At 31.7% G+C, this 72089-nt stretch overlaps 5 protein-coding genes, 2 long non-coding RNA genes and 1 pseudogene across 9 annotated transcripts; 5 read left to right on the forward strand and 3 right to left on the reverse strand.

Moving 5' to 3' along the window:
- Positions 1-2471: 2471 nt before the first annotated feature.
- Positions 2472-13131, forward strand: LOC103837924 (receptor-like cytosolic serine/threonine-protein kinase RBK2). Of its 3 annotated transcripts, XM_033281040.1 has the most exons (8): positions 2488-3543; positions 3626-3886; positions 4049-4206; positions 4332-4411; positions 4511-4646; positions 4975-5124; positions 9067-9148; positions 9283-13131. In XM_033281040.1, exons 1-8 carry the CDS (start codon positions 3348-3350, stop codon positions 9303-9305), a joined length of 1086 nt encoding a protein of 361 aa, XP_033136931.1. In that variant the 5' UTR covers positions 2488-3347; the 3' UTR covers positions 9306-13131. The 3 variants fall into 3 exon arrangements, with proteins under 3 accessions (XP_033136930.1, XP_033136931.1, XP_009112565.1); XM_033281039.1 differs by having other exon boundaries at positions 2472-3543; positions 9067-13131; XM_009114317.3 differs by lacking the exons at positions 9067-9148; positions 9283-13131 and adding an exon at positions 5949-6345 and having other exon boundaries at positions 2526-3543.
- A 356-nt stretch (positions 13132-13487) lies between these two features.
- LOC103837927 lies at positions 13488-19060 on the reverse strand (annotated as a pseudogene).
- A 106-nt stretch (positions 19061-19166) lies between these two features.
- Positions 19167-37028, forward strand: LOC117128506. The gene is made up of 3 exons (XR_004451815.1): positions 19167-19178; positions 21313-21324; positions 36401-37028. It is a non-coding gene; the product is annotated as an uncharacterized LOC117128506 (long non-coding RNA).
- LOC108869861 lies at positions 24530-43483 on the reverse strand. Its single transcript, XR_004451814.1, has 2 exons — positions 42137-43483; positions 24530-37215 (listed from the first exon to the last, which is right to left on the reverse strand). It is a non-coding gene; the product is annotated as an uncharacterized LOC108869861 (long non-coding RNA).
- On the forward strand, positions 42076-47880 carry LOC103837929 (ATPase 1, plasma membrane-type). Its single transcript, XM_009114320.3, has 16 exons — positions 42076-42271; positions 43518-43637; positions 43738-43974; positions 44070-44831; positions 44912-45034; positions 45111-45215; positions 45302-45446; positions 45537-45701; positions 45794-46032; positions 46124-46156; positions 46233-46314; positions 46396-46556; positions 46666-46839; positions 46944-47126; positions 47221-47402; positions 47485-47880. Exons 1-16 carry the CDS (start codon positions 42230-42232, stop codon positions 47579-47581), a joined length of 2850 nt encoding a protein of 949 aa, XP_009112568.1. The 5' UTR covers positions 42076-42229; the 3' UTR covers positions 47582-47880.
- On the reverse strand, positions 47640-57519 carry LOC103837931 (transcription factor bHLH146). Its single transcript, XM_033281042.1, has one exon. It carries the CDS (start codon positions 50168-50170, stop codon positions 49661-49663), a length of 510 nt encoding a protein of 169 aa, XP_033136933.1. The 5' UTR covers positions 50171-57519; the 3' UTR covers positions 47640-49660.
- Positions 57520-58946: 1427 nt separating this feature from the next.
- On the forward strand, positions 58947-59506 carry LOC103837932. The gene has a single exon (XM_009114324.3). It carries the CDS (start codon positions 58985-58987, stop codon positions 59303-59305), a length of 321 nt encoding a protein of 106 aa, XP_009112572.2. The 5' UTR covers positions 58947-58984; the 3' UTR covers positions 59306-59506.
- Positions 59507-59831: 325 nt separating this feature from the next.
- Positions 59832-71571, forward strand: LOC103837934 (GDSL esterase/lipase At2g19010). Its single transcript, XM_009114325.3, has 5 exons — positions 59832-63644; positions 64994-65118; positions 67166-67390; positions 67739-67985; positions 68433-71571. The coding sequence occupies exons 1-5, from the start codon at positions 63401-63403 to the stop codon at positions 68639-68641; spliced, it is 1050 nt and encodes a 349-aa protein (XP_009112573.1). The 5' UTR covers positions 59832-63400; the 3' UTR covers positions 68642-71571.
- Positions 71572-72089: the final 518 nt, after the last annotated feature.

A 72089-nucleotide genomic window follows, 5' to 3' on the forward strand; every position in this document is an offset into this window, starting at 1 on the left:
AACAGCCACAATGGGTAGGTTCGTAGAACCCATCGGTAGGGGAATCCCCCTTTCATATGGCTGTGTTTTGTGATGTGAATTAGCAGAGGCCTCCTGTGGAGTTGGGCTCCTCCTAGCCGATGGGACTCTTCTCCCCTCCTCACAGCTCTGATAAGAATGTCGGCTTTTGTTTTTGCTCGAACGGTACAAGTGGGAATCCCCACGAAATTGGTAACTTGCTCTTCGAGCCATCTCCCTGTCTCGGTGGTAGTCTATCTCCCGACTCTGTGTCGGGTTATGAGGAGTAAGGGATCGAACTGGATGCCACTCCTGTCCATGAGCTCCTCTCTCTCTCAGTGTTTTCCCCCGATGGTTCTCTCTTCTCTGAGAGCCTTCATACGCCAGCGAATGAGAAGAGTACCCACTAGTAATTCTTCTTTGTGGAGGTCTGCTCACATCATCACAGGAACGGTGCTCCGCCACTCTGGCCTCCGACTCTTTTTTAGGATTTTCCGGAAACCCGATATCTAGCGTCCTATGTTTAGTCTCCTGGTTTGCCATCGATGCTTTCTTTAAAGCCTTGGCTTCCAGGCAATCCCGCAGCTCATGGTCCAGTTTGCTGCATTGTGAGCAATGTTTTTCAAGCTTTTCGTAATGGAGGGTTGCTATCACTTCTCCTCCATTATCATATTCTATAACAGTTCTCTTAATGATGGGAAGCCTCCCATTAACATGCACTCTTACTCGGGCTGGGTTAGAGGTGATATCAGTTGCCTCCCAAGTGCCAAGATCTTCGCCAATACTGCGGATTGTCTCTTCTGATCCTAGGTGGATAGGTAATCCTTGGACTTTTATCCAGAAAGGAATCATTGATGGAAAGTCCGGAGAGATCGTGGGTTCCCATCGTTGGAGGATAATCATCCACTTAGCATAGTGGTAAGGTTGCTTCTCCAGCACTGTGAGTAAATCGGACTCCAACTCAAACTGGAACTGAAACATTCCCAGCCCCAGGTCAGCACCAACAGGGGGAATATCAGTCTTCCAATGGTCAGTGAAAAAGGGGATAAGAGACCACACTTTCTGGACCGAGGGATTGGTTACCCTACCGATAAGCGTGAGAGAATGCTTTTCCTTAAGGGAGTTGAGGTCCGATGCAACTGCTCTGATTCTCGCCTTTCTCGGAGCCGGTACATGCTCAAGAGCGGTGGTCTTGCCTTTCTCGGAGGAGGAGAGGCGGCGCTGCATCTCTTCCTGTTGGAGGTTATGTGTAACGAGGTGAAATCTGTAGCAGTAGACTTTAGCCGCAAAGTTTCAGACGTTTCTTCCGTAACAAAAAGGTTCTTGAGAAGAATTGAGGTTAACTGGGCAAGGGATTATCTTATCTTCTGAAACAAAGTTTTAGTTCGAAGTCCAGTAACCACTGGGTAAAACTCTCAACCTGATGAGTTTAGCAGCAGTCTCCGCCGATAGCTCTACCAGAGGAGTAAAACCTGCAAAACTCACCGTACAGAGCATCCATGGGAAGATCCATCTTTAATTCCGGTGAAAAACCTCGTCGGAAATGGCCAACCGACCCAAGTCGGGGGAGAACCCGGTGGGTTGTTCTTCAAGACTTCCTTTTACCTGGTGGATATTACTGGAAGCAGAAGGAATTTGAAATAAAGCTTCCTAAAGCAGAGTACTCAGAGCCAAAACAGGAAAGGAACCCATAGGTAAAAAGGAGGAAAGGACGTATAGCGAGAAGTCAAAGACCTTCCTCTAAAAACGTGCCTGGGAGCTTTTATATATACTCTTATACATTAATTTAAATAAGATTTTATTATAAAACAAAATAAAATAAAAGTGTATGCTATTTTTCAAAATTTATAATTATATTTTATATCTTCTTTATTAAAAAAAATACCATAAACAATTCATACTAGGTCTATTTCATCAATTACATATATTTGATTGTTTAAGTTAATCTATTTAATATTTAACATTTCTAAAAAATCTTATAAATTATATAGATATTAATAAATAAATTTTAACTGTAAATTCAAATTTTATTTTTACTTATAACAAAATATGTTGGAAAAAATCTAACAAAATCTTAATAAAAATTTCAAAATATTTTTAAATTATAATGTTGTATTATTATAACCTATTTACTTATAAAATCCTGCAATATACTAAAATAAATAACATAGAAATATAAATTATGCTAAGAAAATATTAGTTCTATAGTATAACTAAATAAAATTTTAAATTGTATTGTATTCAGTCTGTAAAAATTAGAAAAAATGAAGGAGATTCTAAATTTGTTTATTTCATACTATGAATTTATTTTACCAAACTCGAAAATATATTAATATAAAATAACAGTTAATAATAAACTAAAATGTATAAAACAAATCATTATACATTAATAATATCGAATAAGAAACATAATCAATAATATTATAGAGTATTAAATATACATGTTTATATGTTAAAATATTATTTATGATAAAACACACAGTATGTTGTTTTTCATAGACAACCATCATTTTCCACTTACAGTAAATGGAAATAATTATTTTCTTGCATATTTGAGTTTTGATTTTGCATTTAGTTTAGAAGAAATAAAATGCTGGTAAAACAATATCAAATGTATAATTTATTGCATATAAGCACACAAAGTATCAAACTAAGCACAGGTCTAAACACGATTTAGTAATCAAATCATAGTCCTTAGAAGTCGTAGAAATAAACAATCTATAAGTAGTTTAAAAATGTATGTATATATATAATACACATATAAACAAAAGGAAGTTAAATAATGACTAATTGTAGTAGTGATTCTTTAGGATTGGGGCTAACATATAACTGACGAGTGTTAGGCCATAAGAGCTTAAGATATGGACTACCTAACAATAGTTTCACTTAATTAAGCAAAATATGTTAGGCTTGACTTATTACAATTTAATTTGAAAAGTGTAAAGAAGTAAAAAAAAATGAGAAAATGAAAAACAAAGTAAAATTGAGAACATGGACATCCTCCAGCAGAGCTACCTGCCTTGTGAGATAAATAAAAAAAAGCATTAAAGTCTCACCCATATAAAGTTTGCTTCATCTTTTTCTACACTTCATTACCACCAAAACGCAAATCACCAAACGCTAAACGCAGAAACTCAGTTTTCGGTTACCTAATTATCTGTGGACGCCCTCACCGTAAACCTTCACCAACCCAAATTTAATTCTTCTGTGTTTTTATTCACAAAGTACATAAAGACAGAGAGATAATAATAACTTTCTCTTCTCTGTCCCTTCCTCTTCCTCCTCCTTTTTCTTCCCTCTGTGATTCATTAGTTGCGTAAACCTCGAGTTTCTTCTGTTCCATTAACACAATGAAGTACATTCGAAGCAACAGCCTGAAACGTCTCTTCTCTTTCAAACGACGCAGTTTCGACTCCGACTCTGAAAACTCAACTCCACACTCCAAATGCGTGGAGGGTTTTCAAGAAGCAGAGCAGTTTCAAAGACCCAAGTGGAAATGTTTCTCCTTTGAAGAAATCCACGACGCAACCAACGGTTTCAGCTCAGGTTCTGTCTCCAAATTCAAGAAACTTTGATTCTCCCTCTATAATGTCTTTTCTTTCACTAAAAGGGTTTTGTTCTTCTGCAGAGAACTTGGTAGGAAGAGGTGGATTTGCAGAGGTGTACAAAGGGATTTTGAGTAAAAGTGGTGAAGAAATCGCTGTGAAGAGGATAACAAGAGGAGGGAGAGAAGATGAGAGGAGAGAGAAAGAGTTTCTAATGGAGATTGGAACAATAGGACATGTCTCACATCCTAATGTCTTGTCTCTTCTTGGTTGTTGTATTGACAATGGTCTCTATCTTGTTTTCATCTTCTCTTCAAGAGGCTCTGTTGCTTCTCTCCTTCATGGTACATAACCCACAAACCTTAGAACTTGAACTTTTATGAACATTTGATGCTTTTCTTGAACATGGTTTCAGCAAACTTTGCTTAAAAATTGATGCTTTCATTATGTTATTTGGTGTTTTTGTTTTGTTTTGAAGTCTGTTTTTTATAATAATGTTTATGTAGATTTGAATCAAGCACCATTGGAGTGGGAGACAAGGTATAAAATTGCAATTGGGACAGCAAAAGGGCTTCATTATTTACACAAAGGTTGTCAAAGAAGGATCATCCACAGAGACATTAAATCCTCCAATGTTCTCTTAACCCAAGATTTTGAACCACAGGTATTCTGTTTATTTTCTTTCTCTTCCATCTTAACTTCCTAACTATTTCATTGTTAAATATATTTTTTATATTTTTATTTAATAATTGTATTCAAAGAAGAAAATAATTGTCTTTGTATTTTTAGATATCTGATTTTGGGTTGGCAAAATGGCTGCCTTCTCAATGGTCTCACCATTCCATTGCTCCAATTGAAGGCACATTTGGGTATTTTTGTACTCAAATTTTATTTCCATATTTAAACTATATAACAAACTGCATGTGTTTCCTTTAAACATATTGATTGATCATTTTGAATAAAAACAGGCACTTAGCTCCAGAGTACTATACGCATGGGATTGTGGATGAGAAGACTGATGTATTTGCCTTTGGAGTGTTCTTGCTTGAACTCATTTCTGGTAAAAAACCTGTTGATGCATCCCACCAAAGCCTACACAGCTGGGTAAATCCAATTTAACCCGAATTTATTTACTATTTACTGGTATTTTTTACTATTGACAACTTTTATTTCATATTTTTAAGGTGTGATTGGTAAAGGTTTTAGAAACTCTTTATAGCTTTTCCACTCACTTCTTTATAATACTTTTACCAATCAGAACTGTATGAAATAAAATAAAAAAAACTCAAAAAACTTAGATGAAGTAAGTTATTTTTACATAAAAAGATTTTTTTTTAGATCAAGAGCCAAACGGACCCTTGGCCATATATATTTTCCATCTAGTTACAGAGAAATGAATTCATGGTGTAATTACATATTAATATTGTAACAGGCGAAAACGATAATAAAAGATGGAGAGATTGAGAAGTTGATGGATCCAAGGATCGGTGAAAACTTTGATATCCAACAGCTTCATCGCATAGCTTTCGCTGCGTCTCTCTGCATCCGATCATCGTCTCCATGTCGGCCTTCCATGATCGAGGTATTTTAGTTTATTTGACATTTTTTTACATATTTGGCTGTTCCTTTTCTAGTTTTCTTCTAGCTAGGATGCTTATTTGTTTTTTATTCCGTTCATTTTAATAATTGAAAACCTACTTTGGGCAACAGAAGAGTAATATGTATCATTATTATGAATTTTTGAAAAGCTAAAGTATTTTTATGATTGGTTCATAATGAGACGTAGTATCGTGTCAATATGTTACTCAACGATTCGCTTTTCAGTTAAGATAATTGGCTGCGTGACTAAAAAGTATCTTTGTTGTTCATTATGTGAACTAAAAAAACTATAAATCTTGAAAAATATAAAGGAAATAATCATAATTTTTGTACCACATATAACATTCACATTTATTTTGTGTTCATATAAAGCTGTTTTTTGATTTATTGTATAAGATATAGGAACCTCTTTTTAAGTTTAATATAAAGAAGAGTAGTATTATATATGAAAAAGCTCCTTTACCGACACCTAATCTCAATCACAGTCGCATACAAAACAAAACAAAACAAGCACTATATTTTCTCTTTTTGGGTCCAAACAATATGTTTTCTAAAACCAGATTTTGATAGGGTTATTGAATAAAGAAAAGTCATGTCATATAAAGAGGCTCCTTTACCGACACTTAATTTTGATCAATAGTACAAAGAAACTATTAAACCAGATTTTCTAGATCAAACACACATAATTACAGCATCATTACAAGATTGGTACTAAGATATGTTATTTTCTTCGGTTAAACATCTAAGATATGTTATGAATCTTTCCTTTAGAATGAACTTTGTGTTTTTGAATTTGTGGCACATTAGGTATTAGAAGTACTACAAGGAGAAGATATAGAGAAGGAAAAATGGAAAATGGAAGAGGAAGAAGAAGTGAAGGAAGAGTTTTGGGGATACGAAGATCTTGAGGATTGTGAATGTGATTCTTCAATCTCACTTTCCCCCCCCTGGCTCTTTCTCTAATCGAAGCTCTTCCAATCGGAGTCGCTAGGTATGAAATTAGTTGTACAATTTGAAATATCAATTTTGTTTTACTGTATATATTTGTTTAGACTTGTCTATTTCATGAACACTTGTAGTATTCAATGAGGTGTTTTATTTATTTTTCGATGTGGACAGTTAATAATATGTAAACCAAACTCTATCCAGAGTTTGCAAACCCCATATAATCTGATACCATCCCAGTAGATGGCATTAAGAATTAGGGTCCCATTGCATGCATTGAGTAATTTTATTTTTTTGATCAAACATGCATTGAGTAATTAAAAATTTTCTTATTAAAGTAAACATAATCATTTTGTTTTTTATGAAATATCTTCAGAACATTTTAAACGCAAATATTTTTTTATTATTTTACATTTCCAAAATATTTGATAATAATGACATAATGTTATATTTCTTAAATTAACCTCATGTAAACAGTAAACATATGCAAATTCATATGTAAAACAAATATTAAACCTAAAAAAATGTAGCAGGCTAATAAATTCCTTCCATTTTTCTAAGATATATGCTTTGAACTATTTTTAGTTTGATAAAAATATATTTTTCTGGATTTTTCAATACATACATGATGTTTCAAAAATATATGCCTATATAATTATCAACGTTTAACCATAACTATTCATTTTAAAAACAATAATCAGTATGTGTAAAACATCCTACAATATTAGTCTTTGACAAACTGATGTTGTCCCTCCATGTGACAATAATCTCGTTCATATAATTTTTTATAAGGAATATCTTTTTTTTTTCAATCTTTTTTTTTTTGTTTTATAGGAGTATCATACTAAAATTTTCAAAACAATTTTGACCTTAAACCAATTTATTCATAGTTAAAATGTAAAATAGTATATAAGTCATCCATTTATATATCAGTGACATCATAAAAATTAACTTGATTTCTTTGTATGTGCAGTATTAGAATTACTCTTATATTGAAACGAAAAAGTAGTGACAAGATAGATATATTATTCGAACAAACAAACAAATAAACAAGTAATTATTACATGAGAACAATCCTCAAACTATTGTAGTAAGGGAAATTCTCCTTATTGTAAAACAAGTTAACATATACATTTTAGTACTTCAATAACCACATAAAGTTTTATAAATATATATGTTCATACATCTGTGTGGTTTCTAAAATTTACTTGTACATTATGAGATGTCATATTCTTAAACAAAATGTCTTAAACAATATGTAATATAATTACGATTGTCAACTGTGGAAACACTGTAGTCTAGTAGTTAAGGTTTAAATACTTCTATATCTAGATCTGGGATTCAAATCCTACATTATGTAATTTCTTTGCAGATTGCATAATATAGGAGTTTCATGTTTTAAAACCAATCTTCGTATGAAGGAATCTTCAAGATCATTGAATTCACATGAGTATGCCAAGTCCTAGGATGCCATTTGATGATCACTGATTTGATCTTAGACTAAAAACATTAATAATTGTTTTTAATCATAATAATGCATGCTTGGATCAATACAATGACAATAAGTTTTTTTTTACTGAATACAATGACAATAAGTTAAGTGTGGATACTTGTTTAGTGGCTGCCTATGCCAGGTGTAAGGAACAGACAATTATCGTAGTATCACTCTACAATTATTTAAAATTTTACGTTACTTTTTTGGTATACTGATAATGCAATAAAAAATTTCACTATATTACAATAAACACTATATTACAATAAACTTTTGATGTTTCAGTCCTCAGTCATCATGAACTTGAGTACTACAAGAGATTTACACATGGATTAAGATCTTTAAGTTTAATATAAATTTTTTGTTTGTTAGTCTGAGTGTCCAGTTAGCATAACAGGTGATTAATAAGTTTCCATATTAAAATAGGAGTATGATTGGTTGGATATATAGTAACACAGAGGAAAAAGAATTAGGAAAGAGAAAAAATAGTTGAGTAAATTTTGTTACTCTAACAAAACATGGAGTAAATATTAGTGTATGTTTCTCATTCTTTCAACAGTAAAGAGAGTAAATGTCAAAAGTGAATGTATAACTTGATTGGTGAAATATAAGTTTTTCTTTTTGGGTGAAATATAAGTTAAATAGAGAATAAATGTTATTCTCTCTCGAAGTTTCTCGCTATTGAAACAATATACTTAAAACCTAAATTTGACAAATAATTATCATATTCGAATTTGAGTCATTGGACCAAAGCAACAAAACTGAGTAATATAAGTCCGCCTACATCCTTAAACATTAGGAAGGGGGTTCCAAAAATAATTAAAACAAAATAAGAGTTCTTAAAAACTTGAATATAACTATGTAGAACATTCATACCAAAGAAAAAAACTATGTAGAACATGCATTCATAAACTCCAAGTCGCTGCTATGCATATCAATTTTTCAAACTTTCAGTTAGTACTAATAAACAATCCAGAAATTCCTAATTTATGTGATAGAACATCTTTTAAGTCCTTTAAAGCTTAAACGTAACATGCAACGAATTATTATATTCTTTTATCTTTTTTGGTTGATAAAGTGTGTCTACAATAGTTGGATAAGCCAATTCACCCACATAATAGAAAATTTTCAAACTTTCATTAATCTTGGATAAGTATTGTGCGTTTTTCCTTTCTTTTCAAGGAATAAACAACGATATTTTTCATCTCTTTCTCAAAAGCAGAAAGCTTTTCTCATACGTAACACAAACTAGTAATAACTATTGTCCTACTTGCATGTGGAAAATAAAAATAAAAAGTTGATTTTCCAAAGCAAATGTACTAGAAGATAATTAGCTCAACATGTTGGACCACCTAAAGACCTATATATAATAGATAAACCTCGAATCATAGAACATTTATATATTTATTTGTATTGCCAACTTATTAATAATGCAAGATGTTTGTTTGAATATCTGGATAATGGAATAATTTCCTTTTGGTGGAGCAGGAGTACCTGACTCATTTTCTTACAATGATTGAGAATCTAAAACGGCCCCAAATGGTTTTCCTTTACCTCTCGATTCCTTTTGGTACGGTCAATATTGATTCCGGTTCGAACCAAAGTTCCAGTGGAACTCTTTTCAATTCAATCTGGTTTCAATCGCAAATTTCGTTTGGTTTAAGAGAATTTATCCGGTTCTTAGCTGTTAATTTTTTCTTCCAGGTTACTACAGCATGGTGAGCTAAAACAGCTGCAAAATAAGAACCAGATTAAAAACCATATATAAAGTGATACATTTACATTTTTTTAAAAAAAATCAGCAAGATATATTCCTCATCAAATTATTCAAGTTCTTACTTGATTCACGTCGGTTTTTTAAATATTAATTTCACCTTGTAGAAAAATAATAATTTTTTTTAATTAAAACTATGGTATGTATTTTGAATACTCGTTTGAACTCAAATCAAATATTTAGGTTTTTTATTAAGACTATGGTATGTACTAAACTTACAAATTCCTCTCAGATATTAACTTTTTATATCGAGATCCGGTTTGAATTGGGTTTTGGGTTTTATCTTAGCTACATATCTAAAATTATCCAAAACCAAGAAAATAACTATCCAAAGACATTTGAAAATACTGAAAATTATCTAAAATCCAATAAACTATCCAAATTAACTTAAGGGGAGTGTATTCAACTAGGAGTTTGAAGTGAATTATATTAAAATGATAAATTTACTGTTATTTAACCGTGGATTTAAAAAAATACTTTAAAGTCTATTGTTATTGAACTTATCATTTCATAAAACACTCTGAAATCAACTGTTATTGAACAAAATTTAAGTCGGAGATTTTAGAGTACTTTAAGTGTTTCTAGAGTGTTTGAGGAGATTTCCTTAGTTATAAAAATAAAAATCCAAATCTCATTGTTTTAGATGAGATTCTAGAGTGTTTTAACAAAAAATCACACCAAATTTTTCAATTCTCCTGCAATCATTTACAAACTTATTAAAAGTCAAATCACTTCAAATTACATATTCAATACACCAGCCTGTATAAATAAAAACCATTTAACCTGGCCATTAAATCCAATTTTGAGTATCATTGTAAACCCATCCGTGATCAGTTTTTCAATTGGGTTCAGGATTAGATTTCGGATTCAGTTTTTTTTTTGTCAGGCCTACTTAACCTCAATGAGTCAATAATCACATAACGATAAAGTTCAGCTTTAAGATTTATATATTCTGTTTTCACTCAACCTCGCAACAAAAAGAAGCTAAAAAATTTCATGAACGCACAAACTCAAAAAACTTTTGCTCACCAAAATAAAGATGGCTGTAAAATGAATTCTTTTGTATAAACCTTTTTTTGTGGTAAAGTCTGCGTAAAGCCTATCTCATTCCACAACGACCGTTCTTTTCTCCATAAGTGACTCAAAGAACTCACCGCATAGTTTCTGAAGAGGCGGAAAATTTAGTGTAGAACCGCTGAATATCGTTTCCTATGGTCTCTCTCACGATTCAAAAGGTGTTGCCAACTACTCAACATTCTCCATTCTTTTCTTGTCATAATCCGGCAACTGTCCGTACAGCGACGTGTACCCAAAATCTCCTAAAAAGATTGAAACTTTCTCTATTAATATAGCATCAATAAAAAGAGGTTAGAAAGACTTTGTTACCTGTCTCCTCGTCACCGGCAAGACCCTCAGCGCTACGCTCATGTGTCTCATCGCGACTGGGATCGAAAACAACATACTCATAGCTTCCATTTACATATGCAAGAGGAAGCAGAGACTTGTCGTCTCTTTCAGGAAATGAGATTGATCCTCCCTCAGCCAGCGAGTTAGATTATATTTCATTTTAGTCTCTCATTTAAACGGATGAAACATTACTTTTTCTTTTTTTTTTTTGTGTCAGTCAGACCTTCATTAAAGTCCATATAGATACAGGGTTAGGATCTGATCCGTTGAACAAGAGAATGGCACCATCTCTACCGCGGAACATATTCTTCTTTTTAAAAGTTTATGGGATCAGATCAGAGCCAAGACAGCAAAAGCTGATGAATTCACTAAGCTAACACACAACAAGAACTTTCTAGGAGAAGTTTTGAAGACTTACCTTCTATGCGTAATCCATATGAGCATGATAAGGATTGCTTTGATGTATTCCAAACAGAGAGTTCAGGTTTCGTAAAATGGGATGCAGCAACAAGGAACTCAGACTTTCCAGCGAAACAGAGCTTTGTGATTGGCTGTATAGTATATTGAAAGATTAAAACATCTGGGCCTTTTTAATAGGCCTTGAATATAGCTAGATCCAGTACAAAAAACAGCATACGTATATGGTCCTCCTTGTATACAATCGAATTAATAAACGGATGCCGAAATTAGTATGGCATTAGGCCTTGCAAAAAACCGGAACCGAAAAAAACCGAACCGGAACCAAACTGAAATATCTAAAATCAAAATTGGATTGAAACCCTCAAATATCCGAATGGTTCATATATTTATGTATTTAAACTAGCTGAACCGAACCGGTACCCGAATATATAAAAATATTAATTAATATTTATATATACAACATAATTAAATCTATATTCCTAATTTTTTTTAAATATGTTAAAGTATCTGAAAGTAATAGAAGAAGACTAAATTATTACAATTTATCAAAACTACCCAAAAGTATCCAAATATTTTTATCTGAATTATCTAAAGTAATCTAAAATATCCAAGAAATTTATCCAAATCATCTTAGTTATTTGATATTTTAACCAAAAAACAAGATATTTAGTCTGAATTACCCGGACTATCCAAAATATTTGAACCAAAACCAAACGAGAACTAAATTGTTTTGGGTATTTCTCGTTCCTAGTTTTACTATCCGAACCAAATCCGAAACTATCCAAAACCGAATCGAAAATGAATCAGATAGTAAATGGATCATGTAGCCCCTTATCCAAATTACCCTATACATGAAATACCCTAACCAATATCCGTCTTAGCAGTAAGACCATCTCCAATAGTTTACTCTATTTTAGAGTAGTTTTCACTTTAAAATAGTGTTACTCTAAAATAGAGTAGAGTTTCTCTCCAAAGGTTTACTCTATATTTAATTCTAAAAATGAATATTCTTAAATATATTATTTTCTATTTTATAATTAATATCTTTTACTTACAAAATTTACAAATTGACTCTTTATATTTTATTTTTCACAAAGTTTTCATAGATTATATATTTATATCAAACATTTATTATATTAAAACTTACATTACATTTTACTAATAACATGATACATTTTAACTTAAACATCTCCATTAGTATATCTTTCCCACAAGTGATCAATTAACAAATTTCGGAATGTGAAATGAATTTTTTTTATTTTTGATTTTTTTTCTAAATCGACCAAAATTTTCTTCAAATCGAATATTATCGTTCTTTCGTGTCTGAATCTTTGGAGGTGGAACTTCTCTTCCCACTTTAGTTGGTGCGCTAAAATCACATTCATCCTCATATCATGTTATATAGAATTATACATGTAGTCCATATGCATTGGTCACCAATACATTTTTTATATATTTTAGTTACATACATGCATAAAAAATATTTTGTTTGTGATTTGAATTCAGTGCAAGATCCAGATGTTCGTGAATATTTTCAAGAGGAACGAACACAAATTTTACAAACAAAAAAGACGTGGTCAACAACATGAACAAGAAGCTACTCCTTCATTTCTCTCATTTAGACAATATTTTAACAATCTTGCTCGACTTGGAACCAATTTACCAAAAACAATTAAGTCATTATTATCTATGGTTTTAATTTTATTTTGAGTTACTTATTTTTAATTTTAGTATTTGTTTTTTTTTTGCTAATCTTAAAAAAATATGTTTAATTTTAGTGCTTTTATTTGGCTAATAATAATAAATTTTAAATGTTTATATATATATATATATATTGTGTTAAACATAATTATGTGTTGTTTGCATAATTAAATTAAATAAATAGTTACAAAATAAAAAGATTGAAGAATAAAAGGATTAAAGTATAAATAAAAAAGTTGTACTCTATAATAGAGTAAAAAATATAGTTATTTAGAGTTGCACTATTTTAGAGTGAAATATAGAGTGAAGTTGGAGATGATTTTACTCTATAATAGAGTTTAGTGTAGAAAATAGAGTGGTGTAGGAAATGTTTTCATGTTTCCTCGACGAGTAGCTTCGTTTTAGGCTACACATGAGTTGGATGTCTTCTTGTAATACCATAGATAAAAAATAATAATTTCATCCCCTCCACAAATAAAATCTTTTGTTTATCTATGAAAGTTCTAATTTGGTTTTAGGCTACATGCGAGTGTTTATTTTCTTTATTCATCTATGTTTATTTGTATTTCCCATCCTTTATAACAGTTTCTAAATTAGACAAGACATATATAAATTATAATATAACGGATTAGGGTAAACAATAACCAATGTGACTAAACTTACAACAAACCAAATGATCAGTGCAACTCCAAATTTCCTTTGGAGATTACACCACTAATACATGAAGAAAAAAACTACCAAGAGCTCTCAAATATACCAAAACAAATCTATCATCTGAATAAAACTTTCGTCAAGACTCGAACGTTTTTTTGTTTCTCTCCCAGATAAACAGGTTTGGGAAACTAGCCAAGGGGACAAGAAGTGGGGATATACATTGTTGCTTATACGCTTTGTACTTTCCCGGGCATCTCCTTGGCTTCCACACTCTTCATTTCCTGCGTTTTATTTACAAAAGAAGACAAAAGATGAGAAACACATGAAATAAATCAATCGACACTTTTATGTTTCACTATTGGGTGAAGACTACGCTTCAAATCACGGGAACATATGTTTTGTCCCTTCCATAGTTGTGTTCATTTAGCTTAGAAGCAAAACAAGAAGTAAAGAGTAAAAAACAAAAACACTTTCAAACTAGCTTTGCAACAAAGTTTTCCCAAAGTGAACAATGGGAGTTAATATAGGAACTAGTAGTACGCAAGAATGAAAAAACTTAACATACCAAGAATCAAAATTAAACAACAAAACGCCCTTAATAAGGAACACTTACAGAAGATCCTTTGCCTTCATAGTATTCGTCCAAAGCCCACTGGTACTTAGATTGGTTTAACCCAAACCATCTCACCAAATGATCATCAACGCTTGAGTGTGCTGTCGTAAAATAATTCAGCACAAACACAGAACAATCTCAAAGTTAAAATCTTTTCATTGCTTGTTAGGACCAAACAACAGAAACCGTATGAAAATCCACAATTCATTGTACATTAGAAATAGTCTCCACTTAAATCTACTTTCCCAAAATAGAATCTTTAGATCAATTTCTTCATCAATCAATCAGAGGGTATCAGAAGAAAAACGCTATCTCAAAAATCAAGATCCTAAATGAGAAACCTTCATCCTCAGACTTCTCTCGTTCCGTACCATTTTGCACCTTTGTGACGGCGTTTTTTGAAGAACCCTAAAACTGAGCCGTCCTGCTCAGAGGAAGCCGCCGATTTAAACTGCTGCGGAGGAGGAAGAACCGGCGGTTGAACGATGGGCTTCTGAGACACGGCGGAAGGAGATTCAGGTGGTTTTGGAGTCGCCGGAGGAGTCATGAAGACAGTGTAAGGCCCGATTTTGCCGATGACAGGCGGAGGTGTTGATGGGTCTCTGTTGATCGGCATCTTGAGACGAGAATGAAGGAAGTTTCTCGGACAAGAATCTGGAAAAGAAGAAGGGAGATGTGGAAGTTGCAGAGAGTGAAAGTGAAGGACGGTGGGATATGTAAGAGAATCCGTGAGGTTTTGGTTCGTCCAATCTATGTGCTTCAAGTGTAAATGTCCTTTACTTTATCACACTCACCAAAGGGTCAAAGTCACAGTTCATGTCTTTTTTTCCTCCGAATCTTTTTATTTTGTTTTTAATAAAACTGAGTTTTTTTAAGAATGTGTTTTCTTTTAGATTTTTCTGTCATTGTTGTTATAAACTAAAAACAAATAATGTACTCTCTCTTTCTTCCTTAAAATTACATATTCTAAATTTTTCATACGTTTTAATAAAACACATTAAATTTACATATTTTTTTGTATTTATCTTTTTTTCCATAATTTTAAGCCAATAAAAATTCAACTAGTAGAATTAAATTAGTTTGCAATATTAGTTAATAAGATATACATTAAAAATGTAAAAAATGGATTTTTTTTAAACAAATTTTTTTTCTAGAATATGTAATTTTAAGGAACGGAATGAGTATATTCTTTTGATAAAAAAAACAAACAAATAATGTATATTCCTAAAAAAAAAATGATCTATATCAACATGGAAAGGAGATAGTAAAAGGATTTAGAAAAAAATATTTGAATAAAAACTTTTAAAAATTTATGGTCTTCGAACGTGGTATACTTTCAAAATATCTGGTCATTTGATATGCTTCTCACCTATCCAGACTAACCAAATGATAAAATGATAATCATGATTAAAACTTAAATATCCAGAAAATAGTTTATGTATATGTATTGTGAATGTATATAAAAACTGAATAGTACCTAGATAATATGGAGTATGACGGTAATAACTAGAACATGATTTATGTATCTCTAATGTGAATGAATATTAGAACCGGATAATCAATTATAGGTTAGAGTTAAATAAATATAAAGGATGAAGTACTATGTACTTTGTGGATATTAACGGGATATTACATAGTTAATTTGATATAATTTCTAGTTAATTTGGATAAATTTGCTAGTTAATAGATTAGTCAAGCTAAGCAAGTTGCAAAATGAATTTGTGACCACGATTGAGTCTTATGGATCCGACCTTGTCAGCATGTTTCCAAGCTTCTCTGTGTTTCGGTTCCCATAATAATCAGCATCAACCTCATAGCATTCTTAAACCTCAAGACAAAACAGTGTATGTTTCAAAGGAAAGTAAAAGTCTTGAATATGAAATATTATAATGCATGGTGTGCTATGTTATGCGGAGTTTCACTGTAAGGTCTACATTAAGAAGCTACTTCTAAAAGCAAAAATATGAAAGGATAATGAGAAGAACGAACATATGAAAGCAATTGTGTAATGATGTTAAACAAGCTCGTTCACAAGATTTGACGCTTTTGTGACAAATACCAACTTTGAAATGTAACTCCAACCTTAGCAGCAACAAAACTTTCAAAGAATGTCCTAATAGAATAAAGTTGAAGAGATTCTTGGATTTACACCATTCATCAAATGAGTCATAAACCATGCTTATGTTTCTGCATAAAAGAAATAAAATATGCTTTAAGAAGGAAAAAAATTCAAACTTTAAAATGTAAAACTAAACTTGAGGATGAAGAAAAATGTGAACCGTTATTTTGCAGCTGACCTGTGGTTTAAAACAAGATCTAACTTGATAGGGCAAAGACTTTATGCAATGAAATGTTGTAGAAAGCAAATCCATAAAGGGTTTCTCAAATCCTAGACAAGGGCAAATGAATCTAATCAAAATAGAGACATATTCTTCTGTCATTTGTAAGGGCATCTCCAACCACTAACACCATTTTAGTGTCAAAACTACACTATTTTAGTGTAATTTTAACACTAAAACCAAAGTCTTCTCCAACCATAACACTAAACTTCACACTAAAACTATTTTATAATATTATATGTATTAAGTTTTCTCCAATCCATAACACTATTTTAGTGTCAAAATTACACTATTTTAATGTAATTTTAGCATTAATTATTTTTGCATCTCCAACCACAACATCAAATATCACACTAAAAAAATATTCTTCACTATTATATTATTAATCAAGATTCTTTTTTTAATAAATACTAATTATTTTATGAGTAAAAACTGTTAACTAATATTAAAACTATAATAATATAATATTTCTGTTTTAAGTATGAATATATTATATAACAGTTATATTAAAGTATTAGTTTTATTTTGTAATTAAATTTGCTTAAATTAAACTTTGTTATATATTTTATTTATAAAATCTGATCTAATTATAAAATAGTAATATAAATTAAATGTAATCAATTTTAGTTAGACAATATTTAACTGAACAGTTTTGATTTGATCAAAAAAACAATTTTGAAAAAAAAAAATTTGCCGTTAGCTACAGTGCATCACCAAATATGGTGTGACACTGTAGCATAACACTATAATGCAGTTGTGTTTAACGTTCGGTTGGAGAGAAGAAACGTCAAATTATGCATTATTATACCGTTTAAGCGTCCGGTTGGAGTTGACCTAATAGCAGTGAGTAAACAAAACAAATAGAACTTGAGAAAACTACCGAAAATGGAGAACTTGCACCGCTGAAGAGATGGAGGCATAATCAGAGGAAGGTGAGTTAAAGATAATGTCAGATTCACTCATGACAAAGTAAGAGCAGAAGACTCAATGATCAGAACCAAGTTTTGGAAGCATCTTTGAAGAATGTTAAATGCAGCGAGAGGGATAGAGAGAGAATTGGAGAGAGAAGGAGTGAATTTTTTTGGGATAATAGTGGTCAAGGAAAAACTTTTGCAGTCATGTTTTTGGGTGGCGTGAAGAAGCTCTCTTTATGTCATTATTACAGATTTTCTTAGCTATAGGTGCAGCATATCAAAGTGTCAGAAATAGGTGCAGAGGTAGAGGTAAAATCTGGGATTATGAATTAATAACAGTGATCACGCGCTACTTCTCCATACAATGCAATTATCTTTCTTTTCATAGCTATACACTGTAATTACTCAAAAAAAACAAAATTTTATGTTTCACTTAGCCATGGAAGATAACCATACCGTGTCATCTTCTCTAGTAATTTAACCTCGGGTCTAATAATTTTGACATTTTGGTTAGTCACTGTTTCAAATAATTTTATAAGCATAAACATATATATCTCACCGGAACAATCTTCTTTCATTGAACAGATTTAAAATCTTGAAAAAAAAACAGAGAAGGAGAAATATAATAGAAAAAATGAGGTAACATAAAAGATGATTTTCACATGCCATTTGATATGGTGAAATCCATAATAGTTAGTGAGAAATTAAAATTGTGCCTCGGTAGCCTAGACAAATCAAACACAAACGTATGAAGAGCTTGAAACCACAAATCTTTAACCCGAGCCATAAGCTTTCTTTGTCACCATTTCAGAGACTATAAGCCTGCAAAAGATCACAAACATTGAATTTTAATTAGAAAAACGAACAACCAAAATCATAATATAAAATATGAATTCATGAGAAAGAGATCAAATAGTTTTTCTGCATACAAAAACAATATCGGAAAAAACAAAAAAATGATCAAAGTGTGTATAGCTTCAGAGATTATTAAAAGTAACAAAAAATCTAAAGGCATAAAAAATGGCAAGTGGAAGGGTCACACTTTAGGGGTTTATCCGACAAGTGCATGGTTTGAAGCTCGACTGCAGGTGGATTTGTGGTGATTTGTGGTGATTATCTTGAGCGACCTTTAGGCCTAATATGGAAAAGCCTATGTCCAAGCTGCATGTGACCACTGGTAGATTAACATGGTGTGATCACCAGTTCCTATGGATACCTTCGGCGAACTTTCCGGCGGATTATGCCCAGATTTCCGGTGGACAGTCATTAGGCGCTAATTGGATAACTCTGAGGCATCCGATACAAGGGTCATAAAAAAAAAGAGTTCAATCGCTTGTTCTTCTGCTGTGAAAGTATTATTTATATAGAAAGTTAATGGATGTTTCTAAATGATCTATCTTTCATGAAAGCTATAAAATATAATATTTTTAATAAATACTCACTAAAATCTTCTGCTTATAAAGTAATATTATATTTTAGAATATCTTGTTACTAGTAAAGTTAAACTTGAATAATAATTAAAGATATCTCAGGCTATTTTACATCAGAATTGACAAATTCAATTAATATATTTAAATAGTATATGAACTAAAGATTATTATATACTGTTATATTTTTGTATATAAACATTTTAAACAATATATATATTGCCGAGAGCTTAAAATAAATAAAAAGATAATATATAGTTGTAGATATAAAAGTTTAACCTATGTTAATAAATTTATTTTTTGAATAAAAATATTATATAGTTTGCGAATTTTAACTTATTTTAATGATGAGTGATCATTTATTTAAATGAAATTTTTCTTTTTTGTTAATTTACCTATTTAATATAATTTTTTCATATTTAATTCATATAGCACTTATACAGAATATAATTATAAAATTTATAAAAATAGTATATAATTTTTATTTTCTTGTTTTATAATAACCTTTTATTTAACACTGATTTATAGTAATATTACATTACTAATTACGAACACATTTATTATTATAGCTTTTAGAAGTCTTCTCTAAATAATGAAGTCTTCTTCCAAAAGCGTTCTTGGGAAGTCTACTCATGTATTTGATCATAAAATTAATTTATTAAATTATGAAAATTATTTGATTGGAAATATATAAATTGAAATCATGTAAACAAAAACAATTTAAAATCATGTAAATTTAATTTTAATAAAATTGAATTATTTTTACAAATATGAATAAATATAGATTGTAAATCATGTTTGTCCATTAATGTTTGGTAGCATATGTTTAAGTAATGTTGGTAATTTTAGTTTTTGAAAAAGTTCAAATTAGATTCAAATTTGGACCTAAACCATAACCGACTCAAACCGAAAATCAAAAATACAATAATGGAACCAAAAATTCGATGCACATACTTAAACATATTTAAGAACAAACATACATGTAAATAAATTTGTCTACAACAAAATAATTCCATGCTTTAAAAGCGCGGATTATATCCTAATATTCTATTAAAACATGCATTGCAATAGTATCAGGATATCATACTTTTTTCCCACTTTATAGCTTTAGATATAATAATAATAATAATAATAATAATAATAATAATAATAATAATAATAATAATAATAATAATATTAATAATAATAATAATAATAATAATAATAATAATAATATGATTTGTTGAACTTAATAGAGTTTCTGGCTTGGGTGGATTGTTGGTTCATGGCCATTATTCTGGGCTCTTTTTGTGAGTTTCATGCTCGGTACTGCATACTCTTATCAATGAAAGTAAGTTTCTCACCTTGAGGATTTGCCTCTTATTGAAGTCTCGGTTTCTATTTTCTTCCTACTGCAAACAGTTGCCACTTCTGCGGTGGAAAATATTTGCATTGGCTGCAGCAATATGTATCCTCGCTGTCCTATCATTTTCAAATCGCCTTTTATCTACATATTCAGGTACTAAACCCATTTGCCTTATGTGTTGAAGTTTTCCATCAAGGCATCAACATCACTTTTTTGTTACCAAAAGCTGTGAACCTTTGTTGTAGACCCATGTGTTTGGAAGACCGGTCATGTTCACGAGGCCTCTTGTTTTCGCCACTGCGTTTATGAGCTTCTTCTCTGTCGTTATTGCATTGTTTAAGGTAAGCAAAGATGGTTAACTCTGTGTACACTCAAAGCAAAGCATTCTACTCCTATACATAGACGGAGTTCTATTGTTTGGGTGCAGGATATACCTGATATTGAAGGGGAGGAATCCGATCATTCTCTGTAACTCTAGGTCAAAAAGGGGTAAAAATCAAAACTAAAGACACTTTTTTTAAACTCTCATGTTGAACTAAGATTGGAGCAAAATGAAACACTTTTTTTAAAGTACAGGCGTTTTCGACATGTGTTTCACTACTTACAAATGGCTTACGCTGTTGCCGTTCTGGTTGGAGCCACGTCTCCTTTCATATGGAGCAAAGTCATCTCGGTAACAATCTTTCTCTACCCATCAAACTGCAACCAGTTCATTTGATTGAGTGATAACGGTTTGGTTCTCATGATTTATAGGTTGTGTGTCATGTTCTTCTGGCAACAACCTTGTGGACTCGAGCTAAGTCTGTTGATCTGAGTAGCAAAACTGAAATAACTTCAAGTCATATGTTCATTTGGAAGGTTAGAAGATTGGCTATAAAAAGAGTCTTTCAATTTTATCATATCACCATTTGCTAATAGTTTCTCCATTTCTGGCATCAGCTGTTTATTATGCAGAGTATTTGCTGTTATCTTTTTTTGAAGTGAACATTAGAAGAGAAGAAGGAAGAAGTCATTACTATCCTTATGTTTATTTATTCAGACAAGATCATGAAATTAGGTAGATACTAGGGTTTTGTCCTCAGTCATCAGTAAACTACAAAGCCTGTCTCATAAACATTTCCGTTGACAATAAAAAAGAAGGTTTCCTTTCTTGTGAAACGAGAAAAGAACCCTTGTATGCTTAAGAGTCCAGACTATATGGCCTAATAGCCCAATAATATGTACACAGTTTTCTTGCTCCATGGATGATCGACACATTATGCATGTGGGTACCTTATACGAGCTTATCAAGACAATCATTTGTAATCTGCAAAGTATTTCTCATAAAGACGATCATTTATGTTCGCAATAATTTTTTAAAAAAAAGAAGGTTTCCTTTCTTGTTTAACAAGAAAGAACCCTTGTATGCTTAAGAGTCCCGTCTAGATGGAATTATGGCCCAAATAATATGTACAATTTTTTTCTTGAGCCATGGATGGTCGACGGATTATGTATATGGGTCGGTATACGAAGTCCAAGCCTCCTCAGCGAAGTTTAGTAAGTGGGGTTTAATCCGTTTCTAAAGCTCTCTATGTATAACCAATCATTCAATCAAAAGACATTTGTTTGTTTCGAAGGGATGTTTGACCCATATACAACTTCTTGTAACACATGTGTGGTTTGACTTGTTGGAGTAAATCACCATTTTTCAAACTAAATTACGTCTTTAAACATATCATTTGACCTATTTACGTATGGTTTGTATATTAAAGATTCAAAACTCAAAGTGCCAAACTCAAGAAAACATGTCATATATACCAGCAATTTCATAAATAACTAGTAAATCAAAATTGATTTCAGATTCAAATGATGGGGTGGGAGAAAAAGACACTTGAAGTGCGGAAACAAAGGATAAGAAGAAAAGCTAGTCCATTGAAAGTTGGAGAGCAAATGGACAAAAGAATGTTATATGATTATTCTTCTCACATAAACCTTTGAGAAAAATATATGCGTTTTGTGAATGAAACTTGTCATCATGATGAAAAGCAATAATAAAAAAAATGTGTATAATAAAAAGAAAACTTGCCATTAGAAAAAGTTGAAAGTGAGAAGTGGGCACAAAAGTGTACATCTTTGGTTACAATCAAAGAATCCAACACAAAATCAAAGTTCTCAAGATGCTCCATATATCATATAAACCTCCATTTCTTTTTCTTTTTTTTTATCAACAAACCTCCCTTTCTTTAAGAGCCAATAATTCTTTATAAGATAAATAGAACTATTATTCCATTTGCTTTTGCTTACAATTTTTTTTCTTCTCCTTTTGGGTCCATTGACACAAAATCTCTTTGAAGCTCCAACATACAATGAGGCTAACATCTACAGTAAATTATAAAAAAAAAAAAAATTTAGCCGAGTCACTTCAATCTATTCAAAATTTTGTTTTAAGCATCAAAATCAGTGACTTTGATGATTTCTTTGTAAGAAATTCTAAATATCACCCTCTTGTTTTTCTGCAGGCTAATTTAGATGGTTGCTAAACATCCTAACGACATTTTTTTCTAGTAAGAAAACATGATTATTTAGGTCAATTAAACATAGATTATTTTGAGTAATTTAGACGGCTTGATGACCAACTCAAATATCATACGTTATAAACTGAGTAATCTGCAGAAGTTATGTGGAATATGCAGTAGACAATACTTATACAAGTTGCAAAACACATTAAATTCAAATCAGCTAAATGTATATCATAGTTGTTATAGTTATATATTGGTCGTCAAATATATAGACCTGTTTTCATTTTACATGTTTTTTACTGGCTACTGCAGATTTTTTAATTGGAATTAGATTTTAACATGTGCATCCACACGGGTGTTTAATTTATTTTTTATATAAATATATATTTGTTGTAAGTATATAGTGTTATATTTTTATTTTGTATTAAATGTTATTTTCTTTTTCTTACAAGTATAATATAATATTCCATATATTATTTTTTTCAAAAATATATTTATTTTTTATGTCAATGTTATATATCATATATGTGTCATCATATAATTAATCATATTTTATAAGTACCATCATATAAGTAATTATATAATTAATAGTATTTTATGCATACCATCTTATAAACAATCATATATATTATATTTTTAAAACTTGTGAAATATAAAACCATAATTTAAGTTGATGTTTGAAGCAATGGGCTTTGTATTTTATTTTTGTCATATACATTTAAAACATTTTTTTAATAATGATTATTGGAAAATATTTTAGTAAAAATCAATTTTTGAATATATGTATATTTTTGAATCAATTTTTGATATAAATGAATTTTAAATTAATATTTTGATTTAAAATATGTATATAAAATTTAAATTTTGTTTTATGATTATTTTAGACAAAAGATGTTTTTAGCTAATTAAATTGGGGCCAAATATATAGTTTCTCATAATATAATGGACTTCCAATTTTTCTTAATAACATAAGCTCATTGCTTCTTTTTCTTTAATATACTCCTATTTATGTTTCCAAACAATGTGATTTTATTGTTTTACTACTATCCATGTTTCTAAACATTTCTTAAAAGTACTTCTATTTCTATTTTAATAAGATAGATTTGTATTAGCTTTGGGTAAATATATAATAGGTGTAACATTAATTTTTGCAAATCTATGTAGCCTCCACAAACAATATATATATATGTCCGGTGTCCCTTAGGCTTAAGCGATGTAGGCTTAAGAGTTAGGATTGTTTTGAATCAACTCTTAAAATTTATAACTAACAGAACCCACGTACGTACGTTTGCCAGATATTTAGAGAAAAAAGGAAGAAGAAGAAGGAAGTAGTCTTTGCGTTCCTAGAATGACACCGAAAGCCATAAGGTTGGCAACAGCCGTTTCATTACTCAGAAAATTAAAAGAAACAGAACAAATTCAAAGGTTTATTAACACTTTCATAAATGTTTGAATATGTTATTTATGTGCCACGAGACACGTCTAAAGGATTGATGAAATTGACAGAAACACCAAGCATTTTAGTTGTTTTTTTTTTAAAAAGGCATTTTAGTTTTATTTTATTGTATCATTGTCCTTTTCATGATCTTTAACTGAAATTCTTGGTGTTATGAAGCATCTGGGTATTTTTGGACTGAAAAATTCTCGAAGCTTGTATCTTTCAAAACTCAAAACAATCATAATATAAAAAATATCATGTGATTCGATTGAGAAGATCCACCATAATGTATCTGCTTTAGTTTGATGCATAATTGGACAAGAAATAAGATTTTAAAAAAACAGACATGGGAAAAAATATAGTTTGATTATAAAGAGATGCGAGAAAGTGGTGGGTACATAAGCAGATGCACAGGCATCGCTAGAGTAATGGCCTTCTAATAAATTTAAGAAGAATACACATGCATCATATACCACAATTGAATTAGAATATATATGAACAAATTTACAAGAAGAATAAAATTAGGTTATAGTGGTGCCATAATTGTCTATTGCCTTTATGAATATAACTTACACACAAACATGTGTATAGAAATCAATTAGGTCCTGAGATATTTGCTTTGAATCACCCGAATATTTCCTTACGCATGAATAATATTGAATACCACATGATCACATGTTCATCTATGCATCACCCGAATAAATTTCATATGTACATATGATATTCCGTAAAACAAAATATTATAAAACAATGAAATCTATACTATTATTTTCAAAGTAATTTTTCGCAACTTAGCTCGCACGTTAAAAGTTAGACTAGTTAATATCATTGTTACCTTTAATAAATTTATATATATATTTATTATATAATTAAAAATAATTTATATTAAATATCATATTTAAAAAATAACAATTCATATACTGTGTTGTTATCTTAATGAATTATATAATTAAAACCGAGTTTTATGTTAATAATATCATATTTAAAAAAATATATATATTTAATGCAATCAAAATAATAATTTTCTATTATAGAGTAACTAAATTAAGATATACAACAATTTATTATCAAATATTAATCAGGTAAAAACATTTTCATAAAGATATTTTTCTAAAATATTTTTAGTATTTGATTGTTGTTAACATAAATCTTTATCAAAATTTTCGAAGTGGTTTTTCGCAACAGAGCTATCAGGGTAAAAGTTAAACTCGTTAATGTCATTGTTACTCTTAATGAATTTTTATATATACTCTCTTATATAATTAAAAATGAATTTATATTAATAATATCATATTTTGGAAAAAGAAGACGATTCATATATTGTGCTTTTATCTTAGTGAATTTTTTACATATTTTATAATATAACTAAAACTAGTTTTATGTTAATAATATCATTTTTTAAATAAGATAATTCATATATATTGTGTTTTATATTAAAATAATATTTTTCTATTATAAAATATTTAAATTAAGATATACAACAATCTGTAATCAAATATTAATCAGGTAAAAACATTTGCATAAATATATTTTTCTATCATATTTTTAGTGTTTGAGTGTTTTTAACAAAAATCTTTATCAAATATAAATAATTTTATGATTAATTTTTTTTGAAGAGATAAATATGATTATCGTACTGGTTTGATTTAAACTAATAATATTTTTAAGAAGATTATGCCCGCATATGTGAGTACGACACCTAGTATATATTAAACTTACAATGATAACTTTAATAACTTTATTAAATATAAAATATTATTTTAAAATTATAACATGACGTTATAGTACATATTAGTTAATCGAATAACTATAATTTAATTTTTTATAATTTGTATTTAAATTAATTTCACAGCCTAAAATACGATTATATTAGTTCTCAAAGTAAATGACTTTGTACTATTATTTTTTTAAGTACAGAAACTCAAGTTATAAAATTTGTATGAATAAATTTTTAGTAAACTTAAATACAAAAATTAGGAATACAATTATAATTTATATTAAATAATATTGTTTGACAAAAAAAAATTCACGATTTGAAAGCGTGAATCAAAATTTAGTTAATAATAAAACAATTGTTTAGTCAGATCACTTCTATTTGGTTCATTTTCCCCTCACAGCCACTTGGGTTCCTTTTTTATTCAGTGCACTAATCAACTCTTATACTTTTTTAGTCATCAAGTAGAAAGATTCATTGGAATTAGGCCCGAGCAAAATATCCGTAATTTTGATTTGATTCGTTATTCGTTCGATTTGAAGAGAAAAAAAATCAAGTTATCCATATCTACAAAGCAAATAAAATACTAATATATAGTATCCGTTTAAATAAAGTTTTCAAAAATAATATCGGCACAAAAAAAAAGCAAATCACAAATTTATAATATTTTTAGAAACCGATATCTAGTCTGATCCTTTTTATGCATATATTTTAATAATTATATATATAATTTATATAAATGTTATATTTATATAAGTTTTATAATATTTTTATTTATTACATTTATTTTATTTGCACGGATCGAATCAGATATCCGTTAAATATCTAAAAAATTTCAAATATCCGAGACACCATTTATCTGGATAGCTACTAATCGAATCAAATCAGATAATTATTTATTAGGACGAAACGTATCAGATCATGAATATCCCTAAAAACTCGGATATTCTATCCGTGCCCATCCATAATTGTAATGTAGTAGAAAGTCTGCCGATGTTTATCTTATCTATTTTATATGCTTCTATTGTTTTAATCTCTTGGTTCATATATATATATATATATATATATATATATATATATATATATATAATATTCTATTTTGCTCTGAAACTGGACACCTTAGTCTCCTTGGTTGACTTGGAAATAAAGAACACTAAAGATAGGAAAAAAGTAAGAGCATTCTACCAACAGTGACATGTTACCTACCTATATAAATGGTTTACTATTTCACCAAATAATTTACTACCAGCCGGATAAAAATCTGAACGATTTTTTTCTAATTACCAAAAGATGGCATATTAGTCTTTTTATTCTATTTAATATATTTATGGTATTTATAACTCTGAGATTTTTGACCAAAACCCAAACAAATCTTTAGAGAGTTCAAATCTCCAAATTCTATAACTGTTTGAGAATTACCCTTTATTTGATATTATTTTTAGAAAAATTATTAATATATTTAATACCATTATATATAAACTGATTTAGAAAGTTTATAATATTTTCGTAACTATCTTATAGACAGGTTATGAAACTTAATATTTTGTGATATATCATAAAATTCCATACAAAGCCTTTATATATTTCATGATATTTCTTGTAAAATCTTACGCTACAAAATTTTATGAACATTTTTACAATTTGGTTTTTGAACGTTTATTAATTTGTTTTAAAAATTAACAACCTTATGAAATCATATGTACTGTATTTTAAGAATAGGAATAAAACAATGGGTCTTTGTACAACATTATATTATAAAGTGATATTTGAGATGGCTCGATTATATATATATATATATATATATATATATATATATATATATATATATATATATATATATATATTACTCTGTGTTGCTTATGCATTTTAAATGTATAACATCGAAATCTAACTGTTTCGAGCCAAATTAATGATCTTTTTTTAAAAGTGAGTTTATTATTTCTACCATCAGAATGTTTCGTATTCAAAAAATTATATCGTTTATGTATTTTAACCAAATAAAACTTAGATATTACAAAAAAGATCAATAAATAAAATTTAGGATTCCAAAACAAGTGACAGTACTTGCATATAGCTAGTATTGGTCGGGTTTTGTAATATTCATTTTAAAGGCTTTTTGAATTATGCATTTGTCATATGATAAACATGAGTTTAAACTCGTTAATGTGCATGCTATTCATAAATATATTATGAAGTTCTACAAAATAGTAATAATAAAATATGAACAAAACACAACATTTTTTTCGACAAAACAAAACACAGCATTATTTAGTGTTTTTAGGTTAACTAGAAAATTATTATTTAGTGTTTTTAGGTTAACTAGAAAATTAATATAATTAAAATTATTATAATTATGAATTTTGGCTACAAATGATGTTATTTAGGATAAATTCACAAATTAAAAAAAAAAATGGAGAACTATGGAATTCACAAAAGTTTATCATTTTTATGTGTTTCTTAGAGTATAGAATTTGCTATTCTCAATCCACTGAACTTGGACTTAGTAATATCTTGTTATAGTTTTCCCAACATGACATGTAAAGTAATAACCACTGACATACTTTGCTATAATGTGTTGAACTACATGAATATAATTGGTGCACATGTCATCCTATTATTGGACTCTTGTTGTTCTACAATTAATTGTATTGTATATATTTGTGTGCGTGCGTGGGTTACATATACATGTGCAGAAGCAGAAAGAAAAACTGAAGGATAAACATATCATATGTTATGTGGTCTCTTTCATGAAACCGAAAGATGGGACAAAAAAGCTTAGATTTTTCTAATATTATATGTCTAAATGATGTCTATCATCTCAATGACCCATCTTCATTTTAGACTTGGTTCTATTTTGCCCGATCTTTCTCTCTCTTTGGCCAACCTTTACACACACAGGCACATACATATACGTATGTATGTTTCATCATCTGTATTCTAATTTTATGTTATCTTCAGAATCAGAGAAGACTCGATCGCCCAAAAATGATATAACAATAAGCAATGCAAAAATTAAAAATCACATAAAAGTCAACGAAAGTTTGTATCCATTTTTTTCCCAAAATAATATTGTAAACAACATTGCAACAATATGTAATCAGTTTCATAATGTTTTGGTTGTATTAGAACATGACCTTGGGTTATAAAAGGGTGCTTAACAGTTTAACTAATACCTAGGCACCACCAATCAGGGCTAGCTGAAAAAATTAGGATATGAAAATTTGAACCAGAATATAAACCTGATCTAATTCTACAAAATATCTGAAGGGATCTGTTTGCAGTAGTTCATATATCATGTATTCTATATATAAATCCGATATGAACCGGATATATACCAGTGGCTCTTCGAGACATGGGGTCAATTGACCCACATGAAATCAATAAATACAAGTTTTTAGGCTTGTGTGTGGTAAATTGGTGAAGATCGCTCTTTTTGATCCATATGTCACAGGTTCAAGACTCAAGTCTTCTCTATGTATTTTTTACATGCAATAAATGACTAATGATCTCTATAAAAGTGAGATCTAGCTCCGCCACTAATATATACCCAAAATATTCGAAACTCAAATCTAAACGATTCTGTGAATCCAATCTGAACTCCTGAGGATCTAGACCAAACTCGATTCGAATATATAAAATTCATGAACAGATCCTATATTTCTAAACCTGAACATCCCAAAGGAATACTATGTTTTAAGTATTTTATTTTAACTGGTTTTTTTTAGCAATTATATTTTGCATGAGTCTGGCTCAAGTGGATTCACTTTTTTTTTTGGACAACGCTCAAGTGGATTCACACATCACGAGTTTCAATGGATTTAGGTTTGTTGTATTAAAAATCACAGAAGCTGTAGTTAGTACCACGGATCTACATAGCCTTTTTCTTTTTTCTTCTCCTTTTTTCTTCACGTCGATTATTTACTGTGGACCGCACAGATGGCAAGATTTGATTGGATGCATCTGTCTGTTACCTTCGTAATTGACAGCTCCTTAAAAGCTTAGTAGTAAAAAAAAAAAGATTCTTCTGCTTCGTAACGAGTAACAGTCCCGTAAGGTTTCACGTTTTAGAGGTGACGTCCCCATCCTAAACCCTAGGCACCACAATCAATGACAGTTGACGTTTGTTTCGAATTAATTGTAACCGTCTATAGATTCACCAACGGTAAAAGTTAAGTGTTTTAAGTCATAAAATACTAAAATGAGAAACTTTTTCTTTCGTGAAAGATGAGATATCTACCGCTACTAGTAGTAGGTCATGAGATGAATAGAATGATCGGTTAAACAGTTTTTTACAACAAAAATATTTTTTTTTATTTAGCAAAAAAAATAATTAATCGAGTAATAATTAATCTCTTATAATTTTTATTTTGAAGAAACAATATTCTCTCATGTTGCTTATTTCAAACCCCTATGAATAATATACGTATTTTTGTTATATGCAATTACAGAAACATTACAACTTGGGGGTTTCTATACAGTTCTTTTGAAGTCCACAAAAAGTGACATCTTTTTTGTCAACGTTTTCATTTATTAATTAGGAGAACCATTTTACAATATAGTTTTGCTTACTAATTCTAGCCTTCTTAGCTAATACATCAACTTCACTGATGTGTGATCTGGAAACATAAGAAGAAAAAAAACCTATTATATTTGAAAATTCCACAATGTCCTGGATCATAGAGGTGATCTCTGTGTTACGAACAATCTTGATGGTTGTTGCAGTATTCCACTGATTCAACTCATCTATCACAGGCTTGCAGTCAGTAAGGAATTCCACTGATTCAACTCATCTATTCCACTGATTCAACTCTTTACTTATCTCGAGTTTGACTGAGGCGTGAGAGACCGTACATGTCTGCAGAATTCTATACTAGTTTTGGTAACTTCTATAATTAGTTTTGGTAACTATTATAATTAGATACGATACAGAGGAAATTGCCGAAATGGGGGTATATACTAGTTTTGGTAACTTTTATAATTAGATAAAATCTAGAACTATTCAGAAATATAAATCGGTCAATAGAATCTAGATTTATTTGTTTATTAAGTAAGGTTTAGAAGAAAGGACAAATGGTGAAAGATCATGTTAACTTAAGAAAATTGGATTGATGATAAATTCTGGTGTTAAATTATCAAATTTTCTCTCATTAGGATATGGGTCAACTCGTGGTTGCAAGCTCGTCGCACACTCTATCTTGTTGATTATCCGGAAAATATTAATTTCTAAAAATCTTATCGAATATTAATTTTGCTATTATGCATGATCATTAAATGGTTCATAGTATATAGAAAGGGAAAAGAAACAACAATTCTACTTATAAGTTTATTTTAAAAACAACTATAGTCGTTGTTTCCAGTTTTATTTCTACCAGTGCCTCACCAAGATTTCCAAGAATATAAAAGCAATTCAAATTTTGACAAGCAAAGTAGTTTCTGCTTCGGCATTCGGGTTCAGTTAATTAGTTTTATCCGGTTTGTTTAGTTTAGTTTTCGGTTAGCTCAATTAAGTTTTTAGTTAGTCCAGTTTAACCTAAATTTTATTGAATTATTTCGAAATTAAATTTGCTTCAAAATTCAGTTATTTTAGTTTTTGAAAATCCTACATAATATAATCCAATTTTTTTAAAAAAATTAATTTAACAAAAATTCAAATAAATACAGAAATTTTGATTACATTTAGTTTTCAAGTTTAAATTTTTATATGATTTGATTATAATTTTTTTTTTTGAAAAAAGAAGAAGTAAACAATTGTCGAACTGAAGCGAAAATCAAAATTTTAAATTTACTGAATCAAACCGAAAATGAATCGAAAACCAAAAAAAATTGGTTTCATCGGTTCAGGAAAAATCCAGAATTCTGCTGATCTTTGGTTAAAACAGTTAATAGGTTTTACTTTTCAGTAACAAAAAAACGAATTAATGAAATTATAAATACAAATACGTAGTTAATAGTTTGGGCTTTTACTTTTCAGTAACAAAAAAAAAACGAATTCATGAAAATATAAATACAAATACGTAGGGGAGGTGCATTATTGAGGGACCCAACATGATCAGAAGTCAATACCTCCTTAGCGATATCGATGAATAAATAATGTTAGGAACAACTTTCGTCAAATGTAAAATAAAATAATACTAACAACATGTGAATCGTTCCAGCAATTGCTGACCTTGCCATGAGGCACATTGGAAGAGCCATTGCTTCATTAACATCCTTTAAAGCCACACAATAATGAAACTCAGAACATATGACTACAAATATATGAAATTTTTAATTTCTTATAAATATCTTTATAAATTGTAACAAGACCCATGTCATCTAAATATTTTCATCCAGTCCGATACCAACAAACAGTAATTAACAAAATCTATACCCGAATCTTACGGTAGATTTTCTCGTCAATACAACATCACATTCATGGAATTTATAGGTAATTTGGTTTTTGGTGGATCCAGGAGATGCAAAAATATATAAAGTACACCTAGTTGGATTCAAATGGTTGATTAATATCCCTGTTCTAAAAATCGGCCGTCTGGGCGCTACGCCTCACTCTTCTACCCTGATTTATGTCAAATCGGTTTAAAAACTGGATATCTAATTTTCTCTGCCTAGACCACCTAAATGATTGCCTAGCTGCCTAATCTTTTTTTTAATTATTTAATTATTTCTATTTTATTTTTAATAATATTTTTATTTATTTTTTTGATCTAAAATTTTATAAATATCATTTATATTCATAATTTTGATAAAAATTACACTATATTAAGTTTATATATTCTATATGTGTGTTTTATATAGTCTTAAACCTGAAAATATATTAATGTTATATACAATTAAAGATTAACATGTTTTATAATATAGTAAACAATCTAAAAATTTTGCCCCGCATAATTTCTGATCGATCCCCGATTTTTTCTTTAAGCGCTAGGCCCAACCCGACCGCTCGACTAGCGTCTAGCGTGTTCCCGAACAGAGATTAAGATCTATGACATTTCACTAATAATGGAAAATATATAGTGAAATCTGATTATCAAGTAGAAGGAGTATATGTAAACAGAGAAATATCATTACCAGTGCACGGTCCCACAGTCAACCTATTAAAAGCTTTCTCTTGGAAAATTTGATGCCCAGCGAAAATAAATTATTTTTTATGGTAGTTAGTCTTGGAATGTATATCGGTAAAGAAATATTTGTGTGCCAGAGGTATATAATTATAAGGTGATGTTTAGTGTGCACAATGTTGAGCCAATGAGGAATCAATAAACCAAGTGTTTTTTTATTGTCTTCCGGAAGTTCAAATTTGGGCTATCTTTAAGATTCCATCAAATTCTAACACTTTTCCTTATCGGGTGCTCTTTACAAACATGGATTATCTGTATTGGAAGGTTTTTTCGCACATGAAAGATCAACAATTTGCATGGATTTTATGGTATATCTGAAAAAGACGGAATAACAAGGTTTTTAGTAATATATATGTTGACCCTAGAGATACTCTAAATATAGCAGAAACTGAATCACTACTTTGGATAGAGGCACATGCTTCAATAACACAAGGAATCACCCAATATATGGAGATGGAAAGGACAAATTTACCTTCAATTTCGGGTCGTTGGTGTTTTACAGATGAGTCCTGGAAAGAACGGGAAAATTATTTGGGAAAAAGGTTGGTATAATACGCTAGAAGGCTTTGAGGGACTGATGGGAGAAAGGAATACGAAACCAATACACTCAGAGATATAACCTCTCATATGGACAAAAGAATGTATGAGGAATCTATGTCAGTTTCAAGTTACATTTGCAAAAGATTATTTCTCAATTGGTGAAGATGGTTTCAGCACGAGAAGAATGATATGTTTTTGCAACTTATTTGGAAGCCATCAAGATCCTACAAGGAATTTTTCATCATTCAGAGCTTATTAATATACTCCGGACGCAGAATACAAGGACAGACGGTCTTGCGCGATGTGTCAGAAAAAAAACAGTCTTTCATCGTTCATACGGATGCAAAATTACCAGTTTAGTTTGCAAAATTTTAGTTAGGTTTGTTTATGTTGATGACCAATAAAAGAATAGTTTTTCTCTAAACCTTTTTGTGGAAGAGGCCACTATAGAAATATATGTGTAACAATTATCGAAACTAACATTTCCTTTTTTTTTAAATTGTGTCATGAAAGGTACCAATCAACAAATCTATGAATTTTTATATTTTAATATTTTATTATCTTACTAAATTAATACCAAAGAGAAGAATGAACCAATTTAACTAACTGTCTGGATACTTAGAGTCTTTTTTGGTATTTTCAGGTTTTCAGATACTTAGAGTCTTTTTTGGTTTTTAAATATCCGAACCAAGCTGGACACTTTAAGTACCCAAATAATAGGTATTTTACAGTTATTTGAATTATGTACATGAACCGAAAATTTTCAAACATCAAGTTAGTTCCATATGTCTAGAATTTCAGATCTGGACCGAAATGAACTAATTCGTACCGATCCAAAAACCCAAATGCTCATGCATGTTCTCTCTCATTATATTTTTTTTACATTTTATAAGAGTTACATTTGTTGAGTTGGTGAGACTTGAGATTTACTTAGCATATTTTTGGATGTTTCTATAGTATAGATTTATAGGGTTTTAATACCTTTAAAAATTTTATTAGATAAAACAATTATACTATAAATTATTTAAAAATAATAATAATTTAACATAATATATATATATATATATATATATATATATATAATTTTGTTTTTAACAGATGGGTTGGTAAAGTTTTTTTTATATCAGATTTGATTTTTCAAAATTTGGTGCTATATCATGTGAAATGATATGGTATAATATGTTGTATGATATATGCTAACTTATTTTAATAATTAATGTCTAAATTTTATAAGTCCATTATTGAACATCATATATGGTATATAATGTGATTTCCCAACAATCATAACACTAGGTATTGAAATATTTTTAGAGAAAAAGTTTTATCACGTATTCATGTGAAATGAGGAGTAATAACAAAATTTATTTAAAATATGTAAAATGTTGTATAGTTAGAAGAACTAATAGTAGGACTAAAAATAATAACAAATAGTTATACATAGGTTCAACAATCTTCTTATACTAGATTTTTAAAATGTTTATGTTTTAATAATTTAGACAGTTCTGGAATTTTTTTAATTTTTTATTAACTGGTATTCATGGTCTATGGAAGGGTCCATACTAATATTCAGGGAAGTTGCAGTCCATAAGATAGTTTTTCTCTCTCCAGAAATTCAAATGGACAGAAAGCAATGACCTATATTTATGTGATTGTTTAAAAACAATGTGACTTAATTTTATTGCAACATGTCGATCAAAATCGGAAACATGTTGACATTCCAAGCTCGTTCCCTTACTACCATCACGAGATCCGTGTTGATTTCTCTTAAATTTTACAGCTTTAAATTCTAAAGTTTCTATTTTATAAAATAGTATAAATTACATCATCGATCGGTTCCAAAATCAAAACAAGTAAGAAAATTTGAATCTCAACCACCAAAAAAAAAGATAATAAGGGTGTTTGAAATGAGCTGTAGCTTCTTATTTTTTTTCTGAAAAAATAAGCTGTATATTTATTTACTATAGAAAAACTAATCAAAAGGGTGAGATCTAGATCATCTATTTCAGTATGGAATGATCCTTGGTTTTCAACCACTCGCCAAGGACCAACAAATAGTAATCAACAAAATATTTCTTCCCAATCTTGCAGTGGATTCCCTCATCAACACGACATCACGTACATGGAACTTACATGCAATTCAGTCTCTTGTGGATCCTCAAGATATACAAATTGTTCAGAGTATGCATCTAAGTAGGATTCAGATGTCTGAGAGAAATGGTTGGCACTTTACGAATAATGAGAAATATACGGTGAAATCTGGATACTAAATGAAGTGGATATCCTGACGGAGAAAAGCCACCAGTACTATATGGACCCTCGGTTGATGCTCTTAAGGCATATTGTTGGAAATTACGTTGTCCACCAAAAATCAAGCATTTTCTCTGGAAATCGTATCAGGGTGTATACCCGTAAAGAAAAATTTAAGCAGCAAAGGAATTTAAGGCTGATGGTGTTTCATAGATGGATCGTGGAAAGATAAGGATTTACATTCGGGACAAGGTTGGTATAACACTCTAGAAGATTTCGATGGATTATTGGGGGCACAAAATACTCGAGCTAGTCATTCACCCCTTCATCCGGAAGTAGAGCGCTTATTTGAGAAATGTAGTGCTGAAGAATTTACGTCAGTATCATGTCACATTTGCAACATATTGTTCTTAATTGGTGAAGAATTGCCTGTTTTTACTAATTCCTTAGAAGATATCAAGATTTTGAAAGGCAGTTTTCACTCTTCCAAACTCCTTATATACCAAAAACGGTGAATTCAAAGACGAATAGTTTTGCATGCAATGCTAGAAAACAACCGACATTTGTCATCCATATGAATTTAGAGCTACCAAATTGGTTTGCAGAGTCGTCATGAGTCTGTGTGTTTGCTGATGACAAAAATAATTATTTTCTGTAGCTTATTTGATGTAAGTTTTTTTTTTGTCGGGGATTTATTTAGATATTACAATTAAGAGAAAGATTACAAAGACGATTCGATTACCGACAATACTACCTGCCTTATGAGGATCTACGCCTAACTGTCTCATTTGAGCCGTCCTATGAAGATCACGCCTGACCGGATTTACTTGCACCATGTTGAGAAACTCTTGTAAGCCTTTCTTCCGTAATCGCATAATTGTTGAATAAATCGCTTGCTCTGGGAATTGAAACCTGGATTTCCTGTGCAATCTGTAAGAAATTGCATAGTCTAGAATTTGAACCCGAGCCCTGGGTGTAGAAGCCTTTAAACCATAACCACTAAGCTACGGTGGTTCCACAATCTATTTGATGTAAGTTTGTAAACCACTATTTTTTTCTCTGGAAATAAATATTTTTACAGTTATATTTTAATTCTCTAAAAAAAGTTTTGCGGTAACATATTTTGAAAAAGAAAGTAAATTTAATTGATTGATATATAAGATTTTCGACTAAATTTTGGCTGTGCATAGCACCAAAGCAACAACCCCAATATCTGATTCTAATTATTCAAACGAGATATAAAATGTCAAATACGTTTTCCAAGTGAGAAGGCATCCAGTAATAAATCAAGAACCATTGATGGACACCAAACCATAATCAAAGGTGTAAAGAGCCCAAACTAGAATAAAATAAAATAAAATAAACGAGGGTAAATTAAAAAGTCTGGTACGGGACCCACATGAGCCCAGAACGATGAAGGACCCTGTCGTTTCAAGTCGTTTTTAAAAAGGAGAAGACGTTCAGGTTTGCAACAGAAGCTCGTTTCACCTGTATTAGTTAAATAGGATATGAACAGAAAGACCTTCGGAGCTCATCAATGGTGACAGAGAGAGCGAAGAGGAAAATGCCAAAAGGGGAAAATTTCTGTTAGCTTTATTAAATGACGTAAAGTGTAATATATACAGTTGGCTCTAACAACTATACCGGAACAAACCGGTTATGTACATTTACTATACCGAGAATCAAATCCTATATAACCAATATTCCCCCTCAAGATGGAGCATATATGTTAATGAACTCCATCTTGCCTAAGATATGTCGAAATGGATTAGGAAAAAGAGGTTTGGTGAAAATATCAGCAAGTTGATTCCCAGAACGAACATGGAGCGTTTTGATGAAGCCTTTCTTGACCTTTTCACGCACAATGTGACAATCACGTTCGATATGTTTCGTCCGCTCGTGGAACACTGAATTGTTGGCGATATGAATAGCTGCAGTGTTGTCACAGTACAGAGGTGTGGCATCAGAAACATCAACCCAAAGATCTTCAAGGAGGAATCGGAATGACATAATTTCACGAACAGCATCAGCCATGGCGCGGTATTCTGATTCCGCTGAAGAGTTAGAAACTGTATCTTGCTTATTTGACTTCCAAGCAATGAGAGAAGTGCCAAAGAACATACAGAAACCTGAAACACTTCTCCTTGTATCAGAACAAGAACCCCAGTCTGCATCAGCGAATGCGGAAAGCTTCATATCAGACATGGCAGAGTAAAATAAACCCTGACCAACTGTGCCCTTAAGATAATGAAGAACTTTGTAAGCAGCCTGGAGATGCGGTGCACGAGGAACAGCAGTGAATTGGCAAAGCTTATGAACGGCGTAAGTGATATCAGGCCGTGTAAATGTGAGATAGAGTAACTTTCCCACAAGACGACGATATAACTCAGCATTAGGAAGTAAATCACCATCTTCTAAAGTGAGTTTGAAGCTAGGATCCATTGGAATGGATGATGGCTTACAACCAAGAAGACCAGTCTCTGTCAATAAGTCGAGAGTGTACTTTCGTTGACATAGAGTGATGCCAGCCGCAGATCGCGCTATTTCAAGACCAAGAAAGTATCGGAGAGTACCGAGATCACGAAGCTTGAAAGAGCATTGTAAGGCTTGTTTGAGGAGAGCAGTGGCTTTATCACAGCTGCTAGCAATGATAATATCATCAACGTATACTAGCACTGCCATGTACACATTACCAGAATTCTTAGTGAATAATGTATGATCACCTGAAGAAGTTGTAAAACCCAACTGATGTAAGGCTGCAGTGAATTTTAAAAACCACTGGCGAGATGCTTGTTTTAGTCCGTACAAAGACTTCTTGAGTTTGCAAACAGCATTAGGAGGAAAAGATTCCCCCTGTCTTGGAGAATATCCGGGAGGAAGAGTCATATAAATTTCTTCTTCTAAATCCCCATTCAAGAACGCATTAGAGATATCAAGTTGAGAGAGTGACCATCCTTTGGCTGCTGCAACAGCAATCAATAGCTTGACAGTAGCGAGTTTAGCTACCGGTGAAAAAGTCTCAACATAGTCTAAACCTTCCTGTTGCGTGTAGCCCTTGGCTACAAGTCTAGCTTTGAACCTCTCCAATGTACCATCCGCATTCAGCTTAACTTTATAAACCCACTTGCATCCTACTGCTCGTTTTCCCTTTGGTAAAGAACAAATCAACCATGTATCATTGTCTTCCAGAGCGGTTATCTCAATACCCATTGCATCACACCATTCCTTAAACTTACATGCCTGAGCATAAGTAGATGGTTCAGGAATAGTGTTGACTGCATTAATGAAAATCATGTAAGGGTCAGAAAGAGCAGAGTAGGATAACACGTTGGAAATGGGGTGAGCTGTAGAGGAATTAACAGAATAAAGATGATAATCCTGGAGATGACTTGGTGGTTTAGAAACTCGTCGTGAGGATGATGAAGGCATGGCCTGAGCTTCAGGGGAAAGCGGAGGATCAGACATTGCTGGGTCAGTAATACCAACATGAGGAAAGAAATGCTGAACATCATCCGAGAGAGACCCCTGGAGAAAAGGAAATAAATCTTCATAAAACATCACATTGCGTGAGATGAACACAGAGTGACTTTGAAGATCCATCAACTTGTATCCTTTATATCCTGCTGGATAACCAAGAAATACGCAGGCACGAGCACGAGGTTCAAACTTATTCCTCTGTTTAGTAGAAGTACTAGCATAACATAAACATCCAAATGTCTTCAAATGCTGATACTCAGGAGCTTTATTAGTAAGCTTCTCAAACGGTGTCATGTTATCCAGAAGAGGTGTAGGTGTTCGGTTGATAAGAAACACAGAAGTAAGAACACAATCCCCCCAGAAAGACAAAGGAACGTTGGACTGAAAGAGAAGAGATCGAGCAACATTCAAGATGTGTTGATGTTTACGCTCAACCACAGAATTCTGTTCAGGAGTTTCCGGGCAGGAGTGGTAGGAGATGATCCCTTTCTGTTTATATAACTCATCAAATCGCAGCTCTGGAGCATTATCTGAGCGAACAGACTTTACTTGAGCAGTAAACTGAGTTTCGATCATAGAAAGAAAATCCGGGAAGACCTTAAGTACATCACTTTTGAGCTTAAGAAGATATATCCAGGTCACACGTGAATAGTCATCGACAATTGTGAGGAAGTAGCGGTGACCATCTTGTGTAGGTTCAGAGAAGGGACCCCAGACATCAATATGTAAAAGTTCAAAGGGAGTAGAACACATATTTTGACGAGTTGGAAAAGGTAATTTCTTCTGTTTAGCTCTCTGGCAAATATCACAGTGTATGAGACCTTTATTCTTATGTTTTGAAATCCCAAGTACATCACTGATAGAGTCTAAACGAGTAAAAGAAGTATGACCAAGTCGCTTGTGCCAAACAGATGCATCAAGGACAGTATTTGCAATAACAGAAGGAGCAACAATGTCTTCAAGCAAAGCCGTAGATCCATCCAAAACGTATAGATTTGCAATCCTTCTACCTCTTCCAATCGTCGACCCCTTGGTAAGATCCTGTATGAGACAACATTCAGGATCAAACATAACACGGGAGCCAAGATCTGTAGTGAGGGAACTGATGCTTATCAAATTCAAACGGAACTCTGGAATATACAGAACATTCCGCAGAGTGATATCATCATTTATAACCACACTGCCCATTCCACTGACGGTAACTGGATGACCAGTAGGGAGATTTACATGAGGTGTAACAGAGATGTCAAGCTCATGAAATAAACGTCTATCATGAGACACATGATGAGTCGCACCAGAATCAATAATCCAAGTTTGCATGTTTGTCACACATTCAGATACAGTGAGGATACCAATGAAGTTGAATGTGGGAGATGAAAAAGAAATACCAGATGGATGAGATGATTGACTGGTGGAGGCCATAGAGGAATGGGACGTAGAAGAGGGAGCTTGAAGCTGAGAGCTGAAATAAGCAATGAAGTTCTGGATTTGATCTTTAGACAAATTGCCAACGAGACCGTCTAAGCCACCAGAGGAGGCTTTCTCTGCAGCAGAAACCTGAGCAGTGACTGCAGGTGATGACTGAGAAGACTGCGGAGGTTTTCCATGAAATGGTTTACCTTTCTTCCAACCAACAGGGAAGCCATGTAGTTTGTAACAGCGATCAACTATATGACCAACATAACCACAGTGGGAACAAGTAGGACGATTATCCTTCTTCTGAAAAGCATTCAACAGACCATTAGAAGAGACAGATAGAGAGTCAGTAGAGGGAACACTCTGAGTGCCGTGTAATGGAGATGTTGGAGCTGGTGAGTTGACATGATAAGCCGCAGGAACAACAGAAGTGTTGAAGAGACGCTGACTATCATCCTGATCCAAAATATTGCATATCTCAGCAAGATCTGGAAGAGGTTTCTTCATGATTATCTGACCACGAATAATAGAATACTTCTCATTCAGACCCGCAAGGAACTTGATTGTTCGACCACGATCCACCTTGGCTTGAGCCTGACGTTGACCCGCACAATGGAAGGTGTTACAACAAGCACAAGGTTCTGAGATTTCGGAACTGTCAAGATTATCCCAAAGAGTCTTCAGAGTAGTATAATAAACAGACAAATCCATAGATCCTTGACGTAGATCCTGAATTTGTTGAACAAGCTGAAAGGTTCTAGGCAAGTTGGTCTTATGGAAACGATTATGGAGATCCATCCAGATCTGAGAAGCATCGTTAAAGGAGAGGATGCTACCGTAGATTTGTTTGGAAACTGTGTTCAGTATCCATGATTTGACCATGCTATTACACCTAGACCAGATGCGGAAAAGATGGTTACCTTCTTCAGGACGAGGAAGAGAATCATCAATGAAAGCGATTTTGTTCTTCGCATCCAAAGCTATCTTCATCGCGGAGCTCCACTGACCATAGTTCGATCCATCCAGAGAAACAGAGACGAGTGATAAACCTGGATGATCGGCGTGATGGAGAAACAGTGGTGAATGAACGCTATCCGGATCCCATAACGGAGACTGAACGATCGGTGCATCAGGAAGGGTTGAGGAGCTTCCAGCACGTGTAGCTCGAGTAGATCGGCGATTGTTACGGCGGATGTTAGCGATAACCATCGTTGATGAAGAAGAAAGCGAGAGAAAACAAAATCACGTCGAGAAGATAACAAAATCAAGAGCGTACGAGCTAAGCGTATTGCTCTGATACCATATTAGTTAAATAGGATATGAACAGAAAGACCTTCGGAGCTCATCAATGGTGACAGAGAGAGCGAAGAGGAAAATGCCAAAAGGGGAAAATTTCTGTTAGCTTTATTAAATGACGTAAAGTGTAATATATACAGTTGGCTCTAACAACTATACCGGAACAAACCGGTTATGTACATTTACTATACCGAGAATCAAATCCTATATAACCAATAACCTGCATACTTCTCTCTCTCTGGTGTGTGTGATCGAGTGGTGAAACGACTGAGGGAGACGCCGTTTTGGACATCTCCGTGAACGAAGGAGAGAGATGTCAGGTCTCGAGGATATCAAGAACGAAACTGTTGATCTGGTATGGTTCCGTTTCCTAATTTTCTCTCTTAATCGATGGTTTTGTGATTGATCATGCACTCAAAGTGTTCGACGATTTGCTTGACTGAGAGAATAGATAGATCTGTTTCGTTTCCTTGTTGCATGATTGTTGTTAAGATCTCTCTTTCGATGATTTCGTTGTCTGATGATTCTTATTCTTGAATAGGATGCTAATTTTTTTTCTTTTTAATTTTGGGAAGTTTTCGAAACGATTTTCCCCTGATTTTCAGATGATTTTACTTGCTATTTTCAAGGATTTTCAATAAATATTTTTTGTTTTGATAAAGATAAAAACTTGAGAATTTTTAGGGAAACTGATCATAAAAGACATGAACTTTATTCGAGATATAAAGTGAAAAACTAAACTTTATTCGAGATTTAATTAGACCCTAAAACAAAGCACAGTTGTTACTGTTCATCAAGAAAAAAGTTGATCCACGCAAAACTATACACATGTGAAGACACTGATCTTTGAAAAAAAAACAGATAAGAAAGAAAAACAGAGCGTCTTTTAGTGGTGAAGCTAAGCTACGTCGCAATAAAGTCTTTTCATGTATTAATTAAAAGGTTTATTTTATTTTGCTTGTGAAAGACTCTTTATTTATTTATTTATTTTTTATTTATACCTTTTCTGAAAACCAGCTCCTTAAATATTATATTTTCCACCCATAAAAATACAAATAGTTAAAGTTTTTATAATTTTGGTTCTCGAGAGGTTTAGAAGTTTAGAAAAATGAAATTTTGGTTCTCTAAGAAATTTAGAAATTTTAGAATTTTATGTACCCGTTTTAGCTTCTTTGACTTTTAGCAAAACGTTATTCAAACGAACCTACTTTGAATTGCCTCGTAGACTGTAAAAATCAATTCGTTTCTTGAGTTTAGTTGTCGGTGGTTTGATGACTGAAATACCCTTAACCGGACCTTGGCTTTCACGCCGGAAAGTAGCCACCTTTCGTGGAGGGAATCACGAGTCGCGTGTGTTACACGTCTCTAAACACGTGCATTGTTAGTATTAGTAGTCGGCGTGGTGGTGGTCCCCTGCTTCCTCCACTGCCAGATTCCTTTTAACTTTCATTGTCAGTAACTTGAGTCAACGCCACTTCTTGAGATTTGTATGAAACTATTAAAGTTTTGACTTTTTTTTTACCCTTTTATGTTTTGTATGAAGATGTTACACCAATCCTTTATATGATAAATTACTGATTGAAATTTGGTTGGATTTTCAGGAGAAAATTCCGATCGAGGAAGTTTTCCAGCAGCTAAAATGTACAAGGGAAGGGTTGACGACGCAGGAAGGGGAGGACAGGATTCAGATTTTTGGCCCCAACAAGCTCGAAGAGAAGAAGGTTTGAGTTTGACTTAAGCATTAGCTGTCTTCTGATGATAGAAAGCTTTTGGTTTTGTAGGGAACTAACGAGGTTAAATCTATTCATTGAAAATAAACAGGAAAGCAAAATTCTCAAGTTTCTGGGGTTCATGTGGAATCCGCTTTCATGGGTTATGGAAGCTGCGGCCATCATGGCCATTGCTTTGGCCAATGGTGATGGCAGACCTCCGGATTGGCAAGATTTTGTTGGTATCATCTGTCTGCTTGTTATCAACTCCACAATCAGTTTCATTGAAGAAAACAATGCTGGAAATGCTGCAGCTGCTCTCATGGCTGGTCTTGCTCCTAAAACTAAGGTAATGTGTTGCACAATGCTATGACTTTGTTATTGTTCATGACGAGCTTAACCTGTGTGTTTGTTTTCTTTTGTTGTGATGTTTCTGTTTCTCAGGTGCTTAGGGATGGAAAATGGAGTGAACAAGAGGCTGCTATTCTTGTCCCAGGTGATATTGTTAGCATTAAACTTGGAGACATTATCCCAGCCGACGCTCGTCTTCTTGAAGGTGATCCTTTAAAGGTTGATCAGTCTGCTCTAACTGGAGAGTCCCTTCCTGTGACAAAGCACCCGGGTCAAGAAGTTTTCTCTGGTTCAACTTGTAAACAAGGAGAAATCGAAGCTGTTGTTATAGCTACAGGAGTTCACACCTTCTTTGGTAAAGCTGCTCACCTTGTGGACAGCACTAACCAAGTTGGGCACTTCCAGAAAGTTCTTACATCCATTGGAAACTTCTGCATCTGTTCAATTGCTATTGGTATCGTGATTGAAATAATCGTCATGTACCCTATTCAAAGGAGGAAGTACAGAGATGGTATTGACAACCTGTTGGTCCTCTTGATCGGTGGTATCCCCATTGCTATGCCAACGGTCTTGTCCGTGACTATGGCTATCGGGTCTCACAGGTTGTCTCAGCAGGGTGCCATCACCAAACGTATGACTGCCATAGAAGAAATGGCAGGAATGGATGTCCTGTGCAGTGACAAAACGGGGACACTAACCCTCAATAAATTGAGTGTGGATAAGAACTTGGTTGAAGTTTTCTGCAAGGGCGTAGAGAAAGACCAAGTCCTGTTATTTGCAGCCATGGCCTCTAGGATTGAGAACCAGGATGCTATTGATGCAGCTATGGTTGGAATGCTTGCGGATCCGAAAGAGGTATAAGTCTTTCTCGGTTTGAATTACTTCTGTAGTTTAGGATCCAAACAATTTCTTATGTTCCACTTGGATTTTCGTAGGCACGAGCTGGAATCAGGGAGGTTCACTTCCTTCCATTCAACCCTGTTGACAAGAGAACTGCTTTGACTTACATTGATTCGGATGGTAACTGGCACAGAGTAAGCAAAGGTGCTCCTGAGCAGGTAATGAATCTTCAACTTTCCTCTGCAAATGTTAGTTTCTTCCTTCATTCGGTCTACTAATTCGATTTTCCCACAGATCCTCGACCTAGCCAATGCCAGGCCTGACCTTAGGAAGAAGGTTTTCGGTTGTATGGACAAGTACGCTGAGCGCGGTCTTAGGTCACTGGCAGTTGCTCGTCAGGTACTTATTTACCAGCGATCTTATGTTTTCAGACTTCTTTTGGCATGGAAACAAATGTTCAGCTGTTTGTTCTTATTCCTTTTTAGGTGGTCCCCGAGAAAACAAAAGAAAGTCCAGGTGCACCATGGGAATTTGTTGGCTTGTTGCCTCTTTTTGACCCTCCAAGACACGACAGTGCTGAAACCATTCGTAGGGCTTTGAATCTTGGTGTTAACGTTAAGATGATCACCGGTAACTATACTTATTCGTCATCTTATATTTCTTGAAATCCATGGCTATTTAGATGTTTTCCCCTGACATGCGCTTTAACTACGTTGCAAGGTGACCAACTTGCTATCGGTAAGGAAACCGGTCGCAGGCTTGGAATGGGAACCAACATGTATCCGTCTGCCGCTCTTCTCGGTACTGACAAGGACTCGAACATTGCGTCCATTCCTGTTGAGGAGTTGATCGAGAAGGCTGATGGGTTTGCTGGCGTCTTTCCAGGTTATAACTTGCTTTCGATTTTAAACCTCATCATACGTTTGTTTAAAAAGTCTTGTTATATTGATCCAAGCTTCTTATGTTTCTTATTGCAGAACACAAATACGAGATTGTGAAAAAGCTGCAAGAGAGGAAACACATTGTTGGAATGACTGGTGATGGTGTCAACGATGCTCCTGCTTTGAAGAAAGCTGACATTGGTATTGCGGTGGCCGATGCAACAGATGCTGCTCGTGGTGCTTCAGATATTGTTCTCACCGAACCTGGATTGAGTGTTATCATCAGTGCAGTGCTCACTAGTAGAGCTATCTTCCAGAGAATGAAGAACTATACCGTGAGCATTCTCTTAGTTATATTCTTATATTATACCCACTACTTCTGTTTCTTGGTAGAAACTAATTACTCCTTTTTCCTTCTTGTGACAGATTTATGCAGTCTCAATCACAATCCGTATTGTCGTAAGTAGACACCCTATTTATCTATCTCTTGTGTAGCATGTTTTTTCTTTTATACTGATCATGTTACAATTTGCAGTTTGGTTTCATGCTTATTGCTCTGATATGGGAATTTGACTTCTCAGCTTTCATGGTTCTGATTATTGCCATCCTTAATGACGGTGAGCAAATGGCTTTAGTTTACTATATAGCCTCCTAATACTTTATATGCAGGATCTTATGTATATGTTTCTATCTTGTAGGTACTATCATGACAATTTCAAAGGACAGAGTTAAGCCATCTCCTACACCTGATAGCTGGAAGCTCAGAGAAATTTTCGCCACTGGAATTGTGTTGGGAGGTTACCAAGCTGTTATGAGTGTGATTTTCTTCTGGGCCATTCACAAGACTGACTTTTTCTCGGTAATCATCATCACCATCTCTCTTTTGTTTCTTTATTGGTAAAGGCGCTTCAGCTACTAATATAGATAAATATTGCCTATGAAACTAAACTTCACTCTTTGATTTGCAGGACAAATTTGGTGTGAGGTCAATCAGGGACAACAACGATGAGCTAATGGGTGCTGTGTACCTACAAGTTAGTATCATCAGTCAAGCGCTTATCTTCGTCACGAGGTCAAGGAGCTGGTCGTTCGTTGAACGTCCTGGGGCGCTTCTGATGATTGCCTTCGTCATTGCACAGCTTGTAAGAACAATCAAACACTCATCTTTTCAGGAATTTTATCTGGTACACTTTGAAGAAAAGAAATCCATTGAATGAATTCATCTGACTCTTCTTCCCAAACGCAGGTTGCGACTTTGATTGCAGTGTATGCGGACTGGACATTTGCAAAGGTGAAGGGTATCGGTTGGGGATGGGCTGGTGTGATTTGGATTTACAGTATTGTAACATACTTCCCGCAAGACCTTTTGAAGTTTGCCATTCGATACATTTTGAGTGGAAAGGCTTGGACCAGCATGTTTGACAACAGGGTACACACAAATAACTCTCTCTCTCTCTTTCATCGCTTTTTACATCCTGATGGTAAATCTTATGCTAATTGCTTCTGCTGTTACTTTTAAACAGACTGCTTTCACGACCAAGAAAGATTACGGTATTGGAGAAAGAGAAGCTCAATGGGCACAAGCTCAGAGGACACTGCACGGTCTGCAGCCAAAAGAAGAAGTTAACATCTTCCCAGAGAAAGGAGGCTACAGAGAGCTGTCTGAGATTGCTGAGCAAGCCAAGAGAAGAGCCGAGATAGCTAGGTAAGTACTTTGATTAATCGATCTCCATGGAAGAAACTGGAGTTTGCTTGATTCTAATTAGTGAATGCTTTTGTTGTGACAGGCTTAGGGAGCTTCACACACTGAAGGGACACGTGGAATCAGTCGCAAAGCTAAAGGGCTTGGACATTGATACAGCAGGACATCACTACACCGTGTAGTTATAGTTGCAGTTGCACAACACAGACTGTACCAAAACCAACCCATCATGACTCGTCTTTTTTTTGTCTTCTTCACAAGTCCCTCTTTTTAAGATCGTAGTAGAGGGAAGAGACCTCTTTGTGTATTGTCATAACTCTTCCAAATAACTCTTTTCATTCTTAGTCATTGTTCTTAAACTTTTACGTCGAGCTTTGCAAAATTTGCCTTTGAAGAAACAAGGCTCTCTCGCCTTGGTGTTTTGGCACTTTGGCTACACCTTTTTTCTAATGGCCTAATGTGAGCTTATTAATTGTTACTACTTTCTCCGTTTCTCTTATATATTTGATCTTCATACCTAATATTTGAACAATGTTATTTAATTTAATCCTATAATAAAAACATTGATCCTGTATATATTTGCTTGTGTACAAAGATCAAAGACGTCTATCATGTGAGAAGTGAGATACATTGAGATCGTAGTGGGGTTTAGGAAAATTCAAGAGTGACTCAATACACGTGCAAAGATATTGATGATGACTTCAAATCATACCACTTGCTCTTTGTAATCTGATAGGAACCTCCATTGTGTCATTATTTCTCGAATGTATTTCACTTTCTCTAAGCCTTGGAGTGTCATTTGTATTCTTTAATTAATTATAACAAGAAAATAATATAATATAGTCATCAATAAGTGGAAGTATTCCAGACAAATTCTTATACTGTGTCAATTATTATGATGTATATAAATATGAAACAAAAATTATTATATAGTTCACAAATGAAAAGGAAGTTAAAATCTCAATGTATACAGAAATATCCAGAGTAGGTGTTCGGATACCCATTCGGGTTTGGTTCGGATCTATTCGAGTTTTGGGTTTTCGGTGTCAAAGATTTCAGTCCCATTTGGATATTTCTAAATTTCAGTATGGGTTCGGTCCGGATCGGATTCGAATAACCCATTTAAATGATTTTTAAAATTTTAAATTCATTATATACTTTAAATTTTTCAAAATCTATAAATAAAATACTATATTACATATAAATAACATATGTCAAAATACCTAAACTTAACATATATGGTTTGGTTTGAATATTTTGATGGAGAATCAATAGATATTTAAAATATTTTTGGTGTTTTGAATATATTTGAGCTATTTTAGATATTTATATATATTTTTAAGTATTTTAGACAACTTAAAAGTATCTTTTATATTTTGGATGTTTTTAATATACATTAATCAATATATATATATATATATATATATATATATTTAGATATATAAATCTATTAAGAATTCATTCGGGTATCCGAAATACTTCGGTTCGGGTCGGGTTCGGTTTCGGTTCTCTGAATACAAAAATTTTGAACTCGTTCGGATATTTAATCAATTTCTGTTCGGGTTCGGTACTACTTTTTCGGTTCGGGTTCGGTTCGGTTCTTCGGATTCGGTTTTTCTCCCCAGCTGTAGAAATATCGAAAAGTCAGTCGCTGTTACATAATCAATTTTTTGTTTATTTTGTATCTCTAAGATATAAACTACAATAAAGTTATATAAACTTTCTTGAGGAAATGGAAAGAAGACAAAACAAAGGATTTGGGTTACACATGCGTTTTTTTGGATATATCACAAACAACAACTTTCACATCAACAATGTGTAAACATATGATGATATGAACAAATAAACATATAACTTCTCATTGACCACACTTTCACACTTTATTCACTTATTCAACTTAGTTACATCATATAGTTAAGCATAATAATATGTATATCCCAAGCGAGCTTCTAAATTTCATTTTTATCAAAACTGAACTTTCAATATGTCAAAAAGGAGATGTAAACTAAAACCCCACTATAATAAGAAGAAAAAAAAGTTATATGTTCTTTCCTTGAGAAACAAATTTAAGGGCAAAAAAAAATTATCTTTAAAAAACGTATGTAAAATTTTGAAATACAAAATGTTATCCGTAATCATAAGTTGAATAAGAGAAAACACCATTATAATCATATGTTCATTTTCTTTGGAGTTGAGCTATTATCTAACTTTCTTTGTTTAACGTAAAGGACATGCATATGAAACATTTAATTATATAATAATCAAGAAATGTTATCTTGAACAAGTGATTTTAGAACAATCATCTGCAACTCAAGACATACAATGTAGCTTCCGACCTCACTCAATATCTCCTCCATATTCATCTCTTCTCCTCCTGGCACAAGCTTTTGCAATTCCTTCAGTTTCTTCTTTATCTCTGCTCCTTCTTTTCCGTCTTGTTTACAGCTAGATGTTTCTAGAATCTTGGAAGAGTAACTAGGATCTTCATGAGGGGAAGATAATAGCTTGTGTTGCAAGAAACGGCTCCACGCGAATTCTTGAGCAGACAAAGCCAAAGCCATGTCTACTTCATGTTTCACGGTTTGCTCGAAACTTTTGCTGTTGATTTGCGAAGAGGGTTTGTTCATGTTGATCTTCTTGAGAGCTGGAACCAAGTGACTCACGTATCTTTTCGCAAAGACTGCCTTCGGGTTCTTCTTTTCTTGGACAGAAAAAACTCGTTTTCTCTTGTTCATAATTTGCCTCTCCATATGAGCATTTGTTTGCTTCATAGGAAGTCTGCAAAAGAAATACCTATATATATAGCAATCTCAGAATATGGAGAGAGCAAGAGAGAGGGAGAGATCCTACGATTGTGTATAATGATATGGTTTGATGTTATGCAGTAACGGGTATGTATATAGGTAAAGCTCATGTGATGTTCAACACAATCACACTTTATGAAGTTAATTCTTTAAATATAAATGACTTAATATCTGTAAGAATGATACGACTAAGTAAAATAAATATATAAAAGAAAATTTCAATAAGATTTAATTTATGTCGGCAAGTAATCTAGTTACGAGTGCTATTCTCATATGATTTGTGAAACCTATGAGTTAAATCATGTTATGAATTAGACGCCTTTGTTCTTTAGACACTATTGTAAAAGTTTTAACAGAAAACATTATTTAGGTTAATAACCAAGTTTGGACACAATATACAAAGATGTTTTAGTAACTTAATTTTTGTGACCAATTTTACTATACCTTTAAGACAATCTCTTAAGTAGTTCAAGGATGGTAATCAAAATTAATAATAAGATTACAATTGTATTTACTAAAGAGAAGGTAATTAGGTTAAACTAACAACAATAATAATCGGTTTAGGATCTTATAAATTAACTGAGAGATGATTCAGTTAGAGGATGAAAAGAAAAGAAAGTTAATAATGGGCGAAGGAAGAAAAACACACACATGGAGTCACATGGAAGAGCTCTAAATTTGGATGCATCATACCTACCCTAAAAGAGAGGTGGCTTGAATTCCCTCTTTACCATGTGACTCCATTGCCAGAATATGAAGACATCAACACTCAAAACCCCACCTCCTATTAATACATTCACATGTCCCTCTTTCTCTCTCTTTCTGTACAAACACACACATCCACACATACTTGTATAGTTGTATGTTGTCTGAGTCTTTGAATGTATGTGTGCATGTGTTTGTGTGTCCTTGATTTTACCATTTGTTCTCTCTTTGTCCCTTCCCTCTAGTTTAATTACTCCCCTTGATAATTCTTTTTGGCTTGTACTTGTGAAGAGGACCTTGGAATTATCAATTTCACTACCCACATCTTTTCAATTTCTTGCAGTTTAAAAGACAAGAACGACGATTTAACTTAGTTCAAATTACTGAATACTGGTTTTACAAATTATGCTGATAGATACAATTTTTGTTTTGTTTGGCAATACACATGGTTCATCAGATTCGGGAGGGTCATGGGATTGTACACGTTAGGGTTAAACATATTTCTCAATTTTCTAGTTTTGGATACGATGCAGTTAATACTTAATACTCAATACCTAGATTTCTTGGAAAAGGTGTAACTCTATCCGTACATTCTTCTAAGCAATTACGCACATTCAAATATGATTTGTAACCAATATAATAGGATATAATAAAAGTTCAACACTGTTTTATTGGTTTGAATGATGAGAAATCGACCGACGCTGTCAGAAAATCTGTGATAGTAAATGGCATGTTATGATTTGCTGATTTTATACTCGTTTCACAATTTATTACGGGAAAATATTTTTGAATAGAATTTTTTTGGAAAAGGGGACCCAAAAGATATGGTTTTGGGTTATAGAGGAGCATGTGGACTGAAATACAAGTGCATTGTTTTTTTTTTTTGAACACCCAAGTGCATTGTTTGTATTCTTAATTTGGATGCATTTCCACTAATGCCACCACGTGCAGAACACTTTACAACTTTGATTCCCACCTTCATTTATTTCATCTGTGTAACATATTATTCATAATTTGTAAAAAACATATGTATTTGAGATTTTGTTTTTGAAAAAGTAGTCTAATCATGATATGTTTATGGATAACTTGTTCTGATAAAGTGTAACCTTCTCATAGTTATTAATCACAAATTGATGTAGGAAACTGTTACATTCAACTTGTTGGACCGCTTCTATTTACAATTCTTTTTAACAACTTTTAAGTAGTTTCTAAAAGCTTATCCTTTTCTATCCATTAGAAATTCCACCTTATTTTAGAGTACCAGTTAATCATTGGTGTTTGCAACAGATGTGGAAGCTTGGTGCAAGAACCAACAAAATCGTAAGATATCATTCACCATAGAAATTATGGAGAAGCCTCCGCCCCTCCGGTCAGAAGATTAATGCAGAGAAATTTTCTATTACCTTGTCCAAGAAAGCCCCGAGCTGTGAAAGATGATTTGCAAATCAAAAAAGAAGGGGGAGGGGGAAGTAGTTACGCTTTGGAAGAGAAAAAGGATATTTTTGCATCAATAGCTGATATGATAAAGAAAAAGTGTAGGGGTTTGTCAAAGAAGTTCTTATCCTCAGCCGATAAGATCGTAATGCTGACAGATGCACCGTTGTGTTCGGATTTTGAGAGTAGCACAGTAATAGATTTAATTGAAGGCTGGATAGACCTGAAACCGCGCTCATGTTTACCACCATTTGGGATTATTGCAGGACAACTTGCCCCATGGATCTTATGGTCCTTATGGATTGCACGCAACAACCTGGTCTTCGAATATAAAATCTTCACTTCGGAAGATGCTCTGTTGAAAGCCATTTTAGCGGCAACAAAATGGAAAAATGGCCAACACAAATACACCTCAGAGTACCAAAGAAAAAACTATGAAATTTTTGGTTAATAATTAAAAAAAATTGATTAAAAACCCAAGTGAATCCTTGGCGATAATGGTGCCTTAACATGATGGGAACTAGTCTAAATTGGTAAAATCATGTTTAAGACTCCATGTCCTTAAGAGATTGGATGGGCTAAGCTACATGAAATACATACCACTACGTCAAGATAACATGAGTTTGATTTTGAACTGGCGCTTATACGTAGTCATTATATGCTTAACTTACTTAACACACTCATCTGGCCACGCTTCTATGTCTATTGGGCTTTACATGGTAACTTCTAAAAGAATAATATGAACAAAGTGGAAAAAATGAACAGAAACAAAATAGTAGGAATTAATGTTTGTTTCTTATGGTTTAAAAATATTTTTTTTTATGAATAGAGTCAAATTTAAGGAATGAATTCTTTTTTTACTATTTCTACTCATTCTTTTTTTTGGTCAAATCTATTTCTACTCATTCTTTACGTTACCATTTAGACACAAAGATTGAATGCACCTAATTTTCTATAAAAAATAGTATATTAAGATAAGTAATATTTTTTAATAAATTCTTAGCTATTTGTGTATTTTTATTCGTATAAATCTCCTATATCTTCATCTATTTTTCGTGTTTTTCATAATTTTGATATTGTGGATGTTTTCGATCTCCCAAACATTTATCATCTACCACATGATTGTTTTTTCTCTGATCACATTAGCTTTTCTCTGGCTGTCCATAAAGATACAAAGAATTGCCTAATCAATGGAATATTCTTAAAAAACAATTATCGTAGTTGTTTGATGATCTCGTTCAACTATACGTGTCTTGGTTCATGTATAATCAACACTTGGTCGCCTGGTGAAATCGTACATGAACCACCATTAGCTGAGCAGGACGTATGGGAAAATATGTCTTCTCGAATGTTATATATATTGGCTCAACATTTCTGAGATTGGTTACATGATTTACAAGAAGATGATGAGTTTCTCGATTCTGTTTCCATGGAGTTTCCTGTACTGAACTGTACGACCTCCACAGCGTACGTCTAGTTCAAATGCCGTAACAGCTTCATCCTATAACAGCGTACGTCTAGTTCAAATGCCGTAACAGCTTCATCCTATAGCACTAAAATCTCTTTCATATGATTTTTAATCCTTTTTTTAATGAATGTAAGATTGTATTAGATCCAACAACGTGTTTATAACTGAGTGTTACATTTTGTTTAGAGTTTTCAAGCTCTCAGACTTTTGAACTTAGAAAGAAAATTTTCCTTTAGCTTCTTATGCTGTGTATTCGAGCCATCGTAGCAAGCTTCCTGATGATTCTTCTCTCCTCTTCCTACTTATTGATAGAAGACGGTCCTCCTCACATCGATCAATCCTCTTTAACAGTGTGTCCACAGATATTTGATTTTCTCCATGCCTTCTCTGGTTACTGCTCTTGCCAGGTATGATACATAGTAGTTATGAAAGCATATCTAGCTTTGTCTTATCAATATGTCACACAAAAGCTTGATCAATTCCTCCTAGTCTCGCGTGAACTGCCTTCCCAGCAAGGCACTGACCAGTTTTACTGTGTATAGCTCTTGTGCTTTGTCTCTGTATTTGAGAATCTTTCTCCACATCCAAAAACCCCTGTTTGCACTATCCTTAACAGTCTTGTTAGCTTCGGGTTTATTATGGACTTCCAAATTAAAATCAATTGGTAGTGAGTAGATTGGCCCTAACCCTTTATATAGTAGTAGATTAATTCTTATATTTATGATGTGGGATGTTTCTCATCAATACCCTCCCTCACGCTCAGACATCTAGGTCTGAAGCGTGGAAAATGTGGGAATAACATCCACAGAGGGCCCAACATCGGTATAGTAGTAAATTAGGTCAAAGGATCTTATCGCTCTGATACCATGTTAGATTCGGGTTTATTATGGGCTTCCAACTTAAAACCAATTGGTAGTGAGTGGATTGGCCCTAACCCTTTATATAGTAATAGATTAATTCTTATATTTCCGATGTGGGATGTTTCTCATCAATAAGTCCATAATTTTTCCTTCAAGTGGGTTTGTGTAATCTATTTTACCCCCAAAGTGTTTGGGAACACAAGATTCTCCATATCTGCTTAAAGCAGCTGACTTGAACCTGGTCCTGGAAAGAGAAAAGCCGAACAAAGCCTATTCAGCTCTTTGATGCATTCGTTTGGCAATCTGTATGCTTTGATCCAGAAGTTAATAGTGCTAAGGATTATCGAGTTAACCAAGCCTCCCCGCGGAGGATAAGAATCTTGTTATCCATGATCTGAATTTTGTTCGAATTCTTTCCACCAAAGGCTGATAATCATGTGCAGTGCTGTCATTCTCTTGGTGAGAAGGGGAAGTCTGAGGTAATTGACTGGAAGATCTCTGGTAGCAAATGGGAAAGACGATGTTATCTCTGTCTGGGTGGCCTGATTTATTCCTGCAAGGTATTGAGTTGATTTCTCTATATTTATGTGGAGACCAGATATCTCTTCAAATGTGTTAAAATGTCAATAACCTCTTCCACCGAGCTTTTCTTTCTTTCCACAAAAATCATGAGATAAATCTTCTTGCACTTTGGGGATATCCAATTCTTTTCTCTAGAGCTGCTTTATCTATCAGCTTCGATACGACATTCATGCAGATGAAAAATAGGTAAGGAGACATGGAGCATCCCTCCTCTCTCAGACTCTCACTTCTGAAATAACCCGGCTAGCTTACTATTCACTTAGACATAGAAGGAGGCTCTTGTTATACATAGACGAATCCAGTGTATGAAACTCTGCGGACAGTTTAGAGAAGAAGACAGGATATTCAGAAGAAAAATCCATTGTACATAATTGAAAGCCTTTGCAATGTCTATTTTCATAGCTCCTCGTGGTGACAATAAACTCCTTATGATAATATTTAATAACTTCAGTGGATAACAACACATTTTCCATCAAAAGGCGCGTTTGAAAGCCGTTTGATTCTGTGAAATAAACTGCGGACTTATTTAAGCCTAGATATTTGTATTAATCTTTGAAATTACTTTATATTGCAAACGGAGATTAGTCGGAAGTCTTTCATCTCGACTTGATTGTCCTTCTTCGGTATGAGAGCTAGAATCGTTCAAACCCTTAGGAAGAAATCCTTTTACACAATAAAAAGATTTCACTGCTGCGACTATATCCTTCCATAGTACTGCCCATGATACTTTGAACAATTCACTGGTGTATCCATCTGACCTTGGTGACTTATCGTTTGGCATGGTGAACAGGGTTCTCTCAATCTCTGTTTCTGTTACTTCTTCAATAAGATGTGCTTTTTCAAACTCAGAGAACCGGAAGACAAGGATCTCCTGAAGGTATTCAACTGGCATACCTTTTTATTCTTGAGGATTCTTTGTGAGGAACTCATGGAAGAACCTTTCAGCTTCAACTTTAATATCCTCCTGATCCTTTAGCATCTCTTCATAACCGTTCTTTATTTCTCTGATTTTCTCGAATCATGTTATGGATCTTCCTCGCCTGGATAGTTTTGTATAAAAATAGGATGTTCCTATCCCCCACGTCAAGCCAATGCAATTTGGCTTGCTGTTTTAATCTTCGTACAAAGAGAAATGTAATAAAAAGAAGTTCACCAGACAGAATCTTTACCAAGCTAAACCAGTATTATGGTACAGAGCAACTGTTCTTAACGTGCATATCTGTCCAATTTGCAATTTTTCTTCTTTTAAATATTTTACTTGCACAAACTAAACCATTTTTATCAAAGATAGACACACGGTTGCCTTAGGGCATCTGCATTAGTGAAACTTAGGAGGGGTTCACCAATTTAATTATTTATTATTATTTTCTTTTTTCGTTTGATTTCTTAAAAAAAAAACAGTAAAAAGTCAAACCAATCGCGAGCCGCCACGCGTCGTGGGGCCCACGAAATAGTTGTGAACCTGTCTCTTACGCGTGAACCTGCAAGACCTTGAATTCACCTTTTTTGTTTTGGGAAGCCTGTGAACCTGAGTTTAAAACCCTCAATGCGGATGGCCTTAGTCATCAGTGGAGAAAAAGGAGATTTTTTGTCTGTTCTTGCCGGTGATTTTTGTAGCACAGGGGCCGAAAAATCTCTTCTAATAATTTCTTCTTCTTCTTTGTTTCTAGCATTATGGTTTCATTTCGATTGTTTTTATTAATTTTTGGGGATATTTTTTTCATTTCTACCGATTTGTAATCGGAGACATATTCAATTTACTCTAATCTTTGTTGTAATGGTTATAGCAGGTTGATTGACGGGTTTTAGAAAAAACTTTTTTAAAAGAACCTTTTCAGGAACAGATCTAACCAAAGAAAAAGATTTATCTTTATCTGTAGTGGTAAAGGGGTTATAGGTGTAACTTCCACCACTTAGATTCAACTCACGGTAGGATGGACTATTTACAATGCTTTGGTTCCCGGCAAATAGGTAAAAACACCTTTTTTATTTAGCAAAAAAAAGATTTATCTTTATCTGGAGAATTTTTATGGTGTATGTTATGAATGACTGCAGCCCGTTAATCCGTTATGATGTGGAAAAATAATTCCATTGTTAAAAACCGCGGAATAAGATCATTCTATTCTTCTAATAAATGTATTGGTAAAATCCAAAACATATACGATGTAGCTTAACACCCGCGCAATTGCGCGGGATGAATGTTATATATAAAACTAATTTTTATCTATTATTTATTTTTATTTATTTACGTATTATGTATATAATTAAATTAGAGTAAAGACATAAATCAAAAACAATACATCTTGTTTATTTATAATATTTTTGGGTATATAAATCAGAACAATTATTTTATTTATTTTATATAGTATATAACTAAATTTCTATGACATATACATAGATATATAATAGATTTTAATATAAATATTTATTATTGAGAATTCATACGTATATGATAAACACAAAATTTCTAATGTGCGATTTTTTGAATGCAAATTTCAAAATTAAAATATTAAGGTTTCAATACTTTCTTAATACAAATTTTGAAATTATCATCTTTAAGTATTAATATATAATATGAATGTCTAGTAAATGAGACTTCATATTCATATGATTTATGATCATTTGTATTTTGTTATTATCAGAAAAAGTTAAACCATTGATCACAAAATTTTAGTGTGAGACGTTTAACGTTTTTAGTAATTTATAGTCATTTTAAAATTTAAAATATAACATATAAGAAAAAAAATATTTTTTATTATATAATTAGTGTTGTTGTTTAATATATTTTAATAATATAGAATTAAACATAAAAGAGCTAAGATACAAAAATTATTATCAAAGATTTATTATTCATAATCATTGATTGTCATATATACGTTAATCATATTAGGTAATTCCACTTTTATTTAAAGAAAGAACGAGAATATTCTTTCGTACACTATTTATCAATTTAATAGTTAGTTTAATAAAACATATAAAATAAGTTAAGATGGACCAACCTATTTCTCTAAGAATTCTGAATTTTATTTTCATGGTGACACGTGGCTACAAAACAATGTTAAAACAATGTTGTAATATTTATCAATTAATATATAAGGGATTTCATTAATTTCTATCAAAGTCGTTTTTGTCAGAGCATAATTTAACGATTTCGATGTGTTTCTTAAAGAGTTGTTTTAACTTTTTTGATGTGATATATCATATCTACTTTTCTGTTGTTGTTTTTGATAGATTATATTGAATAAAAGAAGTTTTATACGGAAAATGATTGTTTTTCTAAACATCAAGACCTATATACTTTATTAGGCTGACTTCAGAAAAAACCTTAATCGGTAGAATAGAAAACCTCGTGCTCAAAACCTTTTTTGCAAAATGATGGTTACAAATATTAAAAGTACATAATGTCAAAAAGAAAAGAAATTACTAAACAAAGAACATGTGTGAATAAATTTATCAATTTCCAAAATTAAATTTCACCATTCCTTTTCTTCTTTAATTAACTTGAACATTTGAGAGCAGATGATTCGTAATTCACGCCGATATACTAAACTACACCCACCAATTATGAATCTCCCTAAAATATGAAATTAGTCACTTTCCCCCAAAATTGTAGTCTGCCTAAATTTTCTCATTGCCTCTTCCCTCAAATAGCCTAAAAATCTAGTCAGTTTATATCTATATATGTGTAAATCAAATCACCATCCTCATCAATCTCACAATAACAACAACAAAATGTCTAAAACATCAATCCTTTTACCTTTTCTTCTCCTAATCATATTTGTCTCTACATCTCAAGCAAATCGTCAACTCTGGGATGGTGGTTTACTCGGATCCAAATCCGGGGTTAATGGGATTCCTGGGCTTCAAGGAAATGTAAATTGGATGAATCCAACACATACATGCACAATGCAAGGACCTTGTCGCGGTAAGAAGCTCACGTGTCCCGCAGCGTGCTACAAATCATCCAACGTTAACAAGGAAGGTTATAAAAGCAGCAGCAAGAGCGGAGGATGTACATTTGACTGTACTAATAAGTGTACCGCCTCTTGTTAATTTGGACATATATATTATATGTTCTTCCTATGCTTTATTATCTTATAATCTATATATAATCTATATATATATATATTAAAACGGCATTTGTATTGGAGAGTTTGTTTCTCTTTTGTATGGATACATTTTGATTAGTAGTGTTATATCACTCTATGTACATAATATATATACTTATGACATATAATATTTTGCGTTTCTCAAGTTGTATGAGAGATTCTGTAAGTGTTAAACTATGGCTTGATTCAGAAGTAAAAAGCTGAATAAGGTGATTTATCACTTTAATTCAGAGGATTTCCATTTCATAATATAGTCTATGTATTCAAAGATGAATAAAACATATATCCTGACACGGCTCTTTACTTTGAATTATAAAATATTCAAATATGCCATTCATCAGATTATAAGCATACTACTAGATTTGATATGTGCTTCAAAAGGGCAGATTTTTTAGATTATAAATAAATTTTGATATGAATTAGTATTTTGGAACTGTTGTGCATTATTGTGTTACAAATTCAGATTATATCGAAGAAGTGAATTTTTTTAAATAAAAATATATAATTTATGAATTAGTTTATTTGAGATTGTGTATTTACACTATTATGTATTTCTCTCCTAAACATGGATATTTTATCCGGACCCAAAAAACAATCTGAAACCGATCCGAAATCCAGGTTCTCTTCGGGGTTGGGTCAAGGGAAAAGTACCTATTGTGTATTTTGGACATGCGGGTCTTTGTTCGAGTACGAATCCTATCCGAGATTCGATTGGGTAACCAAAGTACCCAAAATGTTTTGTGTTATTAGGTATATTTGGATCTTTTGAATATATTTTGGTATAACTGATATTTTGAAGTTATGGGTACAGATTTTCGGTTATAGTTTTGGGTTTCGAGTAAAATTTCAAAATCTAAAAAATATATTTTGGGTATGTGTATAAAATTTTAGGTATTTTTTTGTTTTCTTGGGTCAGGGTAAATATTTGTATTTTTGCATATTTGAATATTTTTGGGTAATTTTTGGGTTTTCAGATATTTTTTGGTGTTTTTAGCATATTTCAGGTACTTCGAATCTTTTCGGGTCTTGAATCCCTGAACTGATTTGTTACGTACCCAAAAGTACAGGTATTTGAATTATGAACTCGGATCCACACGGACCTGAAAGAAACCTACCCGAATCTAAACCAAAAATGATCAGATACCTAGTTAGGTCCAAAATTCTAGGATCCGTACGTAAAACCCGGAGCGAAAATGAACCAGTCCGTACTTGATCTGAAAACCCATATGCCCAAGCCAACTCTCTTTCATTATATTTTGTATGCGTTTTATAAGAGTTGCATTGGTTGAGTTGGTGAAATTTAAGATTTGCTTAACATATATTTGGTTAATTTAATAATATAAAATAATATAAATTTATATGATTTTTAATATTTTTAAACTTATATTAAATAATAAAATTTTAGTTAACGTAATATATATAATTTTTTAACAGAGTTTTCTAAAGTGTTTTTTTTATCAATTTTGATTTTGTAAATATTTGATATCTAAATATTGTAGGTCTATTATTGAGTATATGATTATTATTTTTTGAAAATGGGTTTTCATTTTGAGCACATGATTCATAAAAGCTATCTTATTTCTGTAAGATCTCACATTAAATAAAAGTTTTTGTAAGGTTAAGATGAAAAAAATCAAAATAAACGTTTTGAAAAGATCTTGATTAAAGATTTAACATATCTCAAATTTTTGAGTCAAATGATATACCAATACTTTTGTTTAACAAAACTGACAGGAATACGTGGACTTGAAATATATTAACAGAATAAAAAAGTTATATATGATTGCAGCTGATATTTTTTTGGTTTGAAGTATTTTGTAGTGTGGTTATGTGTGGATTTAAGTGAAAGAATTGATCAAAATGTAAATTCTGAAATAATTGTTTCTTTTATAATTATTATATTTGTGAATAAATATGTTGAAGAACAAATTGATAATTCCTAGAGACATATATTTGTTAAGTTTCTAGATTGCATTGTAATCTCTAATCCAAATTTTCCTTAAATTTTGAAGGAAAAACTGTTTTTTTTAGAGCAAAAAAATGGTAAGTATGTTCATTTAGACTAATCTATACTACTAATCCATGCTTCCGTGTAAGTCGTCTAGAAAAAAAATCAAATTTTATGTTTTATTTTTCAATTGCAACACTAGCCTGAGACGACTTCTAGATATAACAAAAATATTTTGACAACTTACATCGAAATCGTCTAGATATAACTAACCTGAGACGACTTACATACTCATCTATGTTATAGACTATTCAATTTTATTATATTTTAATTTATATCACTTAAAACTGTTTATAATTACATGATTTTAATTTTTCACTTGTCAAAATATTTTTTTTTAAAATTATAGATTATTTTTAAGATCAAGTATACCAGAAGACTTACATGGACGTCATCTAGACGATGTACAATATCTCAGAAGCCTCATAAGACTTTTCGGGGCTATATTTGTAAAAATGAGTTATGTTTTTTGTTTGGTCACAAGGGGCTGACTGTAATTTCACAAGACTTTTAGGTTATTTTGCACTTGATTCAAGCTTGGGTATACCTTTGCAATCAAAGTCAAGTTTTGAGTCATATTTGGAAAATTTCCCAAATTATTATCGCTTTTCATAAATACCTTAAGTTTGTTATTAAATGACAAAATTAACCCTCCCAAAACATTTATAAATGTATAAGAATTATTTATAAAGGTTTATAAACTAAACTTCACCACCTAAATATTAAATCCAAACAATAATCTTAAACACTAAGCTCAAAATGTTAAGATATCTTTTATTGAGTTTATTTTTAAAAATGGTATCCAATTTACTGTATTTCAAGCACTTTTTCAAAAAAAAAAAATTATTACAAAATTATTTCGCAAGTACAAAATGTTATAGTTTCTTTTTTAAAAGAATAAGTTTTGTTGTGTTTAATAGTATCCAAAATTTTCTTCTCTGTCATGTAGTTTCATTTTAATTTAATTTACATATAAATTTCAAATTTTAGAAATAGAACATAAAATTATTTAAAATAGTATTTTTACATAATACTAATGCTTACAAAATATTTTTTCTTACAAGATACAAAAAAATGTAAAATAGTATTGTTACATTATAATGTTATATAAATTATAATATTTTAGTATAGAAAGAAAAACCCTCACGGATGTATGGGACAATATCTATTAATTAGTTAAAAATGCATTAATAACCAAAATTTAAAATATTTTTTTAGTATCTGTGAAAATTCTAAAACTTATATTTTTGGAACATGGGAAATATAAAATAGATAATCACAGAAAATTATGAATTTATAACTAAAAATTAATATGTTTTATTAATATGTGTGAAAATTATAAAACAATCATTATTTTAAAATAGAGGGTATGTTAATTTGATTATAAATGCATTATTTGTTTTTGTAACTTAGCTATTTTTACAAATTTAGCCAATAAAATTTTAATAAATACAATTATTTTTTTCAAAGTTTACAGTTCACCATTATTACCTAATAAAAGTATATCGTAAATGTAAAAAAAACGATACTTTTTAAAACATTTTTTTCTAAAATATAGTTTGTTTTTAAACTGAGAGAGTATACATTTAAAAGATTTTGTAGATGTGTCACGGTTATAGTTTTGTGCAACATGGAAGTAGTATGCACTATGCAGCTCTAGTGATATGGATAGCATAAAAAACAGTTGAAAAAGTTATATAACCCAATAAGTAGCATTAGCATAATCCATTATCACCAATTACCAAGTTGACTAAAATTAAAGATTCTCCCCAAATTGTTTTTGAAGTTTTCCTTGATTTACTCATTACCTCTTCCATTTAAATAGCCTTTTAATATATATTTTTTTGCTAAATTAGCCTTTTAATATTCTTCATTGAATCAGTTTCAAATATTAACTTTAACGTCCGGCCTCTCTTATATATAACTATATTTAAAAAGATATTTCAGTAAAGATTTCTTGTTTTAATCCTTTAGAAAAAAAAAAAGATTTCTTGTTTTCAGAAATTTGTGATTTTTTTTTTTTTTGTAAAAATGGTTGAAGGAATATTGTCTAAGGCATTTTGGGTTGTTTGTGCCACGGTATTTGCAGCTGCAACGGTGGTTTATGGGCAACAAGTGCCATGTTACTTCATCTTCGGAGATTCAACTTTCGATAGTGGCAACAATAATAACTTGCAATCTAAGGCAAAAGTTAACTATTCACCTTACGGTATAGACTTTCCCGGAGGCCCGACCGGCCGGTTTACCAATGGCCGCACTATCGCAGATGTTATCGGTTAGTCTATATATGGTATCAGGTTGAGTAACTTTACATTAATGATCTTCGATATATTATTTCAGAATTTAGATGAAAGACATGAACAAATGAAACAATAATGTTTCAGTTAAAATATTACTTTTTAAACTAACATTTACTGGTAAACCATAAACCCTAATGTCACTAGATACAGTATAACATAAATTAATATCTTTCATATGTTAACAAATACTGTATATTGCATTATCATTTAGTTAATTACTTTTTTAAATATCACTTATATATTAATTGAAAAATATTACAATATTTTTCGTAGCCACGTGTCACCATGAGAATAAAATTCAGAATTATTAGAAATATAGGTTGGTTCATCTTAACATATATTATACTTTTTATTAAACTAACTATCAAATTGATTATTAGTGTACAAAAGTATATTCTCGCACTTTCCTTATATAAAAGCTACAGAATTACATAATATGATTAATGCATATATGATAATTAATGATTATGATTAATAAATACTTGATAACAATTTTTGTATCTTATCTTTTTTTCAGGTTTCTATTATTAAAAGATATTAAACAATCACATTAACCATATAATAATCAAAATTAGATTTTTTCTTATATGTTATATTTTGAATTTTTTAACGACTATAAATTACTAAAAATGTTAAATGTCTCATACTAAAATTTTGTGATCAATAGCTTAAATTTTTTGTAGTAACAAAATAGAAATGATCATAAAATCTTATGAATATGAAATCTCATTTAACGGACATTCATATTATATATAAATATAGTTTCAAATTAAATTATATAACATATAAAAATACATAAATATGTTCATTTCTAAATTTGTATTGAAAAAGTACTAAGTCTTAACATTTTAATTTTGAAATTTTCATTGAAAAAAACGCACATTAGAAATTTTGTGTTTATCGTATAAGTACGAATTCTCAATAATAAATATTTATATTAAAATATTATATATATATATATATATGTACATGTCATTGAAATTTAGTTATATACCATATAAAATAAGTAAAATGATTGTTTTGATTTATTTACCAAAAAATATCGTAAATAAACGAGAGGTATTGTTTTGATTTATATGATTACTCGAATTTAATTATATACATGATACGTAAATGAATACAAATAAATAATAATGTATAAAAATTATTTTTATATATAACATTCATTCTGCACAATTGCGCAGATCTTAACCTAGTTTAAATACATAAAATCTATGATATCATAGCCAGTATTTCGTTAGATCTTATTCCAAAGCCCAATTACCTTTTTGTGAGATATTTATCTGTATGTGTGCACTGTGTATATGAGTTTTTTAACTTTCAGGTGAGCTATCGGGTTTTGAGGATTTTATTCCACCATTGGCCGGAGCATCACCCAAACAAGCACACACCGGAATAAACTATGCTTCCGGTGGAGGCGGACTTCATAAAGAAACTAGTGAACATTTGGTAAGAAGTAAGAACTAATTAATAATGATAAAATAAATAGATAATGATAATCTAATACATAGTGAAAGAAAGAAAAATAAATAAATAGTGATAATCTCATCTCTCATATGTTAATTGAAGAACATTACAACATTGTCTTGTAACCACGTGTCACTATGAGAATAAAATTAATTTTTTTTAGAGAAATAGGTTGATCCATCTTAACTTATATTATACTATTTATTAAACTAAACTATTAAATTGATAAATAGTGTACAAAATAATATTCTCGAACTTTCCTTAAATAAAAGTTACAAAATTACATAATATGATTAACGTATATATGACCATTAATGATTATGAATAATAAAAAAATTTGATAATAATTTTTGTATCTTAACTCTTTTTTTTAATTTTATATTATTAAAATATAAAACAATCACATTAATCATATAATAGTTCTTATATGTCATATTTTGAAATTTTAAAACGACTATAAATTATTAAAAACGTTAAATGTCTCACGCTATAATTTTGTGATCAATGGTTTAACATTTTTTTGTAATAACAATATACAAATGATCATAAATCGTATGAATATGAAGTTTAATTTACTAGACATTGATATTATATATTAATATAGTTTAAAATTAAACTATATAATATAGAAAAAATACTTAATTATGATAATTTATATATTTGTATTGAAAAAGTATTGAAACCTTAATATTTTAATTTTAAAATTTTCATTCAAGAAATGGCACACTATAAATTTTGTGTTCTAGAAGAAACGAAAGAACAATTATCATTTGGTGTGCACTAGCAATTTTGTGTGCACTAGAAATTTTGTGTGCACTGGCAATTGTGCGGGTGTTAAGCTAGTATATCAATGAAATGAAAGAATAACTAGATGTTCTCACATTTATTTTCACTAGTAAAGTATTTCAATCAATCATCATAAATATATATATGAAATCATGCATACTTATTACTCCCTCCTTGTCACTTTAAGTGGTGCTTAGAGGAAAAAAATTTGTTTTAAAATAATTGATGTTCTCATTATTCTAGATATAATTTAATACCATTTAAACTTTGTGACCAATTACAAAATATTAAAAAAAAATTCTTATTGGCTGAACTAATTTTATTTAATGATATTTTTATTTAACCAAGATAAATTGTATAGAAGTTTGTATTTTCTTAATCCAAGTGCAAAAACCTTAAAAATCACTTAAAGTGATACGGAGGGAGTAGATGACAATGACTTCAACAGCAACAAAGGAAGCTTTCTCTAAATAAAAACTATCATTGATATTATTAAAATAAAATCACACGACTTTTTTATGTGTGATATTTTAAGTTGGATCATCTTTTAAAAATATATTTAATGAATTTTTTATAATATCCCCACAAAATTACTAAATGTGGGACCTTCATTAGTATAAAACTATTTTTAATAATTTCATTACAATATTGTTTTTAATATCTTTTCATTATATGTGTATGTATATATTTTATATAATTTCTGAAAAAAAATTCTGAAGAAAAATTCTACAAAATCTTATTAATATTTTCAATTTGTTATAAAATATTTCATTAATTTCATAATTAGTAAGAAAAATTATCATAAATCATTAATAATTAACCCCATTCTTGTTTATAAACAAAATTAATAATTCGATGTTATTATATATTTTATACTCATCATATATGTTAAAATAAAATAAATAATATTATATTGAATCAGACATGACAAATCATATTGCATTGATAACTTAACATACATTATTATAAAGATATAAAGTATATTCATTTAAATTAAAAATAAACAATATGTAATATGCTCTCCGAACATGTTAAAGTTAGTAAAATCTATAATACATTTATACAAGAGTGCAATTTTGAAACATATATATTAGTAGCATATCTAAAAAATTTAGATAAATATGATTAATTTAAAAATATAATTTTTTGATAAAAAAAATAGTCCTCTGCGCGGATCTGAATCTAGTAAGCATTATATAAAATGACATCTTGGATGTAAATATATTGATCTCGAGATATTTAGGGTGGTCGGATCAATCTAAGAAAGCAAATACAAAACCACAAGAAGGCGATAAAGAAAGCAAAGGTGCCAGCACAACGACTGGAACAATGTCTTTATACAATCAACATCGGAAGCAACGATTACATCAACAATTACTTCATGTCAGAAACATACAGCACGAGCAGCCTCTTTAACCCTAATCAATATGCATATTTTCTCAACCGACTCTATCGTACTCACTTGAAGGTATATAGTGGAACACTTCAATACATTTTTTTTTATCAACGTCTCAAGGTATATAGTGGAACACTTAATACTTAATTTAACATATTTCAATAAAGCCATGGTTTTAGCATTTTAAATTATTTTCAGGTTTTTAATCTTGGAATAAAAATTGAGATATTCTTCATGTTCATGTTTTCGAGAGATCTAAGTCATTTGGTTTTACGTGGAGAATCTCAAACTAAACAAAAACATTTCAGTTAAAAAAAAAACATTTTCATATTTTTATCCTAGTTACCTGTTATATATTAATACCCCTTGCATTTCATCTATACGTCAGTTGTGAATATATGCAATTTTTTGTTATTGTAGAGGTTGCACCGTCTAGGAGCGAGGAAAGTGGCACTTTTCTCGATCAGTCAGATAGGTTGCACACCAAAGATGATTGTGTCCCATGGTGGCGGTCAAGGCTGTGCGAAAGATGTGAACGCTGCCGTGGCAATCTTCAATAAGAACCTAAAAGACCTTGTAAATGATTTTAATAAGAAGGTCAAAGGTGCTAAGTTCACCTACGTTGATATTTTCTCTGGTGGAGATCCCTTAGCTTTCGGTCGTTTAGGTAAACTATCAAGACTCATTACATGTTTATCCAATATATATATACACAAATATAAGAATAATTAACATACATATTGTTAGTTCAACATGTAGTATATATTCCTATCAGGCTGGAGTTCTCAAAAACAATACTAGTGACTGATTAAATCTCTGGTATGAGTGTTATGTCAATCATAGCTATTGATTTTTTTTTTCGGGAAAGTAAACATATTGAATTTAAAAAAAAGTTCTTTATACATAAACAACGAGTCCAAAATATATATATTACTATTCTCAAAGTATCTTGTTTGTCTCGTTCAAAAAATAATTATCTTGTTTGTCTAACAATTTTTATTCGTAATGAAATGATGTACTATATGGTTTGTATATTTGACATGTGAGATAAAAGGTTGACCTTTATCAACAACAAAAAAACCTTGAATTTACTTTCGCTCTCATAATGTCGTAGGATTTAAGGTTGCCTACAAGGGTTGTTGTACAATATCCCCAGGGGAAGAACTTTGTGTACCAAACAAACCGGTTTGTGCAAACCGGTCTGAATATCTCTTTTGGGATGATATTCACAGCTCCGAAGCCACAAATAAGATGGCGGCTAAAGGCTCGTTTGATGGACCTCTAGGTAGTCCATACAGCATTGCCCAGCTTGTGAAGCAATAAAGGCTAGCTTGTACATAATGTACATGAATAATAGCGAATCTATTTTTTATTTTTGTTATTTCTTCAAACAAGAGGAAAATATCTGTGAAAAAAAGAAGAAGGTATGTACATATAATCAATGAATAATAAATTTTGTGTGGTTGATCCCCTCTGTATTACTGGAAAGCTAATTAACAAATTCAGCTTCCATATTCACTGCGACTGCAGACTACTCACGCACTCTACTACTACACCATTGGAGAAGAATACAAACTATATCTCTCGTTCTCTCTCTTGTTTACATTCGCTTTCCCAAAAGTGACTATAAAAAGGGAACTTCACGTCTAACAATCATGAGAGGGACACTAATTATATAAACTCGCCACTCACAGTTGATTCCGTCACATTAAGCCAAGTTAATTCTAACGGAATAACAGGGCTTTACCGCCTTGAAGCGTAGTGACGAACTGTTTTGCTCCAATGAGGATATCTTAGCATAGGATTCTTACTCAAATTAACGGTACATATAGATAAATACTAATATTTAAATATGAGAATCTTAAAATCATGGAAAAGCCAACTAAAAAGTCTAAATTATATTGTATAACTTTATAAGAACTTTTTATGAAATATCTCCAATAATGTTGCTCAAATGGATCGAAACTCAATGTCATAATTTTCCGAGACCCAATGACTTAAGCAATTATTTCAACAAATCTCTACCTGAGAGATTAGCTCTCACTGAATAAAAATAGATAATAGAAAAAGAGAGATAGACAAGATACATGTTCTCAAATGAGAAGTTTTCAAATATCCTCTGAATACTCAGTTAACTAGTATGTGTCAATCTCTAAATAGTTTACTATTTTAAAAATGAGAAATTGCACATCCTATACACCACTAACCATGATATCTGAAAGGATAGAAAATCCACTATTATGCTAATTTGTTTTTTATTCTTCTCTCTTTCTTCAAAACCATTCTCTTTCTTTAAAATTATTCTGTCAAAAACAATTTGTATTTCTCTTTGCAAAATCATAAATCTTCAATATCCCTAAAGCTCTCAGCTTTCTGAAGGAACTCTGCCTCTCTCTATCGCTAATCTTGAGTCCAATTTTTGCACCAACTGAATCTCCGGACTCGTAAATACCAAGATCTCCGATTGTGATTTTCTGATTCCGACCTTTGTAGTATGGGTGTTTGATTCCTGGATTAGGGTTTTGGTTGATCTCCAATACAATCCTTGTTTTGTTTTCAGAAAATCGAATGATGATTTCAGTACTGTTATTCTAGAGAGGAAGAAGTCTCTGAATAGACTTGCCGTCGAGAAGGCCATGCCTTGAAGCCAAGTGGTAAACAAGTTAAGAAATGGAAAGAAGCCCAATGAGACACCAAATAGGATTTGTATGTTGTTTCAAAATAACAGCTAATATTAAGCTTAGTTATATTTAGAAATTTATATCAAATTACAGGTAAATATAAAATTAAATACCAGTTAACATGTAAAATATCCAGATAAATCAGAGTATAATAATACTAACTTATAAATGATCTAGATAAGTGAGAGTATAACCATGATAACTTACATATTAACTTACTCTCTATTCTTGTCAATGATTTTTCAGATTTACCTACTGTTCATATCCTTTCATTTTTTTCTTCAACATTTCCCGATGATCCGATCTGTTATTCGTCTCGATTCGATCAAAAAATTTGGATATCCGTAAAGCTTCAAATCAAAGCAAATAGAAAAATATGGTATCCGTAAAAAAGAAACAAATTACAAATATTATTCTTTAGAAAGCCGGATATCCGATCCGGTCTGTATATTTATAGATATGTAATGTAATTTTATGTACAAACCATTATATCTAGACATATTTATAATATAATTTGCTTAATTGTTTTATCTTAAGTTGTTTTTCAATTTTTTTTTTGTTTTGGGTTATTGCACATCCATTTTAACTTTTATGTTGACTCAAATATTAACATATGAGGTTTTTTATTAGGCTTGTAAATGTTGATTTTTTTTTTTGCTTTACAATTTATGTAGAAGATGCTAGTTTGTTAGTATGATATTGTTATTTTTATTTTCAATTGATAGTATGAAGGTTTGTTTATTTAATTTTATATTTTTAAAAATAGAATTGAGATATAATCGAATAATTCGCGAATATTTAAAAAAATTCCGGATATCTAAACTTCTGGATATCCAGAATTTTCCGGATCGAAGTGAATCACATACATAAGTATTTGTTTGGGACGAAACATATCACAAATACTGCAAATTTTCTGGATATCCATTTTGTGTCCAGGCCTAACCGCATCAAACTATAGTTGGTCTCGTTAAATATTTGTAGCAATTTACCTTTTTGTCTTAATGTAGCAAAACACATACATAATGTCTATCATTTCATCTTGTGATGGATTCCTACAATGTTAGTCTTAGACCACCATTGGCAAACAATCCTAACTAATTCAAATGTGTTATAAGATCATACCAAATGTTGATATAGACAAAATTATGTCTAAATTATAAACCAATTTTTTTTATCGTAAGCACAACAATATAAAGTTTCATTTTAGAATAATAATGTTCAAGAAATCGATAAGTAATAATTAAATGCTTTATATGGGATTAGTGCCTACCATTTTTTTTTAAATCGTTTCATTTCTGGCTGATTTGCCACCTTCTCCGAGTCTGCTCCACGGTGTGTGGCCATATTTTGAGAGAAAATAATCTCATGCTCGTCTGGAGACTCTTACAGCATCTTTATTCCCACCTCTTAAGTGGGTTCTTAAGAGGTGTGTCCCACAATTTTATTAAAACCCACCTCTTCTTTCTCTTTTGCAAGAGGCGAGTTTTCGCTGGAGTTCTTGTACTGTTTGCGGGTCTCACTTACATGTGGTGGTCCGCGATTGGTTAATTTTTAATTTTTTTCTAAGACAAAAAAAAAATTAAGAACCCCAAATGGAGTCTTAGGGTTAATGATGATCTTATGAATTTATCTTTAGCGTTAGCTTCTATTATGGGTTCATTGGGCCCTCTCTCTCTCTCTCATGTGATCTTCGGGTATAGGTGTTCGGAGTCAGATTCATCAAGATGACCGGAGCAGGCCTTCCATCCTCCTCCGTTTGGTGCTTCTAGGAGCTTCATGCGGGGTTGACTATGTCTATCTTTTGCTGATGGCTACCGTATTTTGCAGGTTTACCAAATTATAATCTTTTTGGAATTCACTGAAACCAAATTCATTTTCAGCATAATGGGATTCAAGTCACTTGTTTCTATTGCATATTACTAAGTATTTAGATTCACATTTTGATCCCAAAAAGACAATATAAAGTTTAATTGTTTTTTAATTAAAACTATTCTTCATTTAATAAGCAATGATTCCATCAGGATTATAGCACACATACGCAGGCGACATAGCCGGATGCAAAAAAATGGGTATAATACCTAATGTAAGAC

This window comes from Brassica rapa, chromosome A09 (assembly GCF_000309985.2).
Source record: "Brassica rapa cultivar Chiifu-401-42 chromosome A09, CAAS_Brap_v3.01, whole genome shotgun sequence".
NCBI classification, from domain to species: domain Eukaryota; kingdom Viridiplantae; phylum Streptophyta; class Magnoliopsida; order Brassicales; family Brassicaceae; genus Brassica; species Brassica rapa.

Excerpts from the sequence above, each read along its gene's own strand:
- LOC103837932 (XM_009114324.3), top strand. The coding sequence starts at position 58,985 with ATGTCTAAAACATCAATCCTTTTACCTTTTCTTCTCCTAATCATATTT.
- LOC103837924 (XM_033281039.1), top strand. The coding sequence starts at position 3,348 with ATGAAGTACATTCGAAGCAACAGCCTGAAACGTCTCTTCTCTTTCAAA. Across the intron at positions 4,207-4,331 it reads CCCAAGATTTTGAACCACAG|ATATCTGATTTTGGGTTGGC; the intron begins GTATTCTGTTTA and ends TTGTATTTTTAG. Across the intron at positions 4,412-4,510 it reads CCAATTGAAGGCACATTTGG|GCACTTAGCTCCAGAGTACT; the intron begins GTATTTTTGTAC and ends GAATAAAAACAG.
- LOC103837929 (XM_009114320.3), top strand. The coding sequence starts at position 42,230 with ATGTCAGGTCTCGAGGATATCAAGAACGAAACTGTTGATCTG. Across the intron at positions 45,216-45,301 it reads CACTGGCAGTTGCTCGTCAG|GTGGTCCCCGAGAAAACAAA; the intron begins GTACTTATTTAC and ends ATTCCTTTTTAG. Across the intron at positions 46,315-46,395 it reads TATTGCCATCCTTAATGACG|GTACTATCATGACAATTTCA; the intron begins GTGAGCAAATGG and ends TCTATCTTGTAG.
- LOC103837931 (XM_033281042.1), bottom strand. The coding sequence starts at position 50,170 with ATGAAGCAAACAAATGCTCATATGGAGAGGCAAATTATGAACAAGAGA.
- LOC103837934 (XM_009114325.3), top strand. The coding sequence starts at position 63,401 with ATGGTTGAAGGAATATTGTCTAAGGCATTTTGGGTTGTTTGTGCCACG. Across the intron at positions 67,391-67,738 it reads TCTATCGTACTCACTTGAAG|AGGTTGCACCGTCTAGGAGC; the intron begins GTATATAGTGGA and ends TTGTTATTGTAG. Across the intron at positions 67,986-68,432 it reads CTTAGCTTTCGGTCGTTTAG|GATTTAAGGTTGCCTACAAG; the intron begins GTAAACTATCAA and ends ATAATGTCGTAG.